The sequence below is a fragment of the Homarus americanus genome, unplaced genomic scaffold, assembly GCF_018991925.1.
Source record: "Homarus americanus isolate GMGI-L3 unplaced genomic scaffold, GMGI_Hamer_2.0 scaffold16712, whole genome shotgun sequence".
Classification (NCBI taxonomy): Eukaryota; Metazoa; Arthropoda; class Malacostraca; order Decapoda; family Nephropidae; genus Homarus; species Homarus americanus.
Genome location: NW_024757794.1, coordinates 2,042,638 through 2,114,726, shown reverse-complemented (window position 1 = coordinate 2,114,726; position 72,089 = coordinate 2,042,638). Strand labels below are relative to the sequence as shown.

The 72,089-nt window shown below is 37.4% G+C and overlaps 3 protein-coding genes across 8 annotated transcripts in view; 2 read left to right on the top strand and 1 right to left on the bottom strand.

The window, feature by feature from the left end:
• LOC121857732 (sodium-coupled monocarboxylate transporter 1-like) overlaps nt 1-24,531 on the top strand; it is a 41,939-nt gene extending 17,408 nt beyond the window's left edge. Inside the window, exons 2-12 of the mRNA XM_042353847.1 lie at nt 8,600-8,854; nt 9,904-10,037; nt 10,196-10,384; nt 10,763-10,917; nt 12,375-12,515; nt 13,808-14,026; nt 16,341-16,459; nt 16,932-17,086; nt 17,725-17,993; nt 19,500-19,600; nt 23,736-24,531. Coding sequence (XP_042209781.1) covers nt 8,611-8,854; nt 9,904-10,037; nt 10,196-10,384; nt 10,763-10,917; nt 12,375-12,515; nt 13,808-14,026; nt 16,341-16,459; nt 16,932-17,086; nt 17,725-17,993; nt 19,500-19,600; nt 23,736-23,959 — 1,950 coding nt within the window. The 5' untranslated portion in view covers nt 8,600-8,610 and the 3' untranslated portion in view covers nt 23,960-24,531. The remainder of the gene's footprint in view (nt 1-8,599; nt 8,855-9,903; nt 10,038-10,195; nt 10,385-10,762; nt 10,918-12,374; nt 12,516-13,807; nt 14,027-16,340; nt 16,460-16,931; nt 17,087-17,724; nt 17,994-19,499; nt 19,601-23,735) is intronic.
• Nucleotides 24,532-28,598: 4,067 nt separating this feature from the next.
• Nucleotides 28,599-60,965, bottom strand: LOC121857755 (zinc transporter 5-like). 4 transcript variants are annotated; one of them, XM_042353896.1, is made up of 16 exons: nt 60,861-60,965; nt 57,482-57,575; nt 56,201-56,314; nt 42,608-42,825; nt 41,994-42,172; nt 41,332-41,499; nt 40,411-40,514; nt 38,566-38,747; nt 37,814-38,011; nt 37,515-37,671; nt 34,860-34,914; nt 34,363-34,490; nt 33,925-34,043; nt 32,738-32,964; nt 32,474-32,602; nt 28,599-31,757 (listed from the first exon to the last, which is right to left on the bottom strand). In XM_042353896.1, the coding sequence occupies exons 2-16, from the start codon at nt 57,556-57,558 to the stop codon at nt 31,593-31,595; spliced, it is 2,220 nt and encodes a 739-aa protein (XP_042209830.1). In that variant the 5' UTR covers nt 57,559-57,575; nt 60,861-60,965; the 3' UTR covers nt 28,599-31,592. The 4 variants fall into 4 exon arrangements, with proteins under 4 accessions (XP_042209830.1, XP_042209831.1, XP_042209832.1 ...); XM_042353897.1 differs by lacking the exon at nt 60,861-60,965 and adding an exon at nt 60,680-60,778; XM_042353898.1 differs by lacking the exon at nt 60,861-60,965 and adding an exon at nt 60,665-60,761.
• Nucleotides 60,966-70,818: 9,853 nt separating this feature from the next.
• The window catches only part of LOC121857789 (casein kinase II subunit alpha), a 24,586-nt gene continuing 23,315 nt past the window's right edge, over nt 70,819-72,089 (top strand). The window contains exons 1-2 of one of the 3 annotated variants that reach the window (XM_042353994.1): nt 70,900-71,093; nt 71,357-71,434. In XM_042353994.1, the coding sequence (XP_042209928.1) occupies nt 71,371-71,434 (64 nt within the window). In that variant the 5' untranslated portion in view covers nt 70,900-71,093; nt 71,357-71,370. Of the gene's footprint in view, nt 71,094-71,356; nt 71,435-72,089 lie in introns of all 3 variants that reach the window. The other 2 variants (XM_042353997.1, XM_042353996.1) reach the window with 2 other exon arrangements.

Genomic DNA, 72,089 nt, shown 5'->3' with positions numbered 1-72,089 from the left:
CTTCCGCTTGCCCGGGAATCGAACCCGTGACATCTTGCTTGCGAGGCAAGAGCGATACCGCTTCTACCACAAGCGCTCCAAGGGCTTGCTGGTTGTTGTTGTTGTTGAGATTGTCGGACCGTAGTCCGACATGGGCCTTTGCCTATAGGCGGCCCGTTTGGTGGTTCCGGCTGGAGCTCCTGGAGCAGCCAGACCGGATTGGGATTGGAGGTGGTCCCACCTGCAGATTTGGAAGGACACTGCAGGTTGCAAGTGTTAGCGGACCCCCGATCAGTGGACGCTTACCACCAACCCCCACTCTTGGACGTGGTCAGTTTCGGAGTGGCGCGCCCCCCGAACTGGGGTCCGCACTTGCTGGGAGAGGATACTTTCTAAGCTATCTGGGTGGTGGGTATCGTGTGATGACCCGGAGAAGGTGGTGAATGTGGTCTGTTTGGGCCTTTCGGGTTAGAGTGGCCGCTGGTGTTGTGTGTTCTTCTTGGGAGATTTGAATTCTGTTTCGGAGGCTTTGTGTGACTTCGCAGTCGAGGAGATAGTGTTCAAGTGGGTTGGCTGCTGGCTCCTGACAGTAGGTGCATTCCATGACGTCATTTTCGATCATCTGCCAGGAGCACTTGTACCCTAGTCGTAGTCGATGAAGGCTGACTTGGGTTTGTCTTGGTGTTTTCTTGTCAGCGAAAGGTGGTTCCCCTTTTGTAGCCGCCAGGTACCATTTGGCTGATTGGGAACCAGCGTTGAATGCGTGAAGGAAGCTCTTTTTGATGTGGAGCTTGCTAGTCTTTCTGAGGTGATTCTTGATCTGTTGCACGCTTGCTGGAACTTGGATGTGTACGCTACTAGAACGTGTAGCTGCCTTGGCTGCTTCGTCTGCCACGTCGTTTCCTCCGATCCCTAAATGACTGGGAATCCAGTATAAGACGACTGGGCGGTTTTGTCTTTGGAATTCCTGTAGCTGTGCGAGGATCGAGGTTAAGATGTGGACGTTGTCTCTTGGTTGACTGTGTTGCAGCGCCTGCATGGCCGATTTCGAGTCCGTGTGAATTATGATGGATTTGTTGTGGCTTGCTGGAATAGAATAGAATAAATGCTAGTGACAGGGGGGGAAGGAGGTTCAGGGGAAGAATAAAGGGAGAATTGAAGTGAATTTTAGGAGGAGAGAATAGATGCAGTGGCTAAACACCGCTTGCGTGAGGGAGTATAAGATGTAGGCAGCAGTAACTCGCCCGGACGGGGCCGGGAGGCGACAAAACAGAGCCAGGCTAGCGTCAGGTCAAGCGTCAGGTGCGTGTTGGGTTGGGCAATGGATTTTCAGTGCTTGGTCGGCTTGATTGTGTGTGTTGGTTTCTTGTGTGGAGGAAATGTCTTGGTCTTCTTAGCTTGATGTCGATTTTCTTCTAACTCTCCTCCTCTTCTTGCTCTCTTGAAGTGTCCATTCATTTGTGTTTGGGTCTTGTTCGTCTTCCTCGTGTTTTAAGTCTTCATATGTGTGGAAGAAGTCAGAGACGGTGAGGTTGACCACGTGGGCTTCAGCTCCACGGGCCTCGTGGTGTTCTTGGTTCTGTGTGGTGGGTGTTTCTTTTGAGTTCTCTTTTCTTGGTTTTTCTTTTCTGCTGGTTTTTTCTTGTCTTGGGAGCGTAGAGCAAGGAGGGCTTCTTTGTAGCTCAGTTTCTTGTCGAGACGAGCCTTGGCTATCCTGCATTCCTCCTTCCATTTCGGGCAGGTCCGATCGGCGGAGGAGTGTGGGCCACCACAAGCAGCGCATTTTTTTACTGTGTTGGGGCAGACCGTGTAGCTGTGTCCGGGGCTGCTACACATGGAGCAGGTGTCCTCCTGCGCCTCACACTTGTTTACAGTGTGTCCGTAGTGCTGGCATTTGTAACACCGTTTCGGTCAGCAGTAGGGCTTGACTGGCACAGTTACCCACGCCAGTTGAGCCTCCTTGGGTAAGGTGGAGTGGTGTCCGATGAGGGCAGTGGTGTCGGACAGTTTCTTCACAACTTGGAGTTGCCCCTTGAGGAGCTCACTCAGCTCTGCTTGGTCCACGTGGGCAATTTCGGCGTGGGAGATTACTCCCAGCTTCAGGTTGTCCCACTTGTAGGCAATCATTTTAAATGGGATGCCGTTGATGTCTGGGATCTCCGCGAGCTGTACGGGCATACCCTTCTCGGCGAAGGTGATCTTGATGTCACCATGGAGCTTTAGACGTTCCACCTTGGTGACCCCCACGATCCCATTTGTTTCAAAGAACTTCTGGAGAACTAGGAGGTTTAATTTCTTGGGGCAGGTCGGCGTATCCGGACGTATCCGCGCCACGTTATCAAACTCGTAACCGTTCATGGTGAGAGAGGATTAGAGAGTGAATCGGCTTGCTGGTGAGGCAGGGGGTATTTATATGATTCTCCCTACTCAGGGTCCAGAGATGCAAGATGAAAGGTGCCGCTGATTGGCTGAGGTGAGGGCCGTAACTGGCCAATTACCGAGCAATTCAGGAGCTGCTGACTGGCTGGGGAGAGGACGGCGAGTGACCAATCAGCAGTTGTAGTGGATACTCTCCCCTACAATGTACTCGCCGTGTTTTAAATTTAACTGTCCTCCACATTCATAACCAACCAGACGGCGCCTCTCAGAAAACTTCAGATATGATGCACAAAAAAAAAACTCTACCAACTACGTGATGAGATGATTGGCCATGATAAAAGGCAATAAAAACACAAGGAATGCAGAAGGGTTGGCGGGCCATTGCGTAAGGGTGAACATGACAACTACATTTTCTCACCAATGTCGAACGCTCACATTCTCACAGGTGACGGGTGAGTGTGAGTGATTGTTTCTGTCTGCCCCTACTGGACATAGCATTTTTTAAAATAATTATTCTAAATTAAACTAAAATATGGGATTAAACTTATTTTTCCTGTAATATAATTTATAAATATATTGGTAAACATTTGATGTGGCCAGCTTTAAATTCAAATCATCTTCAGCACACTACATAATTGACCGTGGTCGTTAGAACTAGTGCGAGTATATTTTACTTAAGAACATAAGAACATAAGAAAATAAGGAGTCTGCAATAGGCCGGTTGGCCTGCGCATGGCAGCTCCTGTCGAGAATTACTACCACTCTCTATCATCCATGAATCTATCTAGCCTCCTTTTGAAACTTTCCAGAGTTCCCGCACTTACTACAAAGTTGCTAAGCTTGTTCCACTCGTCCACCACCCTATTTGTGAACCAGTTTCTTCCTATCTCCTTCCTAAACCTAAACTTATCCAACTTGAATCCGTTGCTCCGAGTCCTATCCTGCTCGGATATTATAAGAACTTTATCTATATCCCCTTTATTGATTCCTTTCACCCACTTAAATACTTCTATCATATCTCCCCGCACTCTTCGTCTTTCTAGGGAATGCAAGTTAAGTTTCTTTAACCTATCCTGATATGGAAGGTTTCTAAGTCCCGGAATTATTTTCGTCATTCTTCGCTGCACCGACTCTAGTGAATTGATATCCATTCTATAATAAGGGCACCAGAACTGAACCGCATAATCGAGGTGCGGCCTGACTAGCGCAAGATATAGTTGCAATAAGACCTCCACACTCTTAATACTTACACTTCTAGATATAAAACCCAATACTCTGTCTGCCTTATTTCGAACATTAACGCACTGTTTTCTAGGCCGTAGGTCCGGGCATACAAGTACCCCTAGGTCTCTTTCACAAGTCGACTTCTCTAGGTTGATGTTGTTAAGGCTGTATACATTATAAGTATTTGTTCTTCCAATATTAAGTACGCTGCACTTGCTGGTGTTGAATTTCATTTGCCATTTTTCAGACCACCCCTGCAGTTTATTTAGATCCTCCTGTAATGCATTTGCATCCTGCCCTGAATTAATTTGCCGCCCTATTTTGGTGTCATCCGCAAACTTGCTTATGTCACTGCTGATCCCAGTATCTAGATCGTTAATGTAGATTATGAACAAGAGTGGGCCTAGTACTGACCCCTGGGGAACCCCACTGGTTACACAGCCCCACTCAGATTTAACACCATCTACGCTGACCCTCTGCGTCTTTCTTTCGGTGAGCCATGATTTTATCCAATTTAAGACCTCCCCCTCGATACCATGAGCCTTAATTTTTCTCAGAAGCCTCTGATGCGGTACTCTGTCAAATGCTTTGCTAGAGTCTAAGTAAATAACATCGTAATTTTCGTCATTATCTACTACCTCGAAGACTTTCCTGAAAAACGTTAGCAGATTTGTTAGACAAGATTTTCCCTTTGTAAACCCATGTTGAGAGTCGTAGATTAATTTGCTTTTCTCTAGATGCGATCCGATGCTATCTGCTATAATTGATTCAAGAAATTTCCCCACTACTGACGTCAAACTGATCGGCCGGTAATTTGACGCTGATGCTCTGTCTCCCTTTTTGAATATGGGTACTACATTTGCCTGTTTCCACAAGTCTGGCACAACTCCAGTGTCTAATGATTGTGTAAATAAGTTTACGAGGGGTCCGCTAATCTGTTCCCTACACTCTTTCAAGACTCGAGGGAAAATTTCATCCGGCCCTGGGGATTTTGTTTTCTTTAGTTTATTTATCTTCTTAAGAACATCCTCTTTTCTGATAGTGATATTCTTTAATTTCTCTTCTTCCTTTCCCTTAAATATCAGTTCCACCTCTGGAATTTAATCGCAAATTTCTTCTGTGAAAACTGATAAGAAGTAGCTGTTCAATGCTTTGCTTATTTCTTCACTGCCATTTATCACTTCTCCCCTCCCTGACTTTAAAGGCCCAACTTTGTCCTTGACCTTTGTCCTATATACCTGGAATGTTAATGTTAATGATAATTATCTTGAATTGGCTTCTGACGGAAGTTATCGGAAATTTCCACTTTTAAAGTGGTTTGAGTATTTTTTTTCAAAAACATCATCGAAATTAATGTATCCTTCCAATTTCCACTGCTTAAAATTGTTAAATAAACTTATCTAAGGGGTTCATGGTGCTCCTCAGATTATTTTCGATCATCTTCCGTAAACTAAAGGACCTCTCAGCTAAGGCAATAGTCACTGCCTCACTGGTACTGTAAAATAATAAAAATATTCGGAACAATTATGTTAAAGTAAATCTTCCAACTACAGGTAGTGTGGAGATAGCGGACCGTCGCTCATATTTACTCTACGAATTGCCTTTAGATGCAATACAATTATTGAGATGTATAGTTGCCAGGCCTCTTAAATTGTTCACATGTATTTTCCATGATTGAGATGGCATAGGATATTTTAGAATTGCCAACTTTGATATGTATGGCCCTTTTGATCATTTCAAACTTGACATTTCTCTGCGTAAGGAGATTTGTTTTGTCACTTTGGGCCAGAAGTAATGTAATTGTGTTTGTTCAATGCATTGTCGTTACCGGGACGAGCGCATTGGGAAGGGAAAGAGAGCTTGGTACAGATTATGTACTGTATTGAGATTCCCTGAGTCGCATCTCTGCATAACACGTTGTCAAACATGACAATTTCTCTAGTGAGAACAGGAGGTTTTCCTGTGAATTGGAAACATTCCCTTTTATTTTAGAGTCAGTTACATGTGACCGCTGTTCAGTATTCATCCACGTGAAGATTGGTGGATCGGTTTATAGTTGCCATTTTGAGAGAATGTGCAACGGCAACATGATTTTTCTTACCAGGGGTAAATTTGAAATGGATGGAACTTAAAAAATAGTTAGGAACCATCTTGCAAACTTACCAGTAGGATTCTTATTGTTTTATAAACCAAGAAGAGGAGTTCAGCTTGAAGAGTACAACGTATGAGTAAATAAACTCCCTAATGCTTAAGTTCCCAACTGGCAACGCATCGAGTTTCAAGGTCGAATAATACCTGGTACACCACCCGTTGCAGTTGTTAGGACATCCTGCTTGGTTCCACGTCGCATCAAATGTAAACAAATTGAATAACGCCTTTGTGATGTTCAGGTGACTGCTGACGTCCTCACAACAGCCACTGGGTAGCGACCATTGTTTCCTCTCACTGCAAGTAAATATTAAAACTCTTATAGTTAAGGGCTGTAGGAGTTTCGTAACGAAACGAAATCACTATAGGGAACTGAAATGATTTGTTTATGGTAGAATTTGTACTGCACTAGTGAAGAGTGAGAACTTAAAACTGTTGTCACGGAATGCACTAACTGTAAACCTGTAAATTTAATATCTCTGAGACTGTCGTTAACTTAAGCTGCCACCACCTCTAGTATTAGTCTGTTGTATAGAAGACTGGAAATAACCATCTAATGGCTCTGTCAGCTATCCTTAGTCAAATTGTCATGTTTACTGTTGATATATGCATGCACTGTCTACTGTAGGTACATTGGAAACTGTATACATCCACTGTAAAGCTAGGATTCCATTCACGCGGTAGCAATAGCATTAGCGGCAAAAATATACCATTGAAGTGTACACGGTTGCGTTAGCGTTATGTCTGCGGTACATGTCAATCGCTCCCTTTAGCGATTGAAGACGCAACCGCATGGAAACGGACGCGGGAATCCCATGCTATGACGCCAGTATCCGTGTTTGCTCTCCTCACCCAGCAAATGCCCCAAGGAAAAAAGTTTTTTGTCGAGGGGACTGAGAAGTTGATTCACTCAAAATATATCCCAACCTATTTTTTTAATGCATTTATATACAGTAATGCATTTAAAGACCTTTATATATATCATTTTACGAGACCATACATTTTTTACACTGTGGGGTTCCCTTTGTTTGGGTTCACACTCAGGATAGTATGGAGAAAGGAAACTCACAATGTGCTCTCTGTATACATGTTGTATTGGATGTACAATGCAGCTTGGTGCTGGAAAGTGGCAGCGTGGTTACAAGCGTGATGTAGAGAGCTGGTTGGTGAGGGTGCTCAGAGGACAGCTTGTGGGTTGCCATGCTCGCCGGCGGGAGCGAGGGCCGCCAGGCAGCGGCGGAGGAGGTGGTGTAGCCTGCTGCGGCTGTAGCTAGAAGAAGAGGTAGGTCACCACGAGGTCAGGTCTTATATAGCGGAGGTAGGCGTGGCTTAATAGTTGACCTCCGTGATGTATGGCGGCGCTGGTTGACCTAGACCACGGGGCATACACTGGGGAATTCGCGGGGTCGGCTACTCAGCGAGAAACAGCGTTTGTAGGGGAGAAATCCACTACAACACAACTATTCTAAAATGAAGGTTCATGGTCTCAATAGAAGGTTCACTGGAATAATAATTTTTGTTACACTTAATATTCATCAATGGTTCCTATTAATTTCTATTTATAAGAATGATTCACCTTATACATATTGCAAGTCGCTGCCTTGAATTGAATTGAATTGAAACAGTTTATTTAGCTAGAAAAAAAAAAGCATACAGAGTGGATAATAATAACTATATTAATATGGCTGAGCCAGTTGAGAACCTGAACTCTCCTGTAGGCACCTGATATATACCATACATTTATCTAAGGAAGTATTATGTAACATCTGGAATAGTACAATAGCATGGTGGTAATAAGAACATCTCATAATGTTACTACGGTTATCACTTCAATATTTTTATTTATTTATTATTATTTTTATTTATTTTTATTATAAGTATATACATAAATTACAGTGGAATTGAAAAACATGAGTATAATGGGGAAGCAGTACTACATGGGTTGTACAGTATTAAGGTTGAACAAGAGGACAGAGCTGTCGGGATTATGTCTAGTTGGCAAATATGTTTATTGCAATGGTAATTTCTTATCTATTTACATGATAATTTCTGATAAAACGGTTTTGATGGTACAATAAAAGCAGGTATATATATATATATATATATATATATATAGTAGGTATTACAAGAAATATTAATACTTAGACATATTTTTTAAGAGATGATTGGGCAAATGACTTCTCTCTTCCTATAGTGTTTCACCAAATCCTCCTCAACCAGGGAAAGAACCTGTGCGAACTGTTGTCTGCTTAAACGAAAAATTCTTTGACATTTTCTTCATCCAAGCTTTGGTCATTTACCACAGTATTGTAGGGTTCATATTTGGTCTGATTTAGCAGCAGTCTATGAAACCGTCATCTACGTTTTCCTTGTCCGTTCTTCCTTTGATTTACGCATGGTCTTATACAAACTCAGAATGTTTAATAGCAAATCATCCTGTTCATATAAGACTCCTAGCTTCGATGCACTAGGAGCCATCTTTCTTGTCCTGTTCCCACTAACAGAAAGACAACTGCATGCGAATGGAAACAGGGGTGTCCGTTTTTCAGGGCAATTTAACGCAAACACATACTGACAACGCATACCGCAAACACATTTATGGAATCCTAGCCTTAGGCTTTACAATATTGAAAGTTCCAATAATGCAAAGGTCAGCAAATATAAAGGTAAGCGACACCAGGGTGGCGACACACTGTGGTGGCATGCTTACACACAACACTTCCCAGGAAAGCCTCGTATACATAGCTGAGTGGGATGCACCTAATGTAGTATTCCCCAATGCTACTAAAACAAAATACTGTATATAAATAATATTTAGAAACAGTCTTGATATTGCACAACTTTACATTTTTTGATATCTTCATCTCAGCATCAGGAATCATGGCGGAGGTGGTAGAAGCGACGGTGGTCGTGGAAGAGTTAGGTCCCGCACAGTTCGGTGCGGTGGATTATATCGTCTTCATTCTGCTGGTGGTGGTATCGATGGGCATAGGCGTGTACAGTGCTCTCAGGAACCGGGGCAACTCCTCCACCCAAGAGTACCTGCTGGGGGGCGGACAGATGCCTCTCCTCCCCGTCACCCTATCACTCATCGGTGGGGTGGTATCCGCCCTCTCTATCCTTGGTAACTACAGTACTTAATTCTTGGTATTCACACAATTATTATCAGCGATAAACTCATTATAGAAGATTTGGAAATGTATGAATAATATTTACTCATATATTTTATTTCCCCCTGACTTGATTAGTGAGGAGACATGTCAGTCAGGTAATATATGTGTGTGGACTCTTTTGATCAAGTCTGGTCATAAAGGAGCCCACACGAGTCACAATATTCCCAAGCAGAATATTTCAAGAGTTCACAAGTCTTACTCCAAAGTCGTTAGCTCTGATAATTTCTTTAACTTGAGGCACATGGGTTTGTAATGTCTTTTGAGTTGTTGATAAACTTGTACTAAATCCCTCTGCTGTCCCACTTTCGGATGTTCTAATTAATTTGCAATGTCTGATGTATCCGGAAGGCCGAGAAAGATTACAGTAATATGAAGAACCAGTTTCACTCCCTCACCACGCCCTCATACCTGCCTGACCACGCCCTCACTCGCCTGACCATTACCTCACACCTGCCTGCCCACGCCCTCACACCTGCTTGACCACGCCCTCACTCGCTTGACCACTACCTCACACCTGCCTGCCCACGCCCTCACACCTGCCTGACCACGCCCTCACTCGCCTGACCATTACCTCACACCTGCCTGCCCACGCCCTCACACCTGCCTGACTACGCCCTCACTCGCCTGACCATTACCTCACCTGCCTGCCCACGCCCTCACACCTGCTTGACCACGCCCTCACTCGCTTGACCACTACCTCACACCTGCCTGCCCACGCCCTCACACCTGCCTGACCACGCCCTCACTCGCCTGACCATTACCTCACACCTGCCTGCCCACGCCCTCACACCTGCTTGACCACGCCCTCACTCGCTTGACCACTACCTCACACCTGCCTGCCCACGCCCTCACACCTGCCTGACCACGCCCTCACTCGCCTGACCATTACCTCACACCTGCCTGCCCACGCCCTCACACCTGCTTGACCACGCCCTCACTCGTTTGACCACTACCTCACACCTGCCTGCCCACGCTCTCACACCCGCCTGTCCTCCCACAGGTAATGCGACAGAGATGTACTTTTATGGGACCCAGCTGAGTATGAACCTACTGGGGTGTGTGATAGGGACCTTTCTGGTGCAAGTCCTCATCATTCCTGTGATCTGTCAACTTCAAATGGTGTCTATGATGCAGGTAGGTGTGTGTGTCCTTGTGTGTATTAGGGGAATGTGTGTTCACCTGGCAATACTTTATTTTCCTGGTGTAATACAGATTTACTACTATAGACTTATGTAGATATAAATCATCATCTACACAATACCCACGCTACTGTTTCACCCATCTCTTTGCAGTACCTAGAGATGCGGTTCCATTCAACAGCATTACGGAAGATAGGAACCCTCTGCCAGCTGATAGCAATGTTTTTCTTCCTGGGAATCTGCCTCTACGCTCCCTCCCTCGCCCTCTCCTCTGTGACTTCCCTCCCCACCTGGGCGTCTGTCGTCGTCATGGGATTCATCTGCACAATCTATGTCACTATTGTAAGATTCGCCGCCGTCCTCAACTACTTTCGAGTACTGTTCTGTATAATGCTATTCCATCGACCATTTGGGTAACCCCATCAGAGATCATGTAGATTTGTAGACCTTTGTTATTCTACACCTCATCCGGCACATTTTTTATCTTTGGACTTTGGTAATCTGACGTATTGTATTATACACTGATGGTAAGAAAAGCAAACTGATTTTTTTATGATTAATAAAAGAAGCTCAAGTTGTCTGCTCCTCTCAAATATATGAATATATGTATAAACATCTAACGTTAGTTTGATGTGTAAACTGATAAATGTATGAACATAAAGATAACCACAAATTGTAATGGATAAATATGGATTACTCGGATTTATTCCTGTGTGATAGGGAGGAGTGAAGGCAGTTGTGTACACAGACGTGATCCAGACGATGGTCATGTTGTTTGGTGTACTGGCAGTGGTGATCCAGTGTATCTACCAGCTGGGCGGGTTCCAGGCCGTGTGGCACACCTCGCAGCTGGGAAATCGCATCGAGTTTTTTAAGTAGGTGTCATGCTACTGTAGTAAGTTCATGTAATTTACAGAAATGTTAATCTTAAGAACACAACGTATTGCGAACAATACAGCTTTGCATTCATATCTGAAATCACTCTATTAAATAAATAAAACGTCATATTTGCCACGTTATATTAATTCTGCCAGCAGAATTTAATATCATTTTATAAACACCTTAAAGGACATTACTCAGTCGAGTATACGTACATACCTATAGTATGTGGAATTCTCGGATGCTCGCCCCACTAGCGGTCACAGAGCCTCAAGTTAAAGAGCCCGTTCGTACTAAAAACTAACAGGGTTAACTACTCTAGCGTAAGAATTGTCAATTCTTAGAAAAATATGAAATCTGCTTGAAGATGTGACAGCACAAGTATTGACGTGCATGACAGACCGCCTACGTGGCTAACAGGTCAGTCAATCAGTATCACACTAGCGTTTATTATTATAATCTGTTCTAAGCGAAATTTTCACTGCCAATCGGTCGACACTGCTCTAGGCGCATCCATCTGTTTTATTAATTTGCTTGCTTATTTTAGTTTCACGTGAAAAGTTAGTGCCCAGAGCCTTTATATAATAAGATCACATCGCTAAGTTCTTTCTGTCCGATTGATTAACTGGTTAACCAGAGACCCGGGAAAGTGTCGTACACAATTATGAAGTATTTTTTTTTTTTTTTTATTAAGTTAAATAAGTTTTGGTTCTTTAAAGAAACTGTATAGTAATCAATTCGTCTGAATGCTGAACTCTTAGAATAACTGTCTATATGCAGCAAGATAATATACACTGTTTACTGTACACACGTCAGACTGTGGACCCACCGATATGCTCGATAAAGAGAGTTTGGACAATAATTTATAAGAATGGAGGAAACTGCCGTGGGCCTATTGGCCCATACTGGGCCAATATATATATATATATATATATATATATATATATATATATATATATATATATATATATATATATATATATATATATATATATATATATATATATATATATATATATATATATAATGTCCTAACATGATGTACCCCCTCTATCTGGCTTGATATATTTTTATACAGGTGTTGTATTATTATGCACTATTTTTAAATACTGTCAATATTTTTCTATTTCCTTGGTTTTATTGGTCCATATTCTCTGATAGCTGTTCTTAATGGCACATGACAACCACTTAACCATTGTAGGTTAACATTCTTTTCTACTCCCTGACACTGCTCACTTCATTGTATTTTCCGGAGCGGGTGATGCGGACTGGACTGTACACCACGTGATCCAATACAGTTACAGCGAGAGGAAAGATGCCTTTATGAATATATGATGACACCATTCTTGTCTTGTATTCATCATCTTTTGTTTACAGTAGATTTTTTATTAAGTGCCGATAGTTGTTGCAGGCACACTAACTAGTAAAGAACTTCTTCACCTCTCCACCACAGCATGGACCCGAGCCCCTTCGTGCGTCACACCGTGTGGTCGACGCCGATATTGGGCATCTACTTCATCATCAGTGTAGTTGGTCTCTCTCAACCTCAGTATCAGCGCTGTGCCTCCTTAAAAAACACCCAAGAGCGTAAATGGTGAGTCCAGAAAAATTGTAGGACACAGTGAACTAGTGTAACTTGCGATTTTTATTTATTTTTTATAATTCAGTATATTTATGTTTATAGAGCATAGAAGCATGTCTATTTGTACATTTCAAGAACTTGGAAGCAAGGGAGTACATTAAATTTGATCAGACCGCCGGGGAATTTTCTTTTAAAATTGCATAATAGGGTGAAATAACTATATAAATATAATACAAAACAATTTAAATAATAAGTCTTTGTCTGATAGTTTTACAGATATTAATTAAAAGAAACGAAACCTACAACTTTATCAAAATTAGTCTAAATGGATAAAGAAATGGTAATATACTTTTCGTAGTTTGAGCTCATTGAAAATAATAGGAATACATGAACGAAATATTATTAAAATATTCTTATTTAAAGGCAACAGTTCTTTAATATATGAAACACGACCAATGAAATTGATTTGACTATCTTGAAAATTTTAAAGATAAATTTTATCTTTTTTACACGCACACATCCAGGTAGTGCGCACACACATAATGTACACCTACTCACACACACGCACACACAAAGCCACTCCTCCCATGTATATTTCCTTTTACTCTCTTAGGGTAAGTACACAAAGAAAGCAAATTCCGCTTGCCGGTTTCCAGCAGTCAGCGATAGTCCTTGAATGGCACGAAGCTAAAGATTATGACGTTTCAGCGGTGTGTCCTTACTGTTTTTAGTCCTTGGGTATCTGCGAGTTGCTGTCGTACAGTAAAGATATTTAGCTGTTCGTCTGATGAAGATTTTCTTTTGCTCGATAGTGCTTTTAAAAAAATCAGGAGGAAAAGAACTGGAATACATGAAATCAATTGCAGTAGAGAAAATTACAGTGAATTCCATCTTTTTACTGAGCTGAAAATGGATCCAAATAGGTTTATTTCAATATATGAGAATGTCGCCCTCGACTCGCTGGTTAAGGAACTGTGGTCGAAATGTTGAAATTCTGATAATTAATTGTCTTAATAGTACCTTAGCTTATGAAGTTTTGGTAAGTAATTATGCTAATTGATACGAGGACACTTAATCTGAAGTCAACATTTCGACTATAGATCCTTCAGTGAAATAGAAAAGTAAAAATAACTCAAACTATAGGCTAAGTTTCCAACGGAAACGCTATTAAGTATTGGGGGGGGGGGGAGCTCTAGATCCCTATACAAGAATCAATACAATAAAGTTCCGTGCTTAGTAGCTTCTAAATATTAAACCTTTCCCCTCTAAGCTCTGTTATGTAATTGCATTTTCTTATCTTTCAGGCTCCTCAGACTTTTCATTGTGGGACTGTTGTTGTTGTGGGGGTTGTTCTACCTGTCTGGCCTAGTTGCTTATGCAACTTACAGTAAGTGTGATCCGCTCACCTCAGGGAAGATAACAAAGGCTGATCAAATCATTCCATACCTGGTGATGGACAAGCTGGGTCACATGCAGGGCATGGGGGGGCTGTTTGTGGCAGCTGTGTATGGTGGCGTTCTCAGGTATGTAGTCACCAACACTCTTGGTTAAGGCGGGGTCACACGAGCACTTTTCTTGACGATTGCTTGCTAACATTGTATTGCCGTTAATACAGATGAGAATAGAGTATGAGGCTATCAGCAATTCTTTGGTGGGACATTCTTGTGGTCCCACACATTCCGATTTTCCCTAATTAACTCTTTATAAGGAAGCTTCGGGATCCCGGGTCCAGGGTAATTTTTCCACTTTGCAAGTTGACTAGGACAGTCTCACACAAAAGTTCGCTAACTCTCCCAGCCAGCTATTACTGCACTGCCTGCTTCAGATGTTTGAAACTGTCTCGGTTCCAACCAGAACATGAAACCGATACGAATGAACCTAAAGGTTCGAAGTAATAGACTCAAGTTCATACATCTAAAGCAGGCAGTGCAGCAATAGCTGGCTGGGAGAGTTAACGAACTTTTGGGTGAGACTGTAGTACCAGTAGTCATCTATGAGGTGATGAGGGGAGGGAAGTTTCCAATTTCCACATGTGGCCAATGTAAGCAAACTTTGACTTCAAATCAAGATTCAATACATAACCATTATATGTTTACTAAATTATTATTGTACTTTGCTATGATTTCTGAGGTTGGCAATAAATATCTAGCATGCTCGTTACCGAGAATTCCTCCAAAAAAATTCGAGGTTTTGTGAAATATTGCCAACGATGCAATGTCGGCAAGTAATTGCCAAGACAAGTGCTCGTTGTGATCCTGCTTTATCTTTAATGTTACTCATCTTTCCTTGTTCTTATCCTATTTACTACTACTACTTCTGACAATTAAGTTCGCAAGACAATTAAGTTCGCAAACTCGTTGCGTGGCTCAACAGGTGGCAGGGCTGTAACGAGTGTGAGTGGTGTGCGTGTGACCTTGATCCCTTCACTTACTACCCCAATTGTGTCGTCGATCTCAAGCGAGTCAGACGTGTGCAGTAGCAGCTATTGTATTAGTGTTTTTTAGTTTTGTCGCGATAATAGCAGATATTGTTTTAAAACAAAGAACGAACATCAAATTTCTCGTGAAACGGGGGAAAACTGGGGCTGGAATTCGGGACATGTTAACCCAAGTTTATGGGGTTTAATGCACTAAAGAAAACATCAGTTTACAAGTGTATTAAGTGATTTTCAGATGGAAGAGAAGACGTAACAGACGTTGACAGAGGACGATGACCAACAATGAGTAAGACTGAGGAAAACATTGAAAAAATTAGGAAAGTTGTGCGAGCTAACGGGTGATTGGTGGTGAGAAGCATTGCAGAAGAGGTACAGATTAACAGGAAAACAGTCAGAAGGTCTTGGCTTAAGATTTGAAGATGAGAAAAGTTTGTGCAAAATGGTGCCAAAAAATCTCAGTGACAAACAAAAACAAGGAGTTTAAATTTGCTCAGTCCTTTTGGAAAGAGAAGAAGCAGGAGATGACCTGCTACACTGAGTCATTACAAGTGATGAAACATGGGTACCAATACGACCCTGAAACGAAACGCCAGAGCACTCGGTGGAAAACTGCAAACTTGCCATGCCCCAAAAAGTGTCGCAAGTCAAGTCGAAAGTGAAGACAATGCTCATCACTTTTTTTCGATTCTAAGGGTGTAGTTCACAAGGGAATTGTTCCCCCAGGGCAGGGTGTGAACCAGTTTTACTATCCTGACGTGCTTAAAAGATTCAGAGAAAAGGTTAGACGAAAACGCCCAGAAATTTTTGCTGGAAACAAATGGATCTTGCATCATGACATGCCCCAGCACACACGGTATTGGTTGTGCGGAAGTTTTGTGCCGAGAAACAAATTACTTAGTCACCTGATCTGGCCCCGTGTGACTTTTTGCTATTTCCTTCGCTGAAAAAACACATCAAGGGGATGCATTTTCAAGACGTGGATAACAGAGTAGCACGTCGGCAGCTGTAAAAGCTACTCCAGACAGTGAGTTCCAGAAATGTTTTCCAGGTTGTGGAAGAAACGCTGGCGTTCGTGTATGGCATCACAAGGGGAATACTTTGAAGGGGACCACAGCGCCTATCCTAAGAAAGGTACATACAGGCTCCTGTCGCCTGAGTTTGCGAACTTACTTGTCACACCTTGTATATATATATATTAGTGCAGGAGGCAATGATATTGGCTGGTATAGGAGAGAGAGGAGCACCAAGAAAAGTATAAAGCTGATTTAGAGCCTAGAGGCTGTTGGGAGGAAGGAGGGGGTCACAAGGCTTGCCCACATGGTACGTGATAGTTCTACATCATTATAGAATTATGGTTTAGTGGAGCAGAATACTTAAGCTTAATTTCCTGCTTCCGGCAGTTCCATGTCGTCTCAGGCCAACTCAATTGCTTGTATCATATGGGAAGACTTCCTGAAGGATCAACCATACTTCAAGACCTTCAGCAACACTGCCGCCACCAACACTGTCAAGTTGCTCTGTAGGTATTTACTCTCTTCTGCCACTTGTCGTGTGCTTGTTTTGTTCTATATTTTATGTGTGATGTTCTCACACACACATTTTTAAGGAGTAAATTAATCTTACACCTCACACACACATCTTTCTGGGCTCAAAGTAAAGTGTACAGAGCAGGTTTGAGCACAAGAAGCTTAACTCCTTAACTACAGTACTGTATGTCACTTTTATTATTTGGCTAACGCCAGATAATTTTACTCAACACAGAGAGACCCCTAGTATCCAAGGGGTTAATAATATGTTTGGGAACATAGTTACACAGCTTGATTTACAAACACACACACACACACAAAATAAATAAATAAATACTGAATGTATACCTCTCAGCTGAACTTCCTTACAGAAGACAGGAACATGACATCAAAATTACACAATAGACAGTTTGTAAACGAGCAAGAGACAATTATTTTCAAGTTATTTTACTGTAATCAACACAGCTGCAGTCACAGGGATACTGTCAGTGGGTTGTGGTTTGCTGTCAGGACAACTGGGCTCGCTGTTTAACGTGGCGTACAGCATCAACGGTGCCCTGAAGGGACCGCTAGATGGTGTCTTCCTTACTGGAATTCTTGTGCCTTGGGCCAACAAGAAGGTAATTATTGTACAATTGTATCACAGCATAAATTTTCTTTAATTATCCTATTTAGACCACTGAGAACAAGTACTGGGGCCACATTTACTGAGAGATATTAGGTCAGTGGAAAAGTCCAATGCAAGGTGGCTAAGGTAATCATAGAGTCAAGACTGGATAACACCCGTCTCATATCTGTCCTGGGCTGGGTATTAAATCCAGGACACAGTTGTACAGTTGCGGAAATGTGTTCCTATGCCCCCTGTGGTAACCCGCGTCTCCAAAGAATCAAATCCGTTGTTACATGACCAATACCCATTCAGGGGATGTAGGAACACATTTCCTCAGCTGTGGTGGTGTTGGTGTGCGGATTAGTGGATGTCATGTTTATGACCTGACTTCATGTTCAGTAAGGTCACCCAGTGTACTTAAGCCTCTCTCTGTCCATGTAATTCAGTTGCCTCTGAAGATGTCTTGAATAAAGACGAAAGCTAAGGTGCTCCATTGTTTCCCCTTTCCCTGTGTGATTTTATCAAGATTTATCTTATCCATGTCTTCATTGTGGATCTACATGAAATATATACATATGTGTGTGTGTGTGTGTGTGTGTGTGTGTTTTGTACTTGCATAAGTATTTACAATAATGTATAATCTTTCAGGGTGCATTAGCTGGGCTGATCATATCATCTACTTTCAACATGTGGCTGGTGATTGGCAAGTTTATCCAAGGTGGTGGCACACCTCCATACCTTCCTCTCTCTACTGAAGGTTGCCTTGTAAATGGCTCACATCCTTTACTTATCAACAGTACTACAGCCTACAGCTTCCCTAACTCTCCCACCACCACAGTTCCTTCATCCTACACCTCTACAGGCATCAATCCTGTCGCCAGCACTCATAACCCTCAAATTGAAGCAATAGATGTCAGGTTAGTTCTGATCTCTAGTGTGATTGACATAAATGTTTGATTATATATATTTATACATATATATATATATATATATATATATATATATATATATATATATATATATATATATATATATATATATATATATATATATATATATATATATATATATATATATATATATATGCAAGTATATCACTGTAGGTATCGTGATCTAATATATGCTATAATACAATAAAGAATATATACGAAGTTCCCAAGCGCTTTCGTATATTACATCTTCAGGGGTGAGTACAGAATAGGTAACACTTTTAAGTTCAGTATTTATAGAAAACCTACTACCTTAATGTGTGTTCATACATTCATTATTATTCTGCCCACCATAATAGAGTCAAACAGTCAGTATTTTCAACAATGTTTTTACGTGCTTTGAGAATTTGCAGTCCGAAATTCATTGATGAGGAATATAAATATATCTATAATATTGGCTCAAACCTTAAATACCCTAGATCTTTCATAGACAAATGCCTAAACATTACTAAGAAAACTTTTTATAGAACTGATCCCAAGCCCACCCATGACCATAAGAATATCTTAATATTACCATTTCACAAAAATTTCTCACACATTCCTTTACAACTAAAAACCTGGAACGTCAATGTGGCATTTAAAAACTCATGCACTGTTAAACAAATGTTAATCAAGAACTCCCCCAACAACACAATTGGTTGCATTTATAAAGTTCCTTGCAAGGAATGTAATATGTTTTACTTAGGCCAGACAGGTAAAGATCTTGTAACTAGACTTAAACAACATAAATATAGTGTTAGGACAGGCCAGGAATCCAATGCTCTGTTTGTTCATTTGAGGGATAACAAGCATTGCATTGACTGGGATAATGCCTCCTCAATATTACCTTGTAATTCAATTGATAGTAGGAACATCATAGAATCTAGTCTCATTAAACATACCGAAGCATTCAACATGAATTTGAGTAATGGCATGTACAAACTGGACAATTTTGTAATTAAGAAGATTTGTAACCAGGTGAGAAGGTTGGGTCACCTTACCCTCTGACCTGACTACCGACCGTTGGGGTGCTATTTAAAGATTAGTAGGGTCATTACCTAATACCTGACCATTGTGGACCTGGTCTCACCCTCCTCTGTATATATACACCTTGTTTTGTACTTTTCTTTAGTCTGTACTCACCCCTGAAGATGTGAATTACACAAAAGTGCTTGGGAACTTCATGTTTTCTTCTTTCCTTGTGGTTATCAGCATATACTTAGATCACGCGCACCTACAGTGATTTACTTATATATATATATATATATATATATATATATATATATATATATATATATATATATATATATATATATATATATATATATATATATATATATATAGTTATGACAGTGTGTAGTAAAGCAGACAAGGCAAATTGAGAACTGTTACCAGAAAGCTTTATTTTCAAATTTCACTTTGTGTCATATGCTGATCATAAGTACCCCTCAACAGTTCTACCAGCCACACCATCTATGACATCTCCTACTGCTACAGTGGCATTATGGGTGTCATCATCACCATGGTGATCAGCAGCCTTGTCTCTCTCTGTACAGGTATGTCATGCCTAGTAGGCCTTACTTTTGAAACAATTCAAGACTTCTTACTACAGTATTTGCAACTATTTATGCTTTTTCTCAATATAAAAAGGAGACAAAAATGTCCTATCTTACCCTTCGTGCTGTAGCTCACAATGCCCTATATTTAAGCATAAATTGATTTACATAATACAATAGAGGATTATATATTTAGCTTCATTCTATTACTGTACAGTATTAGTTACTCGTGCTTAGAATGAAACAGTAATAGAAAGCTTTGAAGGCAAATACAAAATAATGCAAATAAGAAAGAAGGCTAAATATTGTTTGAAATAACACAAATTTTAAATGACTGACTGTTCTTCAACTCATAAGTAGTTTGTGCAGTTATATGTAACTTTAACAATTCATACCCAACAAAGTACTCAAACAAATGTCATCAATGATTTATTCTTTCAGTTCCATCTCATTTTCATCCACTTGACATTATATACAGTTCTTTGGTGTCTGATATTTTTAACTTTGCAGCACTGTAATAATTAAGTTCTTATCCAGCTTGCTGAACTCTAGTACTTTTTACTTTTATCCTCTTCACCACTGATCGGCTCGTTAGCCGCTTGGGCGATCGGTCACATCTCTGTTACTTTTCTTTTTACTTTTATCCTCTTCACCACTGATCAGCTCTTTAACCGCTTGGACGATCGATTACGTCTCTCTTATGCACTGTTGGCAAGTACTGGGCATGCACCAGCTCCTGAATGTACAGTACCTGAACCTGCTCCAGTGTTGGTCAAGTCTGGCCTTGAAAGAGCTCACGCTTGGTGCCGTCACAACACTTTCTGGTAGATTGTTCCAAGAGTTCACAACTCTCACTCCGAAAACGTTTGCCCTCACAGTTTTCTTGACCTGCGGCTTCTTCAATTTTGGTCATGGAATTTTCCACAGCATGGCACAAGATTAGCCGACTGGGATTTGGTGTGCGGTTATTATTGATTATAATAAGACTGAAACTTTTTATTTTTTTACTCTCCAAAATTCTGACCAACTTCCGGAAGTCGTGTTAGATGGTCTGGATCCGCCACTGCCGTACAGTGGTCCCTCGGTTAACAAACACAATTCGTTCCACAGAGTCGTTCGTTAACCGAATCCATTGTTTCAATGGGATATTGGGTAATTGGTTCCAGCTCACAGAAAAGTGCATACAAAGTAAAAAAATGCAGTAAAGTGCACTTACTTTGAGGTGTGTATGTAGAAGTTTCCTGGTTGATGATGATGATGGGAATTAGAAGTGGACATGGAGAAGGTAGAAGAGAAGGAAGTGGGGATGGAGGAGAAATCACCTTTCAGGGGACCCATGCTTGATGCAGAATTTCACCAATAAAATTTTAAGTTCACTAGGTGTAATTCAAGATTATTTTATTTAAATCAACACTGCACTTTGCTATATATTATCAATATGTTAACTAAATTTCAGAATGACCAATAATTTTAATGTAAAAATGCAAAAATATTCAAGACGCCAACAAAATCGATGTTCACTCCACTGTAAACAAAGCCAAACTGACGCCTGGTGGGTGAGTCAAGTGGCTGATGGGCGCACAAAAAACTAGTTCCCTCTACTGCATATATTATCAATATGTTTACTAAATTTTAAAATGACTAATAATTTTAATATAAAAAATGCAAAAATATTAAAAAGCACAACTTTCTTGATACTTACTCCACTGGAAACGAATGTAAACATAGAACAGATTACTGAATTGGCAGACTAGCCCATCAGCTGATGCTCACAACAAAACGTGTTTGTTGGAAGGATTTCGTTAATCGAAGTTTTGTTCGTTAACCGAATTGATCCTTATGGGAGGTAATTCATTAACCGAAATTTCGTTAATCGAACCGTTCGTTAACCGAGAGACCACTGTACTGTATTGTATATTAAGGATACAGGTATTAATAAGCACAGATTATTACAGTAACACATCTTTACAGTACTAATTAGTGAAAAAAAAATAAATATTGTATCATGAATGAGGCAACTTTACTTTTATCCTCTTCACCGCTGATCGGCTCGTTAGCCGCTTGGGGGATCGGTCACGTCTCTGTTACTTTTCTTTTTCTTTTATCAACTTCTAATTGTGTTAGAGAGATTAATTTGATACCATAATGATCTTGAATAAATAATCGGAGATGTTTCCAGTATGATATCCTAAAACAAAATATTTTGACATGGTATGGCGATTCTATTCATTTATAAAAAAAAAAAAAAACTAAGAAATATTGATGATACCAAAGTCAATAAAATCAGTTCTAATTTAGTTAGACATAATTTTTTACCCAAATAATCCTGAATACTTTATCTAAAAGTTTCGTTAAATAAAACCTTATTTTATGGCATATACCTGGTAAGACACCCCCATTTTAGCAGGGAGTATTTTGGAAACTTTTGTGTGGATTTGCTCCTGTAGCCATAGTTTTCTTAAATAATATATACAGTACCAGTAAATGTGAGGAATATATAAAAATAATACCAATAAATAATTTACCCCAAAAAATACTTTATTGTCAAACCAGTCAATAAAAGCCAAATGAAAGTTTAACAGTCAACATTAGCAAATACAGTACTTTCTGGTTCAGCATAGCAATGCAGACGCCACCTCTGCCAATTCCCTAGCAACGCTACCCCCCCCCCTCCCCACACACACGTCCCGCCTCCTCCCGCTCCTCCAGCGAGGCAGCTAACTTGTGTACGAAGAAATATACTCCCTTTATGAGTCTGCCCTTAGGACAATAATTTATTTTACTTTTTTCACAATATGTATGTAGGATGGTGTGTGCATGTAACTGAGTAAAAATAAATGAAGAAAGTTGCATATATCTACCCAAAAATACGAAATGAAAAACAACCATAACACCAGTAGCCTGATGGTTATAGTGATGAGTCTAACCTGGCTACAATTCTGCCAGCAATATTAACAGACACAAATGTGAAAAGAAAGTTAGATGTAAATCTTCATTTGTATCAGGTATTTGAAAATTTAAAAATAAATGTTGCAGGTATGGCATAGTAACAATTCAGGAATGGCTACTGCATAGCTACCTTTGAAGAGTTGGGTGTCTGCTGTACGGACGTTAATCGACTCGGGTTATTTTTCACACTTAACAGGAAAATTTCCGCGAGTCTAAATGATGTAATTCACAGGAGCTATATCTATTTATGCAAACACCACTGTACACGTACAATATTGTTCATACTGTAAACAAAATAATGTATACTGCTCTACTACTATACTGTATATACTGTACCCACTAGCAGACACTGTTCATGCAGCTGACTGTAATGCTTAACTGTAGTCACATCTTAATACTTGTGATGGAGGTTGGGTGGGAGATTATTAAGTCCTGTTACTGACCTGACCTGATGCAATATCAGGTCACCCATTGTTAGGGTGGGGGATTAGTGTGTCTCATGATCTGAAGATATCTTGAATAAAGATAAATGGTAAGGTGCTCCAGTGTTTCCCACTTACTGAATGTACAGTATAGTATATTGTACAAGTACATAAATGTAATCACTTTTTACATTCTTAACGATACTTTAATACTGTATTCGTCACTGATTTTGCTCTGGTACAATAATGTACAGCACTGCACAACACAAATTGTACACAAAAGCAGCAGCTAGCAAGGGAATAACCTTCTACAATGGCAGCAGAATATGAACTCGGTGATCCAAGCACCTGAGCCACCCATGCGCCTGACATGTGGGGATGGGTTGGAGCATGATGCAATCTTTTGGAATGCCCTGAAAATTTATTCTCAGACCCAGAAATAAAAATGTGTTAAGATTTTTCAGAATTTTCCTTGGAATTTTCAGAAAATGCACCTGATTTTCAACCTCAGAATTTGTTCCCAAACCTGGAATTCCGAGAATTTTCCACAAAAAATCCAAACAAATTTCAATTCTGGCTATTGGAGAGTTCCAGGTTTGAGGGATTCTGGCTAACGGAGATAATACTTATAATATTATTACTGCACAGGTATAAAATATTGATAAAAGCTTGGAGAGAGCAGTTTGTTCTTTTTATTATTTGTGTTTCAGTTTTATAATACAGGACTGTGATGGTAAATGATTCATTGGATCATGTCTTTGCAGGCCCTGTTGCTCCAAAGAATGTAAACAAGAAATTGGTAAACTTGACGTGTGCCAGACTGCATCATCAACTGTGGCAACTCTTGCCCAATCATGACTCTTATAGCAATGACATGGAGGATAAAGTTGCACCTAACTTGACCACATCAGCCAGCACTGGTCTTGATGATGTTCAACAGCTGACCAAAAAACAAACTGGAAGCAGAGAAGATTACCCCAACCTGTGACACTCAAGTAGTGATAATAATCCCAAGATCTAAGGACTACTGTACACAACACTTGACACTCACAGAATGACAGTAACCACAAGATTCATTTTCTGTAATCTGGTTGGTAATGATACTGAGATAATACAAGGACTAATCCAAGTTGGTAATACTCTTGTAGTAACTGAAATAGAGATTCAGGTACCAATGAAATTAAATGCACTTAAGTAATGATGAAAACTCACAGATCCAGGGACTGTATACCATTTGATAACACTTATGGCATGACAAGTGATGTGGACATTTAAAGATCCTTAACTGCTTGAGGACTGTTAATCTGCTGAGGCATTTAATGGTAATGGTGACCTGAAACTCAAGAGATTGTGTAGTGTTGTAAGACAACAGTACAAATTGCCCTCATTACTGTTTTATCTTTGGCCTTACTGTTGCATGTGAATAAACAGTAATTGTGCCTTTTTATAGTAGTACACTTAAGGACAGATTGCATTTCACATAGTATAATAAGCATTATTTTTATGTACTTTGATATACAATTTTGAACTCTTGCACACTAAATGGATTCAGGAAACTGTTGTATATATATATATATATATATATATATATATATATATATATATATATATATATATATATATATATATATATATATATATATATATATATATATATATATAGATAGATAGATAGATATATATAGATATATATATATATATATAGTGACCTGAGTTGAAATTTGGGATTAACGAACTGCCAGGATCTTCAATTCGGTTAACGAACAAAAATTCGGTTAACGAATTTCTTACGAACCGACCTCAACATGTTTTCACTTGCACTGGCCGGGCAACCAGCTTTAGTATCAGTCCGCCAATACATTAATCGGTTCTAGGGCTTAAATTCCTAACTATTTTAGTAAATATCAAGAAGTTTATACTATTCAAAAATTTTAAAAGTTTAATATTCAATTTTTTAGTCATTTTAACAATCATTGAACATAATTGAAGGTAAAGTTACTAGTTTAAAGCGCAGCATCCAGCCTCTTAACACAGCAAACAGGCGTTAGTCTCTCTGTTTTCACTGGAGGTAACATCTTGCTTGAGACTCTCTTCAACTTAATGCTTTTTTTCTGTGTTTCCAAGCAAATTATGGGTCATTTTGAAATATATTTTACATATTGACAATATATAATGCAGTACAGTGTTGATTTAAAGAAAATAATCTTGAAATACACCAAGAGAACTAAAATTTTATGGGTGAAATGGTGCCATGGGGTGACTTCTCTTCCACCCCAATGCCTTCTCTTCTTCCTTCTCCTCCACCCCCATTGTAATTCCCATCATCATCATCATCATCATCATCATCATCCAGGAGCCTTCTACACTTACATACACCTCCAAAAGTAAGTGAGAACTTTTCTACCATTTTGTTGAATTTAGGAAATTACCGGTGAGCTGGAACCAATTACCCAAAACCCATTGAAACAATGGTTTCGGTTAACGAACTTTTAGGTTAACGAGCGACCGCTTTACTGGAGCAGTTGAGTTAGATTAACCGAGATCCTAACATATATATATATATATATATATATATATATATATATATATATATATTTATATATATATATATATATATATATATATATATATATATATATATATATATATATATATATATATATATATATATATAGATGATAGATGAATAGATGATATATATATATATATATATATATATATATATATATATATATATATATATATATATAGATATAGATATAGATATAGTATAGATATGATAGATATAGATATGAATATATGAATATATATATAGATATGAATATATATATATGTATATATAGATATAGATATATATATATACAAGGAAATGCTGTTCTGAAAACATCATATAACTAGCTATATAAAACATTACAATATGTTAATTTCATTTACCTTTGGTAGATGACATTCCATAGCGTTTCTTAGCGCCACAAACACCCGTCACTAGCCGAGAATTCTCGATGCCCATATGACTTGGCTTAACAGCAGCAGCTTGTATTTCTACCACGGATGACATTACTACAGGATCGTTGCTGCACAAACCATAGTTACTGCCTCCTCCAAGATTTGTATCTTTTGCCACTCTCATGTGATGATTTAGAAGTTGCATCAACATTATATTTCAAAAAATGCAATGAGTTTGTCCTTAGCCTTTGTTTTGTCGAAACTGTTTGCTTTTTAACACCATATGAATCACAAACTCTAGACACGAAGCACCAGCCTCTAACTTCCTATAAGTTCCAGTTTCTGGTTCACAGAAAAGGGTCACATACTTCCTCTTAAGCGTTTTACTCCCCTTGAAGACATGATGTAAAAATACAAGGCTGAAAGATGCCTAATCACTGAAATATCAACGAAAAGTGCAGGGCATCACAACACTGATACTCAAATATGGTGCGAGGCCAACAATGACTGGCGTGACTCCCGAGGCGCTGAGGCAGCTGCGTGACCCATCTATCGGACAATCCCAGAACCATAAATTTGGTATGGACTCGTCTATAACCCTCCCTCGTTTATAGGTGGCCCTGATTTTTTTCCCAAAAATAGTTAATTTATGATATTCATTGTTTTTATAGATGGAAGCCCAAGTTTTTGAGGTATTGGAACAACAAAACCTTCAGTAAATCACTCTCGTCCTATAAACTGAGGCTCGCCGTGCCTGAAACACCGAGTGCGAAGGCAAATTGTTTACCATTTATTATTCGACTTTACACTGAAAGCATGGTAGTATTTATTTAGGTCCATTAGGAGGAATATTGGCATACAACAGTTTTTAACTGAAAACCATTCGGTAAAATCTTTTGAACAACGAAAAAGCGCAAGTCATTGTTTCGTCATGGTCTTGTCCACTTTCCACTGTGATCGTCGTAATTTCAGAAAAATATTGCATTTCCATATTTATTTCTGAGAATATATTCATTCAGTCACAGTTAAGGTAAAATATACTTGTGATGTAATATTTTAATGAAAATACCGGTATTTAAAAATACGGTATCGTAGTTTTTCTTTTGTTTCAAATTTAATTAACAAAGATTGATGTTTCAAATGCAATGAACAAAAGATTTATGTATCTATAAATAAATTTAAAAAAAGATACTTTGTTTTACATAGTCCTGTGGTACCATACCATGCATTTGGTAGTTACTGGTAAATATTTTTCAACATAACGAAACTATTACCCGTTTAGAGGTCGACCCCCAATTTTTTGCCAAAAAATTTGGGGTCCACTAAACATGTAGCTATGTGTATGTATGTTTATTTGAGTGCCCAGTCATAGGAGTCCGTTTTCTCTAGCTTCAGGACGCCTGAGTCTTCTGTTTTCTCTCTTAATCTTAGAGTGCACCAGAGACTTTGTTAATCCTTAGTGATGACACAGAATTTGAAATTGCAACCCCAATTGCAACTGGGACAATCCCAGAACCAGAAATTTGTTACGGACAGTTCAGATTTCGTCCGATTTATCCGAAATCCGGATTAAAGGGGTCCGAATTAACGAGGATCGACTGTGTGTATATATATATATATATATATATATATATACATACATACATACATACATACATACATACATACATACATACATACATACATATATATATATATATATATATATATATATATATATATATATATATATATATATATATATATATATATATATATATATATATATATATATATATATATATATATATATATATATATATAAACTTCATTTTTAGTCCGTATAACACGCGGACTTTGAACATATAATCAACGACCTCACCAGCCAGGATTCGAACCCTCAACCTACTGGGTGGGACTAGGGAACGCTACCGACCAACCCACAAGGACACTAAAAACAGTACTAGGCTCTGTTATATTTCACACAAAGCTTGTTCATCGAGCTGATGGCGCCGTGAACCTCATTGGGAACTGCCCGTGCCTCGTATGTCCCAGCCAGTACAGTACAGTCCTGATCCTTATCTATATGGCAACCTGTGGTGTAATGGTCAGCATGCTCGCCTCACAAGCGAGCGGACCTAGGTTCGATCCCCGGACAGTGTGAAACTATGGACAAGTTTCTTTGCGCCATTTGCCTCTGTCTACCGAGCAGTAATTGGGGACCTGGATGTTAATTGATTTGCGGATTGTGTTCCGGGGTAATGGTTAGCCAATGCAGTTGACGAGTTATCCAGTCTTCTCAGACTATTCCTTGACACTGGGTCATGCAAATTGTTAACTTAGGGTGTGGTTGTTGTGTTGGCAACAGCTTCTACACCTTAAACAAGGGGCAACCAATCTATATACAGTATATTTATACAACTTTATTTCTAATTGGTGAAGCCTGGTCTACCTGGTTTTCCTTTTACTCTACAAGTACTTGGGCCAGCAACATGCCCAACAATCCCAGTCAAGATCAGGCCATTTACATTTTCTCATTGAATCAAAAAATCAAGCTAATGAATCAAATACAGTAGATGAGCATTGAGAAGGAACCAGATTTGACAAGGATGGATGGAAGGGGGGATAAAAACGTAGACTACACAGTTGTATTATACTGTACTATATGGGTTTAATCTGGGGAGAAGAAATTGGTTCTGAAAGACCTGGACTTTTTATTTCTGTATTTTAAATTGTGTTTTCATTATAAATTCATTTAAAATTTGTTAATAAAATAACTTACACAATATATAGTAACATTGATTTCATAAATATAAAATACTGTACTGTATAAAGAATAACTAGATAACTTGGAAATGCTTTATAGTGGGAAGAATGTTTGGGGGTTTTGCTTTTCTTTAGTCTAATTACCTCGCACAACAATGGAAAACTCAAAATGAAAAGCAAGTGACAGAATAAAATCAATCGTGATTTGTTATGAGAAAATGAAACATCAAAAGAAGTATGAAAAACGATCAGAAAAGAACAGCAAAAAGAAAAAAAAGAAAGTACAGTTCACCATATTTCTGAAGGGTATACAATTTGATTCTCCTCCCACAGAGTACAGTATTGTATATGGTATTTTATTATTATATTTGTTTAACTAATACTGTTTAAAATAATTAAGGTTCACCTTCATGTTCAAGATGAACATCTACTCTATGGTACCATACTACAAAAGGAGTTAATTCTGACAATGCAGTTGAAGAAATAAACTCTGAACTCAACTTAAGTTCTAGGACAGGATGGGTACCTTCATAATAATGAACATTACAGATTAAGTTTGGAGATAAACTTGTGCATATTCATTAATATTTCCTGACAAAATGGGTTTGCTATTTGAGAGGTTGAGATAAGAATGTCTAGCTACCTCAGAGCACTTGCTTTAATGCTAAAGGCCCTCATCCTAAGTTAAATAAATCAGGAGATTCAGCTGGTTTAAAATATTCAGTAATATAAATGAGTTCAAACTTAGCTTAAGCTTAAAGGCCACATCTGTCTCCTGTTGCATGAGGTCCAGTGATGCAAGAGTAGCATAGTAGCTGAATTTCATTTGTACAGGTTGAGGTCAGAGTCAGGGTGAACACTTATCCTATGGGTAGAGCCCTTGCTGATAAAGAAGGTCAAACAGTGTGGCAGGAGCAGTACAAACAAGAAATGAATGGAGAAAGAAAATATATTCTAGAAAAAATAAATAATCCTTAATTATAGTGAACACTTGTTTTAGGGGAAGAGTGATGGATCTACTTCTCACAACATTGATATACAGTACTGTATATCACATTCACAACCTTTTATGCTTCACAATGGGATTCTTACAGTGGAATAGCTATCATGTTACATATTATTTCTAATATCACTGAAAAATAAATTACAAACTGATGGCTAAACATATAATTATGGTGGCAAGAAAATGTTTACCATTTTGTTTTTTTAATTTGCTATCCTATAAATACAGTAAGATTCTGCTGAATTAGTAATTGATAAATGAGAATTTGGTTGTAATGAGTTTAGTGTTTGTGGCATGAAAATTCAATAACCAAATTGTTACAGTGTATAATTTCACAAGAAAAAGCTTAAGAATAATGATGCTTGTCAATTACTTTATGCTGTATGGAAAGAAAATGAGTACAAGTGCATTAACAGGGTCCCTTACCTCACTGATAAAAAACAACTATTGCCAGTCACCAACACCACAGCTTCCTGCCGCATGCATTTTAGATATTTTTACAGTGAACATAATTTTGCTTTGGTATGCTTTAATCAGGATTTGGTAATACCGTACATGTATTGGTTTGATCTGTCAAAACACATTAAATAAATTTCATCAATAACATTCCTTCACAACCATCAACACAATTACTTCTCTTCACATACATATGCTGCTGATTTAGTTTGTTTATGCTCATGTAACTTTGATAATATCCATCCACCAATCACCTCTCAGACATGATGACTAGGAAACAGAATTAATTTATAAGTTTAAGGTTCTGTCTTTTTTTTAAGTAAATCAATATTGGCTGGACTAAGAATAAACTAAAGGGAAAAATAAGTGACGAGTACAGCATTTGCTTTGCTGGGGGTCCAAGCAGGCATGAGAGGAGTCTTTCACTCAAATTTTGCTCTTTAAATTGAATAGAAGTTCATCATTTATCAACTGTTATTTACTCAGAAAAATACAGATATAAAGTGAAAAATAACATTATTGCCATGGCTCAGCCTTAGTAAGAGTCAGTGCACTCTTAGAGGCACCTGAAATATACAGTACTAAGGTCATTAAATTTAATTTTTGTTCACTAGTTACTCATTTTGAAGTGCCTCACTATATTATGATGTATCTATTATCTGTATCTTTACTGTGGAACGAAAGTAAATATTATTGGACTTTCAGCTTTACATCATTTATGCAATTTTCATTTTCACTTTGGACACAACTGAATTACAACTTACTGTTCAGTTTTTCATAATTGTAATCTCAATGTAGATATATAAATTCTAACTTACTGTAATGAATGCTGGAATGGGGAATCTAACAACTCACTTCCATAAAAAATAAAATAAATTAATAAATATCCTTCCTGAAAAATCTACAAGACTTGTCCTTTCACTTTTCAAATTTTTTTAGTTAAAAACAATCCTTCTCAGCTTACTTCCATAACTGAAATAACCTGAAATTCATACACTCCATAAAGTTACTGTCACAACACTTACATATTATAAGAGTAAATTATCAAAGAAAGGTTGGTACTGAATGCATAATACGTACAGTACTGTGGATAGTAAAAAATATTTAAGTAACAAAACAGTTAGTGTACACTCGCCACAAAATGTTCTTTAACAGCTGGGCACTACAGTTTTCAGAATGAGCACTATGGATCCTGTCATCTCTGAATGGTTGATATGCCTGGTTGTGAAATTACTCTATATTTCGTAATAATATATGTTGCTCATCTTTATAGCAATTACAGGTTGAAAAGAAGCACATGTAATTTAATTTGCAATAAAACTTCCTCGGAGAGAAATCTTCAGATTTGTTCATTTTGTCATATTGTATGACCGTTAGAGCATTTGAGAACTTTTTGTGGTGAGTTTACATCAGATTAAAGACTGCACATTTGACAAAAATAAATTACTGTAAAATAGCTTTCCTTTTGATTCTAGACTGCTCTAATACAGTTTGGGTGAGGGTTTTGTTGAGTCTTGACTACTGTGCCCAGTCCCCACTGTGATGGAGGACACTCAACTACAGGGTCAGCACTGGCCAACACTTCCACCTCAACAGTCATCTGGGTAAAACCTGCTTCTTGAAGAATTGCAGTCACCTGAAAATTTAAAGGATGGGAACTATAAAGTCATATTCTATTGACACAGCCTACCTAACTAGGGACATGTCTTGCTATATTCACTACATCAAGGAGTCATACTAAATTTACACACTTGCCTAGGAGAACATTACCTTGCCCCCTTCGAAATCAATGATATGGAAACTGGTGACGCAGTTCAGAGAAACAGGCTGCGTGAAAGTTATATAACACATGCGCCATCCAAATGTTGTTGCACTCTGTGTAACATGTTGTAAAGAATAAATTTATGCCAGCAACATGGTGGTGGACACTTTCAGCACTTCATTTAAGGTAATTAATTGTGGATCATATCACATCTCTGTAATATTACGCTACATTTATGCAAAATATTAGGTTCATAACTGATATAGTTTTTAGCTTATTGGCCTGTTGGTGGTACAGCGGTAATGCACATAACTCACCAATATGTCAAGGGTTTGAGCCTTGCCCGAGACACACTTGAGAAGGGTGTTATCCAGTGTGACCCTATCAAACAACACAGGTTTCCCAGTCCCCGGTATCCTCCTGTTCTAACACTGGATAGTAGAGCACTCAAACGGCAAGTAAGCTAAGTGAAAAAATATATATAATATTGTACTCCTTGCCAACTATCCTTTAACCCTTTGACTTTGATCAATGTTTCCTCTGGGAATCCCTCCAGAGGACAGAATTTTGCCTGCTATTCTCCAACTTACGTTATGAATAATACGTTGTTCTGAAATGTCACTTGAACACTGGACCACTATTGTTGACACATGTATGTCTCCAGAGTGTTGCCAAAACCGAGGATCCTTACAACTCACAACGTGTTCTATTTCAAGGATCTGTTGGAGAAAAGGTTTTAATGCACTTCTTAATAAAGTTAATTACTATCTGTACTAACATTAAACTGTATAGATTAAAATGTTTATTGTCCATAACTACTAAAGATATGAGTTCAGTTTTACAAACACACTAACCTTATCTATACAGGTTTTGGCAGCTGCCTCAATTCCAGTTGGTACCCTTAATAAAAGTACTGATGCAGAGTCCTTCAACAGTGGTAAAACTGATGCTAAGATGAGACCAGACAAGACCAGTGAGCAAATAGGATCAGCTATCAGCCAGCCATACCAATCAATAAGTAAGGAGGAGATGATTACTGCCACACTACCAAGAGTATCAGCCAATATGTGCAGGAATACACCTGCAAATTTAAAAAAATGTAAATGCTATATCCAGTCTTCTTAGAGGAAGCAAATACTGTACAGTACTACATTCAAACTTATAAAATATTTTAAATTATACAAATTTAAATATTACAACTGACCCTAAAATGATCTACTAATGTACAGTATAACTAAATGACTGTACTGTATCTAATATTTAATGCAAAATGGGGAAAGCATATTAATTCCCATAACTTGGACAATATTTGCTTCCAAATAGTCGACGATCGGCAAACCAACACAATGCTAAAAAAATTGCTGGAGGATTCTACATAATAGAAAGATTATTCATGGTTACACAAGTAAGGTACACTAAGAAATCTGGACTGCAAATTGTTAGCTTCATATTTTTAACTTTGTTTCTAATGTTAAAGCAGTCCTCTTTTACTTCATTGATAGATAAATAAGGGGGTTAGGAGATATACTAGTGACTAGAAGGCTGCTTACATGATATTACACTCATCCATGCATTACAAGATAAGATGTGAAGCTGTGTGGGCTGCCTCATGTGGCGACTCACTGCTCCCACAAAGCTTCAAGTGGCTCATATGCATAATGGACTGCACATTTGCCAACACTTGTTTACAAGAGCTTCATTAATCCAATTTGGCCAATTACATAATTATATTTTTTTCTGGCACAAAGTCCAAGTGGTAGAAATAAAGTCTTTGCAAAATAGCAAAGTTATCTTAAGTTAAGCCACATAGAGCAAGAGCCACCTGTGTTGCAAATTAAAAGCAAATTCTTTTAGTCCATTTTAATAGACACTCTTAATTCTAGAAACTGAGTTGTTACCTTCTGGGTTAAAATAGTAACAAGGACACAAGCTTTAATTAGCCAAGTGAGCTTCACTAAGATACGGTAATGGGATAGATTGTTTCTAAAGCTAAATATGGCAATGAAAACAAAACCAAAACAGATTAAAAAACATCACTTACCTTGCATGTTAGCATTAACATTATGGTTGTGCTTGTGAGTGCCAACTTGATGACCATGACTACCATTATGACAATGGTTCTGGCTGCTGACATGTGAGTGTCCATGGGAATGAGTGTGACTGCAATTAAAACATCAAAATGTAAACCAAATTTATAGTCACAATCCAAAATTCAGGAATCCATTATGTCAAATTTATACATATAAAAACATAATGTTTTTAGCCAGAAAGAAAAAATATTACAAAAAGATGCAGATGTTGAGTGATAAATACAGCATATGTTATACTCAGGGTGTACAGTAAGGTAGACTGTCATTGTAAATTATAAAAAATGGAATACAAAATAATTAAAAATCTGTAAAACATTTAAAAAATTTCAGTCAGAATTATCTACACTAAATATCCATACTAGTGTGTATACCATCACATGAGTTGTTACCTAAAGGACACAATGCCAAAAAGGTTAACAATTAATCCACAAATGGCAACTGCTAGTAATCTCTCGGTGTGTACTTGAGGTGGCTCCCAGAGTCGTCCAACAGCCTCGTACAGTACCATTAAACCAATCTGCAGGGAGCAATATTTAAAAAATGGTTTGTGGGACAAAATTCATTCACCAAAGACTAATTTTTAATAGTCTGCATATACAATACACACTATGTGACCCTTTTCAAATGAATATTCAGTATGGCAAATATAAAGACAAAGAAATCAGTACAGTACAGTAAGTCAAATCCAATACAATGAATCAGTTATTAAGTTTTTGCAAGTGATTTATCCTGTTGGACTGAGATATCATAAAGCCTATAGTATAAGACTAAGCCATATTTAAAGCCATTCTTGCTTTAGATGTGTATTTATAAATAAATCATAAACATTTTAGACCAAGTAGTGGGAAAAATATATATATATTTTTTAAGTAATACAATAGCTTACCACAGTTAAGAAGAGACCATTCACAAATCCAGAAAGTACTTCAATTCTCCCATACCTGTAACATGAAACAGTCCTTATTTGAAAATCTCAATTTCCCCACACCATTTGAAAGTGTATCATTTGTGATGGGAACTAGGTAGTCAGCTTGTTCAAGGAACAAGTTATTCATTATGTTTATTCTTTTTCATCTTACAAGTGTTATGTTATGTTTGTATTATGTTTGTTTGTGATATATAATGTTGTAGGTTATATAGTATATTGTTGTATTGTAAATTTTGTATTACTTGTGTCAATGTTTACATCCTTGTAGTGAGTAATAAACAACCTGGCAACTCTGTGAGGTTAGTTGGTAGGTCTACCAGTAGGAGTGACTTACTCACTCCCTGACTTCTTGATGTGTTGTTCTGACTGGCTCTGCCCTGTGCTGTGTACATGTATCCAGTGTCTCTGAGGGTTTTGTGTTTGCGCTACTGAGTGATCACCTCACAGCTAAGTTTACTTTGTGTATATGGATTAGGATTAAAATTACAGTATAATGTATAATGTGATAGGTAACACTTATTCCATGTTCTAATTGTAAGAATAGAAGTTCTTGTCTTTTTGTCCTGGGTGTTGTTTCTCAGTTGTAGTTGATGTACTTTCATTTTCAACTTCCTGTGTATATAGTGTAAATATGTTTACTAATTAATATATTATAGCAGTTTCTAGTGTATTATGAATACTGTATTCCAATCCCCGTTTATCTTCTTTTGTGATTTCATGTTGTGGAACATTAAAATAACCCCTAGACAAGTATGTCCCATAACACATTTCATATTAATAACTGTAATGTATCACAGCTTTATACAGTATAGGCTGGGTATCCCTTATCCAAATTCATATCCCAAATCCGAGACCCTTAAGGCCCCAAGCATTTCGGATAAAGGATACCCAACCTGTATTTGATTTAGTTCCATATGAAAATATGTTTTAGCAATAAAACACACAGGAAATAATAGGAAATAAAGGAATTTGAGGAGAAACTAAGTAGGATCTGATAATTCAAAGATAGTGTTGTAAGATGAGCAAAGCAGAGGAGTGTTGTAAAAGTAGAAAGGAGATACTGTAGTACAGGTTGTACCTCTCTAGTCCGGCATTCTGTGGTCCGGAAACTCCCGTGGTCCGGAACGATTTTAGTTTGTCCAATAGGTAGATAGGCAGCTTTTTTTTTTTACTTATCTGAATTATTATTATCACAGGAGTATTAAATTTTTGCCCCTCAGGCCCTAATGTGGGTCAGTTACCTATTCCCGGGTGGGCTAATCCCCTTAAAAAAAAAAAAGCCGCGGGAAATTAAGGTTTGTTTACATCCGGCAGTTCGGCTGCTCTCTCTCTGCTTGTCTATACAGAGTACAACATTTAACCCTTCAATATATATGAGCAGTAAATAAGTGTTGCTTTCATATTCTTATGTAGAGTAATGACAATATATTTTCACATGTGCGCACTTACATACGAGCAGTCACGCTTTTTTTTTTACCATTAATGGTTAGCTACTTATATTGTTCCATTTATTAACATTAAATAACATTACAGGTACTTCAAGCAACCATATTCATTTTTTTACATTAATTTTACTACAGCTAAACTCAGGGTCTTATTTTCTTCAGTTTTATATGTAGAACCAATCAGTCACTGGTTTCGTAAGCTTTAACATAAACAATGCCGGTAGCCGTCTCGTCTCCTCTAATATTCCACGTATTATTAATAAATTGTATTGTTAATTTTGTACACACGTACATTAATTCAATAAAAACAAATTCAGAAACATTAATTAAAATATGTATGAATAGTAAATAAGTGTTGCTTTCATATTCTTATGTAAAGTAATGATATATGTTTTCACGTGTGCGCACTTACATATGCGATCTCTCTTTTTTCTTTACCATTATCATTATCTACTTCTATTGTTCCATTTATGAACATTAAATAACATTACTTAAAACAACAATATTAATTTTACTACAGCTACAACCAAGGTCTTATTTTCTTCAGTTTTATATGTAGCACCAGTCAGTCACTGGTTTTGTAATCAACGAATACAATGCTGTGTCATTTCCTCGTGTGTTTTAATATTCTACGTATTATTAATGAATTGTATTGCTCATTGTGCACACATAAACATTAATTCAATAAAAAAGACATTCGGTAATAAACAATAATGAATCTTTTGTACATAAGAGAAATGACGCTGTTTACACGATTATGCAAGTCATCTGCACGTTGGCGGGCCATTCAAACCCGTCGAAATTCAAGTTTCCGCCGTCAAAATTTTTATTTATTTTTTTTTGTGTGTGTTCCAATAAAATACGTTAAGAATTAAAAACTCGCGAAATTTGAGAAGCTACTATACGACATTTAACCCTTCAATATGTCTTCAAAGAGACCATGATGCAGAGAAAGTGGTGCTAGTGCTTCCAGGCATAAGCACAAGTCACTATCTATCCAGGAAAAGGGTGAATTTCCATAGTCCGGCACCGGTCAGGTCCCGAGGTTGCCGGACTGGAGAGGTACAACCTGTACTATAATTCATAACAACAAAATATATAGTACAAATTTCTATAAAGCAAGTTATCTTCTTCTGAATAAGAACTTAATCTACATTGCATTCCCTACCCAAAGGGAAATGTCTTGGTTGGTTTCCATCTTGCCATAACTGATGCAACTAAACCCATGACAAGTGCTGAACAATCAAACAACATGTGGAAACCATCAGAGATGAGACCTAAGCTGTTTGTCCACATTCCATAGGCAAATTCCACAAACGTAAAGCCTGAAAAAAAGAAGAAGAATTGACAGTGCACGAATTTTAATTGTAAGAATTTCTAAAGAACAGAAAACCCATTACTGTGTTATGCTTACAATCTTCCTCAGAACACACACAATACAAAAAAAAAACAATTTACAATACTCACAGAGATTAACACAGAGAAAGTAAAATATTGTGCGGCTGTTGGGATTTGAAAGAATTAGTCTGAGAGTTGAGGTGAAGAATGTGATGAGGGACTGTGAACGGTGTAGAGCCTCGCCAGGTAGACCATGAAGGGGCAGAGCCGGCACGCCCCCCGGGCCGCCGCGCCACCGCTCCTTCCCTGATGTTAACTGAAGAGTGGCTGAGGAGGTTGAAATATATATAAGAAAATAGGTATAAATGTAGTGGGTTATGTCCAGGAGCTGTAAAGGTAAAAAAAAAAGTCATACACTATAATGAAACCTACATATAACGGACTTATCTCGCTCCATATAATCCATTAGAAGGAGGGTTTCACATCTAATGAACCCTCGTTATAATGGACTCATCTTTATATAGTTTTTAGATGGAGGTTTCAGATCTAATGGACCCTTGATATAATGGAATTCCCTCTTCATATAGTCCATTAAATGGAGGTTTCACTCTAAAGTATCTGTCAACCGAAATGTTTAGGATAAAGAAGCTTCCATGAGGCTTCCATAAAATGAATAATTATGTGAAGGAGATACTATGTGTTCAAGGAAGGCTCCTCTGTCTCTCTCTCATATGTGTACCTTAAGTATTCCTTCTATTTCTATTCTCATTTACAAGACCAACATCAAGAATAACACTCTCCCTCATTTGCTGTCACTCCTTCACTACATACAACCCAGCATCACACAACACCTACAACAGCATATACATAGTATTTCCTACCTGCAGATAACATAACAACACTAAATGCCACACCCCCAGAGAAGGCATGTTCAAGTTTTTCTTTGACGTCTGTGCCATCATTTTCTTCACTTCCTCCCGAATACTTCCAGATGGCATTTATGATTAAGCCGGCAAAAAAGACTGCTAAGGTGCCAACTCTAGCTGTCTTCACCACATCCAGTCTGTAAAATATTAGTATATATTTAGAAAAGCAAACAGTCACAAGATTGTAGGTTTTATACACCTTAAGATAATATAGTGATTAAGTTTGGGACCCTTTAGGACTAAGGTACAATGAAAGACAAAAGTCGCATCGTGAAATTTGGTGAAAACATATGCTGAAGGGCTAAAACTTTTGGTGTGCTCTGCCTTGTGGTAGGGGGCTCTCATAATGTTTCACAAGTTATATTTAATCTTCGGACAAAACAGCGAGACGACGTTTGCCTTTGATTGTACAATATTAATGATGAAGTTAAAATTGGTTTGGTTTGGTTAGGGCCTATTAACAAGAGTCATCAGTCATTAACACTCACCTTTGTTTTACACAATACTGTACATAGTAATGAGACTCCGTAAGAACTTAAGAGATATTTTTCAAGTTGCAAGGGATTGCTTTTCTATCTGCATAAATACTTGAAGCCATTTCCCAACATTGCAAAAATCAGCATACCCAATTCATCTTATTAAGGTACCATAAAAATTATGTTTAAAAAAAAGTAGTTTCTCTATTAACGGTTTTGTTTCTTCTCGTTAACTTTATTTCAGAGCTGTTTTATTTAATTATAAAAAAAACACTTAATGGTTGAGCCTCAAACCAAACATCTAATAAAATTAATCCATGAGTCTTGGGTTAAACACCTGGGTTTAACTCTTAAAGATCATAAACTAGGATTAACTGATGAATTAATTATACTTCCCTATCACAACCAAGTTCTAATGATCCTTCCAGAAAATGTCACCATTTAAAGTATGAAGCAAACCTTCATAGAACCAGGTCAGCAGACACACAACTTGCCTTTACTCAGCCCCACTATAGTGGGGTTGTCAGGCTTAAGGCACTTCAAGTTCTAGTTGGCTTCCACACTACTGTATGGAGAGCAAGATGGGAAAGGTTATCCAAGTAGTCTGATGCCAGCCTCAGCCATAAAGTTAAATTTCAGTATCCATTCTTCAAGTGTAATATCTCACTTTACTTTTTTACTTTTATCCTCTTCACCACTGATCGGCTCGTTAGCCGCTTGGGCGATCGGTCACGTCTCTGTTACTTTTCTTTTTCTTTTATCCTCTTCACCAATTGATCGGCTCGTTAGCCACTTGAGCGATCGGTCACGTCTCTGTTATGCACTGTTGGCAAGTACTGGGCATGCAACACAACCATCACCATTACATTATTCCTGGATTAGCCTAACTAAACTAATGGTTTATTTATTTATTTATATTTTTTATTTATTTATTTTTTTAATCTATGCCTTTTTTATTGGATTTAATAAATTTTTGTTGGTTTAAAAAAAGTGTTTTTTATTACTTAGATGGTTTTAATTATTTAAAGTAGATTTGGAAAAGCATAAGATTCAGTGAACAGAAAAGCATTGTGGGAGGGATTATAAGTGTATGGGGTGGGAGGAAGGCTAATAAATGCAGTACTGTATAAGTATTCAATGGTTAATAAACTTATCTGATATCTTATGTTGAGATGCAAAATTTTTTTAAAATCTAATGCAATTTGTTCAAGCTATTGTGTTGAACACAGCATTCACTTCTTTGTCCCTTTCCACTGGGCAGAAGGGGACAAAACAACTTACAACCCAACAAATATACTGTATAATATAAATAAGAATTACATACCTTTGAACACAGGCAGTGTCAATGTAATAGTGTAAAACAAAGACGAATAGGGCAACAACAAATGCCTGTGGCAGAAACTGTAGAGTCCTGGGGCTTGGTGTGTCCTGTAATATCAAATGGTAACATCAGATGACATCAACAATAAATTTCATACTGTATACAGAAGAGAATGACTGAATACTGCCTATTAAGGAGAAAATCTAGAAACCCTGCTTATTCACATAGACAACTGGTGTTACAATGACAGGAAGTGGTGCCCAAATTGTTTTGTGCTGAAGCAACAAAAGGAACCTTTTAATAAAGCCTTCTATCCATTACACTTGAGGCTGGGCTTCATTTTCCATTTGCCAAATACCCGGTAGCATGGAACACCAAGATACATTTAGCTTTTATGTGCAAGAATTGAAACACATTCTGGTCCATTTCCACATTCTTTCCAAATCACTTGAGGATTGAAAACTCCAGCCAAGACCATACACATTTAATTAAATTTAAAAATCAGTTTGTGGGAAAACCTACTGAACTGTAGAGAAAGGCCTAAACAGAACCCTCCACCACTTCAATTAAGAATCAAGAAAGAGAAGATACTGAAAAGTAGTTATGGAATAGAGACAGACAAAAGAGAGATATTTGTTAAGCACCTTTACAGTGGTGCGAGCAATCTCTAAGTTGACCAATGCTTTTGTCAAAATTGAGCAGCTGAAAGCCAGAAAGACAGGAGGGAAAAAAGAAAAGAAAACCTAAGTGTTTAAAACGAAGTTTTTTCAGAAATACTGATCATGAAAGTACATACAGTATGGTGGAGTTTGTAATAATAAGTACTGTACAGTAAGAATTAAAAATACAACATCATCTGCTAAACTAAAATTTTTATTCTACTATATTTTAGTTTTATCTCATATACTGTACATTACTACAAACCTGAGTCAGCCAAATCATAAAGGTAATTGGACAGAGGAAAATAGCAGAGACAATGGCAGTCAGAGCATGTAAACGCTTGGATCCACCAACGTCCACAGCTAAACGCCGTCCCCCATTATTGACGTAAGCTTGTAGACACAGAGTCAGTAGAAGCACAACAATACCACCCTGCAGAGAACCAAGTCAGTACATTTCTCAACAGCTTGATGACTATCATGCACTTCAACACATAACATTAAATGTAGAGTGGTTGTGTGGTAGTGAAGGAAACACAACTAAGAGATGGACCTTTATTCCTGATGTTTCGTCACAAGGAATAAAGCTCCATCTCTTAGTCGTGTTTCTTTCATTACCACACTACCATCTGTCCACTATAAACAATGTTTAAATATACAGTAGTGGTAATGTGTTTGCCTAAAATTTGGGTTTCTACCTCAAATGCAACTAAATCATGGCCATTTCAAGGAGGATATTTATTTTTTTCAATGAAACATATCAAGTGGAATTGTGACAAAATATAAATGGAAACACTTTTAATCAAATAACTTTACCCTGTATACCAGCATACAGTACTGTATCAAATATATATCAAACTCATAAATTGCCACAAGAAATATTTTATGAAAAATATAATAGTGTACAGTGTGGGTTGATTACTATACCTCATGATCTGAAAGCCCAGTCCAAGCTAACAGGTAGTAGAGGAGATGGCTGACGCCATGGTGCTGTTGTCCCTCCGGGTGTTCTGCTGCTTTGGTTGCATCATTGTCGAACAACACGAGAGAAAGAACACCCAGGACAAACCAAAATGAGCCTCGCAGCTTCCCTGGGCCACCTATACCTAGAAAGTTATCATTCAGGGATTTATTATATTAAATCCTTTAAAAAATTCAACAACAGAATGTAGCAGTAACACATTTAATTGGCAACCTCCAGGTGAGAAAAGTTTGCCAGCAAAGTGAGGCAAGATACTCTTCCTTTGTTATTTATTTATCTCTTATTCTCATTTCTTCTTGTCCCGGATCAAACAAATACCTTAATAGGCAGAAGATAAAGTCCCTTATTTTTTTTTTCACCTTTTGTTTGACGTTGCAGGTATAATGTTATTAATGCACTTTAACAACTGAGGTCTTTAAGCACCAAACAAGGTCAGTAATTACATTTGCCCATCAACAGCTAAAAACCAATTTAAGCCTAAAGTATACAGCATTACATCATCATACAAACAGTTTCAAATAGACAACAAGTATCTACTATGTTACTTTCCATTAATTACCTTTAAGAACAGCACTCCAGACAGCCAGAACAACAATATCAGCATGTTCACTCAGCAGTATTGTACGTAAGGGTCCCACATAAGCTAGTCCATAAAACCACAGGAGGTTGAGGCAGGTCTGAACAAATGCATGTCTTGCAATATTAATCCAAACAACCTGCTGCAGCTTTTTGCTTCCGGAGAGAGGACGTTGAACAAAGCCATACACAAGAGCACATCTGTGAACAAAATTTCACTTTAGTTATAGGAAAATAGTACACCTATTTTAATAAAATAAAAATAGTCTTTTTACACCCTGATCTTGTTGCAGAAGCCTTGAGAGACTTGTTTTAAAGCTCAAGTGCTGTCAAAATTAAGGTACAGTACAGTACTTCTGAATGATGTATTCCACATAACCTCAAGTGAACAATGTTTTAAATTCAACAGTGTATTCTTCATGGTTTTCAACTTGTCTAAGATATTGTCAGCCTCTCTGATGGTTCTTCATATACATCTAATACCATAAACAACAGGATGGCTTTTTCTTTACTTGTACAATGCTTCATAGATCCAAATGTTTTTCTCTCTGCCCAGCATATATTGTACAGTCACCTTACCCAAAAACACATTAATATTTACCGTATGCTGAAAGGTTCTGTTATCTTATCAACAATTCGTATACAGTGCAATATTTTATACCTGACTCTCTTATCGGCTAAGTTTTCTTGTGACATGCGTAGTACTGAAATCGCACAAAAGTTATAATAGCATACAGCTAATACAGACTTTCTCATTAGAAGCCAAGTTCTTTGTGAACATATAGCAAGTTCAAAAAAGCTTTCCCTAAATTGGTTTGGTTAAGATTTTGACTCTGGCTGCCTTCCAGTATGAAAGAAAGCTGGATTGCTCTTGTTCCAGTTTGGATTATTTCTACTGCTCCCTCAATTGACTTGTTCAATATAACCTTCAGAGATAGAAGTACCGGTACTTTAATGATTTTCCTGTTAGTCTGTTGTCTGGAGTTCTTTTCTGCATTCGGTGGTTTTATCAGCCTTGCAAGATTTTGAGGTACTGGGTATGTTCCAGCTGTCCTTTCATGATGAGGGTCAACTTTTAGGAGCAGATCGTCTAACAATAATCAAAGCAGATGAACTGTTTGAATGATGGGGAGGACAAGCTCAGTCTACACTACCTCACCAGAAGCTATAGTGCTGTAGCCAGCTCTCTCCCTTTCCATTAAGGGTACTGCAGTGGAACTTGAAGTTTTAACTTAACCTGCTTGAGCCTCCTCCCTCTCTTCCAGCTAGTGTCATATACAAGAGTCCCTTGGAAGTTGGAACTAATGTTGGGACTCGGATATGGGGCCAACTGCCTACTTGTACTTGGTACTTAAGGACCAGTTTTTAGATTCACGTACTTGTATTTGTACTGTACTTGACATTTCAGTTTTGTATACAATTTTCATTTTATTCACTACATTTTAAATAATCAGGTGACACATGATAATATACAGTCTCTCCTCGACTTATGACGGGGTTCCGTCCTGATGACCAGGTCTAAGTCGAAAAGGCGAAAATAATACATAGAAATTCTAAAATGGGTGTCTTTTTCTTCTTGGCACCACGAGAACTCTCACTTTTACGCTTGCCAGCCATTTTAAAGAGAATTACAAACGAAAATTTTGTCAGTACACAGCGCGATCACTAAAGTCAGTATTGGAAAATGCGTAATTTGAAAAGTATTTTATAAGACCCCGGTGGTCGCATGTCCGGGTTGTCATAATTCGAGTATGTCGTAAGTCGAGGAGTATCTGTATACTGTACCAATAGTCTATAAAGCCCAACTCTGATGTGTTGTGTTGGTAGGAAAAATCTGGCTCTTCTGATCCTAGTGATAGTGATAATGATGAAACTGAGGACTTCGACACCAATTGTTGACTCTTGAGGGTTATTCAGCCCTCCCTATTCAACTCATTCCTTGCTTTGCAACATACAGTACCTTGCAACTAGTTGTTCAAGATGACTTAAAAATATGACCAGCTAAACAGGACTTTTGAAAAAACAAACGAAAAACAGCAAAGATTGCATCATATGTACACAGATTTGCTACAACCACAGAGTTACAGGAGGGTAAGAGAAGGTTTCAAGCTGTATGTACAGTACTGATGAGAACTTTGAATCAAATATGTTATACAGTAAACAATAATGATCACTTACAAATAAAAATTATGTGTATCATAATTGCGATGGTCTCTTCGACATTTATTTAGAAGATAGTTTATTATTAATTCTTTACTTATAAAGACCACTGATTTTTATTACTGGAGTAACTATGACCTACAGTATAGTGTGTAAGGTATAACCCCCTACACATGAACCTTGCGATGTGCATTAATGTTTTTGCTTTTGTATTTAGCAATAAAGCGATAAATAAATTACCGAGAACCTTCTTATAAATTTCTTCCACAAAAGTACTTGTGTACTTTTACTTGATCAAGTACACTACTTACTTGGAATTACTATACATGACCAAATTTCCTACATCGTGTTTTTACTTTTCTTTTTGCAAATTCTTAAAGTACTTGTACTTTTGAAATAATGTAGTACTCAGCCCAAGTACTTCACACAGGCTTGAAGAGCATTGTACACGAGTATCCTTGACCTTGACTCTTGCAAAACGGGATTTCCAGGATGACTCTTCCAACTACCATTTCTTCCCAATTCTTTAGCCTCCCTTTGCCTAGAATCTTGCACTAAATTCATCTTTTTATTTTCCTCTCTCTTCTACTTTTCTCCTCTCTTACTGCTCTATTGGTACATTTTTTTCTACAAGGTTTTCTAAATGCAGCTCTCTTCCTTGTTTTTGCTTCTTTTATATCTGCCCTCCAATAAGCACCTCCACCTCCCCACCTCGTATTTTTATTTTCTTTTTCACTCATTTTACTGCCTTGTTTATGCTCTCACTGCACCTCCTCCCATCTACACTGTGAATGTCTCTAGTGTACTACATTCCTCTTTTTATAGCCTCATCCAACTTCTTTGACTTTTTAAGTGTATTCTTGTGTAATTACCACACCTTCCACTCTTCTTTCATCTCGCTGTTCCTCTTTGTTTTGGTATATAAGCCCATCTCATTCTGATTTTAAATTCTGCAAGCACCAAGTACAATAGTGGTTTGCTCTGGTCATCATTCCTCTTATTACTTTTGCATCTATGGATTTTTTAATCCTCTCACCTACTACTGTATTGTACTGTATAATACTCAAAGACTTGTGATCATATACCAGTAATACCTCATTATTTCTTTTTCCAAATATACGGATATACCTTACATCGGCAGTCGAAATTTGGTTAACTTTTTTTTTCTGCAAGCTGAAATGAGAATGTTGAGGTGGATATGCAATGTGAAACTGAAGGACAGAAAACCCTATTCAGAGTTAAGAAGGCAGCTGGGTATTGAAAGTATGTAATGGCAAAGTTTAGTACAGTATTGAGATATGATGAGATGGTTTAGGTATGTGGAGAATGGATGAGAGCCACTGGATCAAGAGATGCACGAATCTATATGTGCAGAGGAGAGCCAAGGGTAGGCCAAGAATGACATGGTGAGAGGTTGTAAGAAGTGACAGTATGAGTTAAGAACCTGACGAGAGGCTACAAGAGAATGTGCAACATGGAGAACTACCACTAGGTAATTGAGCTAACACACACAAGCATACGCATGTCTCTACATCTTACTTATTATTCTAAGTGGTTCTAATACTTAATAGCACTTAAACTTTTAAACATTTTATTTTTCTTCGTTTGAGTCACATTTTAAACATACAAAATACTAACATCTGAGACTCCTTAGATATAATCTTCCACACAAATCATACACACACTAAATTCTATTCTAACAAGTTAATAATCTAAACATATTTAAATAATGAAAACCTTTTATAATAAAACGTCTAGAGAAGCAATATAAAACTACCTAGATATTGTAGGTTACAATATTGTGATTTACTTCAGCTGAATATTTGTACTTGCACCTGTTTCTCATTTAAGTATGTCATTTATTCAAAACATATTATGTGGATTCTGAATAACATTAAGTAATTACAGTAAGTGGTACAGTATAGAGAAGGACAATATTACTGTATTGTAATACTAGGTACAAAGTTTGTATCATTGCTAAACATATGAAAACTTATCTGTATATGTGACATGCGTTTGACATACAACCGTACACCTGATTCCATGTGCAAGCAAATCATTGTGGACCTCAAATCCATTTGTTTTAAATATCAAGACAATTATTTAAGACATTAAGTACATTTCCAGTGGACTTCCTACATAATCATTGTACTGTAGATAGTTATACATGTGTCTACAAATTCACCAAGATGAATACAAGATATTGATGTTTTTGTCTAAAATGACAGGCATCTGCACTGTACCTGTATACATTTATTCACAAATTCAACAGTTCTTAATTCCCTTAATATTTCTTAAAATAATATTCTCTATAATATTGTCTTAAAATAATATATTTCAATTAAAAAAAATCTAAGTTAAAATTGTAAAAAAAAAAAAAATATTCCAGGTACTGGTAAGCCAGATCACAAAATACATCTGGTAATCTGAAAAGGAACACCGTAAGATTCTCTGTGACAACCTCGTTCAAAAGCAAGATCCAGGATAGCATATGACATTAATAACAAAATGTCATTTGAAGTATCAAGCAATAACACAGCAATTAAAATAGTTGTTCGAGATGATTTTGTATAGCAAGTTGATAGGAATGCAAGTCACGTGTTAGGTAATATACTAGACAGCACATAAAGTCGAGTCAGGAGCAAATGACAGACCTTGATTAGTACTGCTGTGTTATAGCAATCTCTCTCCTGTCAAAAAAATTTGGGGATGAAATAACAAAACTAAAAATTCAATATAATTAAATAATCAAATCAATCAAGCTGTTCAAAAATCCTGTGAAAGATCAGGCAATCAATTTCTTCTTTTCTCTAAGCTGCAAAATCACTGAGGAGTGTGTTGATGAGTGCTAAGACAATTTTGAATACTCTTCTCACTCATGTTTACAGAACTGTGGTAAATTCCTCCCTCTCCTTATTTGTGCATAATGTTTTAAGCCCAATTTACCAATATGACTTGGAAAAACCATGCAGGTGATAGTCTTAATGTGGCCAAGCATTCCAGGAATAACATGTGTGGATGAGGAAATGCAGCTTATATGGCATGTGGAAACTGGCGAGCATCAGGATAATTTTGGTTGGAGCTCGGGTTTGCTTTTTTTTTTTTTTTTACGGGGAATAGCCCTCCTGGGCACAGGTCGTCGACCCACATCGGGGCCAAGGGGGCGAAAAAATAAGAATAAAAAGAAAATAAAAATAGAAAAAGAAGAGGTTATATTAATCTCCACCACGAAGATGCTGGAAAAACAGCTTTTTAAAGTGAGACATTGTATGAGTGTGGAAACACAGAAGAAGGCAGAGCATTCCAGTTTGGCTGTGTGAGGAAAGAAGGATGTACTGTAACGGGTTATTCTAGTGTGACCGACATCCACAGAGAAACTGTGGGAACCGCGGGCAAGACGTGTGTTACGAGCCCATGGCTTTGCCGGCGGTACGCAGGATGCCAAATCCATCGAACATTGCCTGTAAAAGAGTGTGTGTGAAGCAACATTGCGGCGAAGAGAAAGGGAAGAAAGATTGGCAACTAAAGGAGGAGAGTTAATAAGACGAAACGCATACAACAAAACAATCCTGAAGAATATGGAATACAAAAAGAGCTTCTGTGTAATCCACCTCTTCAATAGCTTCAATCAAGAGAACTTGTTCAAGGAGTGTTTAAATGGAGAAGAGGGAGTGCCAGTTGGGCATGTAGATGGTAGATGATACAGCTGTCTTAAGGTCCTCCCAGTGAATGTATTGGTAAGTAATGTATCATAACTTATAGCATTTTTGTCACCATTAAAAATCCTTATTTTTATTTATATATTATCTAAAACATTTCTCATGAGTACACAATCATTATTTATACTACTAACAATATCCCAATGAAGCCTTCATATACAACTTATTGGTGAACAATGTTGCTGTGTGGCCTGAATCTCCATTGAAGCCATGTTATAATCACCTTACTTAGTGGCCTTGATTTCAAGAATACATCCCAGGCATTAATCAAGGTACAGCACTCCTGCATACTATGTATTTACCTGTAAGCTACACTGAGTGGATATAACTCTTCACCTGACCCAGTGATCTCTAATTTAAGAACCAAATTCGCACATATGCAACATTTACCATAAAAATTTCATTTACACCAAGCTAAGGTTTCCACATACAAGGCTTCACATTTTACTTTTCATCTTCCCCATATGTACTGCATGAAGAAAAAGTATTTCGTGCACCAAACACCTCAAGGATGGATATGGAGTTTATGTGAATATGTCTGCAGTAAGAGTGCACACAACTCAAAAGGCTTCGCAATGCCGTCACCATATATGGATTGAAATACTGTACTGTAATTGTCCTGGATCAAAATGTGGCAGTTTGAAAATTTGGAAGTTGAAATGGCAGAGCTGCTCAATCTCATGTAGAGGAACTGGCAACAAGAAATTTGGTTTTGAGTTAGCAGCCAGAGAAAAAGGCAGCAGCAGTATAGAAAGTTACCATATAACATAATTGGTTCACAGGGAAGATGCAAATTTGCTATCGACAAAGTGATCCAAGAAAGTAATGACATGGATCCTAATCCAGAGTGAACTTTAGAGAGGAAAGGTGGTACAGTATGTGTTTCTGCCTACAGGGAGTTTTGTAAATTGAAACATTGTGCAATTTTTTTCACTCTTCCCCAATTACCAGTGGTGTTAGTGCCTGTAGTTCCCCCTGCCAGCACACAAGCTCACTGTATGACTACTCTCCCATGCAGCAGCAGTACCCTGGTTTATTAGCCCACCAAGCCAGCCCTCTTCTTCACTCAGTGACCTGGCAGCTATCTAATAACGACCCTGATAAACCTATGCCACTCATCACACAACTGAGTAATTATCTACACTCGACTAATACCAGCATCTAATTATGCAGAAAACAAATGTATTAGTGAGTACAGTACAGGCACTCCTCGGGTTATGTAACATTCAACTTAGGTAAATTCGACTTTAGGTAGAAGTCCCATTAATATGATAAAAATATGATGCATTATATTTTCTATCTCGCATTTCATATGGGCAAACTCAAGAACTGTACTATCACAAAGTATTGAGGGGAAAGGAGTGTTGTTGACCCTACAGAGGAGTTTGTTGTCCTTTCCTTCTACCTACACACTGTAGTATCACCACTACTGCCATCCCTTAAGGTAATGTGCTAGTATGTATTGTAAATGTTCTATTAATCATCTATTATCTTGTAATATAGTAATTATCTTGTAATATAGTAGAGTTGTTTATTTTAAATTAAAAGCAAACACAATCAAAATATACTGTACTGTGGTTATTTACGTCTTAAAATGTTGCTTTACCGTAAGTTAGGTAATGCATATACAGTACTGTACAGTACTCTATTACAGGTACATTCATTAGGTATGCTGCCCAACTTAAGGTTACTGGGTCAAATCCGACTTACATAAAATATGAGTTACATATTGTTCCTGGAACATAACTCTTACGTACTTCAAGGACTGCCTGTACACTCATCTTTAACATTCATGAATAAAATTTACAGTAACCAATTTCTAAAAAGTGCATACTTGGTTGAAAACTTAAGACAGTACAGTATCATTGTCAAAATGGGGGCTTTTGCCTGTGGCTGGGATCTGGCCCTTCCTTTATATTTAAACGTGTCTTGTTTATAATGAATTTACTTATACCAGCCTTTCTAGAAACACAACCCTAGGTACAGAATAAATGAGGGACACTTATAGATGTTAACAAGAGTGCAAAACTCAGATGGGAACACAATATTATTATTATTTATAAGTTTGTATATCACGGAGATAAACTAAGATCTGAAGTAAATGCAGTTTGCATAAGATTCTCATGAGAAATTAGATAAAAATCCAAACCACAATATACAGCTTTTAAAAGTACAGTACTGTATTCTAGTCCACTTCACACCTTTACCATCAATTTCATGCTGTCCAACAAAGCTGTGCTTGTTCATAACTTGTGCATCCTGTTCCATCCAACAACACGGCTTCTTAATAATACATTTGCTCGTGATTTTAGGTTTATGAAGTGCAAAAACCCTTCTTCACCATTGTACTTTTAATATTAAGAAATGTCTCATTCAGAACAGTAAATGATGATCTGAACAAAAATTTCAACACACGTGTAACCATAGCCTTTACATACTCCTTCTTACAGGGGACAAGACATGCCTGTTCAAACTGAAAACCTTCATTATCAAGGAGCATACCTCAACAACATCGTGGCTTCATTATTATATGTACAATATTGTCAAATTACAAGTGTAAAATTTAATAATATAACAATATACATATTAAGATTATTTTCTGTAGTCGTTAAAATTGTCAACAATTGTAGATAAATATTTCTTCTCAAAATGCAAACATAGGTTTAGAAACATCTGCATTATACAGTATTATACAAATGACCTTATCATGAATACACAGTTCTGAATCATAGGTAGAAAAACAGTATAGTACTAATGGAACAGAATACAATACATGAATAACCAATTAATCAAGGGCAATGGTCCTGGTGTTTGGGTTGTGCATGACAACTTCTATAGGACCATCTAAGTCTCCTTTACCTGCACACAGCTGGTTAACCATGCTCACTATCATTTCCATTCCCTCAGGAGTCTGTACATTTAAATTGCTTCCTGGTGGAACTTGAATTATAAACTTCCGCTTTTGTCCACCAACAGAGGCATTTATGTGAATTTCTGTCAGTTGCTGCGCTGGTTTCTGTACTTGTGTGATGGGTAATATATCATAGTTGGAGTCGAGCATGTCCTGAATGTTTTCTTCTTCTGCCAACATTCTTTGTTCATCTTCATCTTCCTCATCGCCTACATCTACATCATTCTCGGACATATTGGCACCAGCCTTTGTCTGGAGACTCTCAATAGTATTAGTTGCCTGACTTACTGCAGCAGCTATGACCTTGTTTACAAGTTCTTCATCCAGTGAATCAGTATCAGGAACTGTTTGTGTAAAGCTTATAGTTCCCTTTGATATGCTTACATCAGTGCCTACTTGTGTCTTGGCTGGATTAACAGAATCCATAGACTTATCGCTGCTCTTCCCAACTATTTCAGGAGGATATTGGTCCTCAAGTTCTTCTTCCTTATCTTCCATGTTCATATCATCAATATCATTAACTTCTTTCTTAATAATTGTGCCCCTGTTTGCAGTGATGTTTTGCGCTTCACCTTCTGTAACAGTTATTTCCATGGCTTTATCATCCCCTTCTTCCTCTTCCTCATCATCATCATCATCGTCATCATCATCCGGAGAACATACGTCTCCATCTCCGCCACCCAATATTTCTTTTGCTTTTTTTTCCTTCTTCTCTTCCATTTCTATTTGTCTGAGCTGTTTCGAAGCCAAGTCCTCATCCAGATCTGGGAATTCGGGCATAGCTCCATCTGCAAGAGGATGAATGTAACGTATGTGATTCTCATAATACTCTCTTTTGCCAAACTTGAACCCACATGTACTACATGCATAGTAAATGGCTTTATCATGATTCTGCAAATGGGCCTTCAGATTTTTCCTGTCAGAAAAATCTCTAGTGCATTTCTGGCATTTGAATGGTTTTTGATTCTTGTGAACCAATCTCTTATGCCTTTCTACATCTCCCTTCCTTGTAAATCTTGCTTCACACTCATCACATGTGTGAGGTTTTTCCCCAGTGTGTGTTTTATAATGCTGCTTCATTGATGATTCTTTAAGCATTTTGAAGCACATATTACACTCCACATACTTATCTCCATCACTGTCAACTCGCTTAAAAAGAGTATTTGCTTTCTTTTTCTGCTTTGATTTTTTTGGATCTTCACCAAATTCATGTAGAGCATCCAATAGTTCCTCTCCTACATCACTTATACTCTCAGCAGCCTCTGACAGAGCTCTCTGAAGTCGATCTAATTCACTCCCATCTTCTTCTTCATCTCTCGGTTCCTGTTTCACCTTTACAGGTACAATGGCCTTACCAGGTTTCCTGCCTCTTCTAGACTTTGGTGTTCTATCCAACCCCGGTTCAAATTTTCTTACAACACCTTTGCCAGTGAAGATCATACGTGGTTTTGCGTATATATTTTCCATTTCTGATGTTACCATTCTTGCCCTCTTACTTACTCTTGATTCACTTTTCGCTCCATCCCACTGGTGCTTTCCTCGTCCAGGTTTCTCAATCTCCTCCTGATCTGAAAAGTACTCTTCAGGTTCTTGCTTAATCTTCAGAGGCTCCAACACAGTCTCATCTTTATTGGACTCCTGTTTACACTTAACTTTCTGGTTAATGAAGACATTGTCCAAAACACACTTTGAGTCCTGTTTTGAACTTTCAGCAATTCGTACATCACCACACATAACCATGTTGTAATGAGCGTTCTCTCTTGATTCTTTCTTTACAACTGAGTTTCCCTCCACAACACCAACCTTCATTTTAACTTCAGGTACTGTTCTATCACATTCTTTCTGAGACTCATCTCCCAAACTATCACATTCTGAAGTAAAACTAATGTTTCTTTTCTTGATATTCTCACTAGTAATGACTACATTTTTCTTCTTCTCAAATTCCCCACTATCACTAGCATAGTCAGGATTCTCACCACTATTACCACTACTTTTATCCTGTACAGTTTTGGAAAAGGCTACCGGTAGTTCAAGTTTGACATTCTTTAAACTTGGTTGTACTGCACCTTTTGGAAATAGATGTTTCTTTGTGGATATCTTCCTTCCAGCAACACTTTCTTCTTTACTATTATCAATTATTACTTTTGTTGTCTTAACTTTGATGCTTACCTTTTTGGCAACTGGTTTGGGACCTTTAAGAGCCTTTATGGGACTCTTTGAAGTCAGTGCCAATGTCTTCTCTCCAGCATCACATTCTTTGCAAGATGGACAATTGCAACCATCTATCTTCCCCTCCCATGTACCTAACATGTGAAGAACGGATATCTTCTTCCGACGTGTTCCTTCACGCACAGACATTTTGATATAATATACAGTACAAAACTTTTTTCTAAACACGGTCTTCCTTCGTTTCCTAAGAAATTCTTCAAATGTTACTCACAAGGTTTTTCTTATTGCTAAATCTTAATTCGATGTCAGATTATCAATATATACGAACAACTGCTTGGATGTGCAATCCTAGTCAGGCTATCACAAGCATGAGAAACCGTCCTTTCCAGCTTGTTCAGCACCTAAGGGATAAAAAGAGAGTTGATATTATTTTTATACAATGGAAATTACATAAAATGATAGTACAGTATTCACTTTAAATAAGATCAACTCTCTTTTCAAACCAATTATTACAATGTTGCTAAGAATCTTATAGCAAAAGGATTCATGGTACCGGGTATAATGCAAAACAAAATTTTTTTATCTATGGCCTACCAATTTTGTGTCAAAACTTTTTTTTATATATCCTGTACACTGTAGTACTGTATATAGGAATCTTGAAGAAAGAGAGGAAATGATATGGGGAAAATGTGAAAGACATGAGAAGAAAATGACAAAATTTACATTTCCAACCATAAAAAAGGATCTATCGAGCACGCATTGTACTACAAAATTGAGGGTACACATCAAGAATTTTTCACCGACATTCTGTAATTGTGAACGACTGTTTATGCAATCACATTAGAACGAGGCACAGTTATACTCCCTTTCTAAGTTCCACCAACTTAACTACTGAAGAAAAACTATGATTGAAAGCTATCAATATAATTTGGTTTTAAGAAACAACATACCTACTTCCCTGTAGAGGAGACCCTAACTGGAAAATATCATGCTCACTTTCTAGTCCAATGATAACAAGAACATTTTGGAAATAATGAAGGTGGTTCATATGACATTTGGATGGATTAAGTGGGAACAGGTAAAGACATATTTGATCAGAACTTAAAAGGGTGAAGATTAATTTATCCTTGTGCACATAAAGGCAAAATTTACAAAACTAGTCCATACAGTTACTTGTACAGTACAGACAGTGTAGCACAAAACTGGGTTCCACCAACTCCTGCAATACACTAGGTCATGCTCGTCTTTTTTTAAAGTAAATAGGAGAAATTAGTGCCATCCAAAGATGCTCAATATTTCAATTTAACATTTGAAATTGTACAGTACTTTATGGATCTATGCTGCTATTGCATCTTTGATATCTTGTGAATCTGTCATTAGAAACCAAATTTATTTTTTTATATGGCTTCCAAGCATCTCAATAATAAATCTTCTAGCACTTGTCCATACATTAAATGTAAGAGGAATGTGCTAACGTGGAAATAATTTTATAAATTAAGAAATGTGCTGGAATGGGTAAAACAGAATTATTACTTCTTCACACATTAAACCTCAGAATCAACAATAAGATGTTTCTTGTCTGAGAAACATGAATCTACCTAAAGAACAGGTGTTAAATGTAAAAACTAACTGTAAAAGATGCTTTTATATAAATATATACTGTGTATAATGTGAAAAAATTCAGAAATATGAACATCCACAGCTTGATTCCCTTTTCAAAACACCCAACACTTCCATTTTTACATCACAACCAACAATTCCTTTATCATTTCCATAAATGATAACATTCCTATTACAGGTATACAGTAAACCCTCGATAACTCGACGTGGATATGGTCTCGGAATGTATTAGTATAACTCGGGAAATACCGGGATTTGCAAAATTATCTGGGAAAATCTTGGCATATCTGGCCACCTGCATCACCTACCATGCCTCTGTGTCACCTACTATGATGCTTCATTCTTCACCTGCAGTGCTGGTAAGCATTACTTTTTTTACATTTAGTAATTACATGTACACATACATGGGTCGATAATTTTTTATTGTTGTATTTTTGTAGGAGGGGGAAGTGCCTTGATAAGTTAACGAGGGTTTACTGTATATACTGTACTTTTTTTAAATTTCTGTGCACACATTTCACATTGCCATTATTTACGTTAACTGAGTAAGATGCGTGAAATCAGCCTGCTGTCAAGGTGATCTACTGGAGGGTCCAGTCAGATGAAATAAATGTCTTTATAGAAAAAATTTAATGCATTTTTGACCTACAGTTCTGTATACTTTATTTTCCAATGAAATATATAGAACAATTTAACTTAATTCAATTTTGTGCAACAATTCTCAGTCCCACTCTCCTGTTAAATTGCAGGTCTAAAGTAGGAATTCTCACGAGACCCTAAGAACTGAAAACAACTTCTTAATTACTGACAGTACATACACATATTACAAATATAAAACCCACCAAGAATGTTTTAGAAAAATAAGCCACTAGTGCACATTTCTCAATATACTCCACCATCAATAATACTCACTAGTGATAATGCCTAATACTACTGTAATAATCAGCCACTTCCCAACATTTTCAGTAAAAGAGAAGGAAAAGTTATTGTTACTCACAGCAGCGTCACTAGTTGGAGAAAGTAGACTACGTGGATGGACTGAACTGCATCAAATGCCACAAACACCCCGATACATCGGAAGAATTTGCTAAGAAGTAACAGCCAAACGTACCTGCAATTAAAATGTGTGCATGACATACTCAATCTAAAAAAAATAATTCAAGTCTAAATTACTGTATAGTAAAGGCTGACAGTGAATTCAATAAAATGGAGTAAACTGAAGAACCCAATATGAAATTTATTGAGGTTAAGTATTACATAAACTAATATAGATGAGATAAATATGTTGGACTGATGATGAAATTCCATCTAATATATAATGAGCAAGGAACCAACAATTTGTGTACTTGCATTAACAAGGCTGCAGGTTTTATTTGAGGGTTCCCAGGAATTATCCACTTAATACAACTGAGTTACACAACAGATATCCAATAACACTAACATTCTAGATACTGTACTGTAGTGTCTTTCCTGGTTCAGGTTCAACTGCAGCTCAGATTTTTTTTTCCCGGGGATTAGCCCACCCAGGCACAGGTCATCGACCCATATGGTTGGTAACACAAGAGAACCAGCTGCCCAAAGGTGACAGTTGAACATATAGCCTGTGACTCCAGCAAGGTATATAACACACCTCAAACTCATGCAATCTACAGTTCCTACAAACAACTCCTCACCCAAAGCATGTTAATTATAAAATTGGATTTCATGACCAACCCTTCACCTATCAAGAGCAATGCAAGACAAACCTAAGTCATGAATTGTGAGAAGTAACACTCCCCTCCCTTCAACTGTGGTCATCAGAGACCTGGTCAATTTTTTTTGGGGAAACTTGTATATAAAAAATTCTGAAAGTGTATGTGTGCTTCATGAACTTCATAATACAGTATGGAAATGTCATTAACATCAGTCTTATTACTTATACGCATCACTTAGAAAAGTACACTTTCTTCTGCAATTGTCATCATTTTAAAGTGATTCAGCTAAGTTCATATTATTTTCTGTTAAATCTAAATATTTTCAAGTACTGATTGATGAATTGTGGTACTTACATCCCTGGCAACGCAACAGCTTAGGTCATGTCACCGAATTAAAATAAAGACTTAAAAGACTAAAATCAAATAATGCAAAGTAAAAAAACATAAGTAATAAATAACAAGAACTTAATACAAGGTTTTGATATCAGATTTCTAGAGAATAAAAAATATTGTAATGAAGAAATTATATACTACCTGGTACTGCATATATATATATATATGTAAGGTCATGAATAATTTCTTACCATGAGATTTTAGTAGAAGGGTAGATAACTCTACTTGCTGACCCATCACTGAAGCCCAGGTTTGAGCTACCTCGCATCCTACTCCACTTTTAGCCTGCAAGAAAATTAAATTTAAATAAATACATAATCCTCTTCCTTGTTAATATAATTATACATTTCATGTCACTGACACTACTACTAAATCCTGGGTTCTTCCAACTCATTTTGAGGGTTATAATTAAGCTGTTACATAACAAAACTTTGTTAACAACAACACAGGTTTATCACCAATAGATGCAGAAACATATTTACTCTTATATTTTATATTGCAATTTAAAATATGTTCCATACAGTCCCTTGCACACCCAATGCCACAAGGGCATTTTACTAGTACATACTTTTAACCCTTTCGCCATTGATCGGCTCGTTAGCCGCTTGGGCGATCGGTCACGTCTGATTACTTTTCCTTTTCATTTATAAGTACTGTGCAGCATTATCATGTATGTTCCAGTATGTTATAGTAAACCGAGTGATTAAATACCAGTATCAAATGTTATTGGAGCTTATTATCATGATAATCGTGACCATTGTTAACCATTCTGTAACAACTAACATAGCCCATTGAAAGTGGTATCACTCGGCCATAGTATGGATGCCCCTATGTTGTCTTTCTAAATCAGTAGGGATGAAATTTAAGGCAAGGGCCTGTTGGTATTATATTATTTGTTTTACAGGCATTAGCACTTGAGGACACAGACTAAACTCTAGAATGGGTTCAAAACCCTTTTCATATCTGTCGCCTCATATTGGCTTAGTTGTGTATCACTCCAGCTCCTGGATGGCGAGTCCATTTTATATTATCTTTGACATTTACTTCCACTTTTATCACTGGAATTGGTCTTTGGGTCCAAACACAGGTAATTTATATACAGAAGTATATACCTGATACAGGTCACCCTTGTTTATGTTGGCTTCACATGATATGGGATTAACATGTAGCTATGTGGTTTACTTTTACAAAAAAAAAAATTGTTTATACTGGGCTCAGGTTCACTTGTATGTGGATGTGCATCACTTTTTTCAGCTTTCCTGAGTGAAGGCATGTCGAAAACTGGTCAAACGAGATCTTGAGCATTCTTCAGTAATGTCTGAGAACAGCACTACCACCAGAAGCTATTTGATTTCCTTCATTTTTCCACACATTCTTTGGATGATAGTAAGTGATAAAAACGATACAACAACGCACAGAACCTAATAGAACACAACCTAACCAACCAAAGAAAACTACCTAACCCTACCTACCGGTAACTTCCTAGCCAGACCAGCTCCGCTCCGGGGACCCCAGGGGTGGATCCAGGAATATCAAAGATGGAAGGGGGGGAGAGAGAGAGAGAGGTTTTATTTTATTCTTGAGGGGCAGGGGGTGCTGTTGCTGCTGTAAACCCCCCCCCCTCAGAATTTTTTCTAAATCTGACCAATATCATGGACATTTTGAGGTCATTTTGAAACTATGTACACTTAATATTAGGAGATAGTCTGAGGTCAATACTCAATAGTAATTACTTTTTACTATACAAAAACACCTGAGTACAATACTGCATTAAAGAAAAAGTATTGTTATTTTCTGATGAAAAGCGGGGTCCAGAGCCTCCGGACTCCCCCTGGATCCGCCCTTGGACCCCTGCCATATTAAACAGAAAGTACGTATTTTGATATCTAGTACCAATGAAAGCATTTTTTGTTGAAGCGTCATGGTGTAATTTTAAATTTTTTTGTAGATGTAAGATTACACTCGGACTATGCAGGTCAGTTGTAAACAAACCAGACGACACGCAGTGACTCAGCAAATTTTTCAGAGTATTTACGGTAGTAGGCAACTATCAAACAAGGAAGTACTACCACCTGGGAAGATATTGGAAGCATTATGTGTTGTCTAATGGTAGACCCTGCTGCCAAATGGCATCACGAAAATTGTGACCAAGTTCCAGGTTGCTGATCCAACTTTCTTCCTCATTTACACTCAATTGCAGGGTTTCAATTGTTTCTCTTACTTTGACAACACAGTATGTAGATCATTTCTCACTCTTGGTCTTTCTTTTTTTTATGGTTCTTTATTATTAGTATTTAATAATTCAATTTGTATTTTCGTATTTTTTATAAAATTTATTGTGAACTTTTTACATTATTATTATTAATCTAATATTCGTATATTCCCCCGAGGCCCCGATGTGGGTCAGTGACCTTGTGGTTATCAGCATATACCTAGATCACGCACACCTACAGTGATTTACTTATATATACATATATATATATATATATATATATATATATATATATATATATATATATATATATATATATATATATATATATATATATATATATATATATATATCATAAAATTAACGTACATAACCAAACCTTAATCAAACAATAACGTTAACGTGAAACTCAAGTTTGTTAGGTTAGGTAGGTTAGTTTGTAACATTTTATGAATAAATAATATAATGTAGTAGTACAGTACTGTATATGATAGCCAAATGTCAACAACAGTGCTCATAATTTTATGCCCGTCAATACAAGATTGGCAAAAAAAAATTGTGTAAGAAACCGCCCAGCCGGGAGAGAAGCAGAGAGGGTGTCACAGCTGCTGCAGAAGGTGGAGGAAACATCCATCAATTGTATTCACGAGAAAGAAATTATAAAAAATTTATTACACAAAACATTTAACACACTGATTTCATGAGGTAAAAAGCATTAAAGTTCTTTGGTGAGATGTCTAGCAACAGGTAATTAAGGCACATAACTAATCTGGACTAAAACTTTTTCGTAAATTTATCATTTCACTTTTTTATCAGTTTACTTGTCATTTGGGCAGTTGATTTGTTCGTTGTTAATTTGTTAAGTTTTAGTGTCCAGTGTGGCATTAACTTCCTCACATTTTTTAACGTCTCTGCCACACTTAATTATTACGTGTACACAAACTGCTGTACTGTACATTTTGTACTTCGCGTTCATAGTCGTCAACACCCTTAATCAGCCATAAACATAAAAGCAGTAAAGAATAACTGCCACTAACTTGGCCAGGATGACCTCAACACTGCAAGTCTAAAAAGAAACGAAGCTTAAAACACAGCAGAAGAAGCCATTACAGACCCACATAACACTAACTGATACATATATAACACTGAAACTTAGACGTACTAGCTCTTAACATACATCTAGCAGTTTTAAACACACATGATGCGCAGTCACCACTTTCCTCACAATACTCTGGGTACCACAACAAACATGGCGGTCCTGCGCAATGATCATTCATATAGCCTTTAAATAACTCCATCAGGAACAATACAAAGGAGATTAAATAACAGGTGTTTATAAATAACACCGATTGTTCTACCTGTTGAGATGATAACCGGCACGTAAACCTCAAAAAATGGGAATATTGGAGACGCTTCCCTGCAACTTGTCTGTGGCGTCCATAGGAGTGACTGTATGACACGAGCCATCAAGCAAAACAATTCCAATAATTTATTTTTCATATGGTAAACATGAAATAAAATAAGGGTAAAAATAATAAGATTTAATATTCAAATAAATTTTATATTATTATTATACAGTGGATTTTATAATTATATTTTAGTTAATGTCTATAAAGCTTTTCACTCGTACAAATTTTGCCGCCATTAGCTCGACGCTGCAGGACAATACGATGTTTGTTATTATTTTCCTTATTGTCATAACGACCTCTTTTCTGGCATTTTACTTTTATAATGGTTGCGTGTGATCATGTTATAAGGGATATTTATAAATCTATAGAGGATTTATCATGATTGTGTCTGATACTGTGGATAATTTCGCATGTTGTGAAGGATCAGCTGATTCAGGGATCAAATATCTAAATTTTTGGTTAAATATCCCTCTTTTAATACAATTATCCTTCAAAGCAATTTAATAATTGATTGATAAATATCAAACTTTAAAATTTCATAAATCCAATGTTTTTTAAATTGTTGAAAAAAAATCTCATTGTAAGGCTGCGTTTACATTTAAGAATTTAAGTTTTCTATATCCATTGTACCTGGACCATAATAGTCTATCAACAAGCTGAACCAACTGTAAACTTTTATGTCGGTTCCACTAAATATCTGTCGGTATAGTATCTTGAGACTTGACTCAGTAACTCAAGAGAGTTCCGGAGTTCGGCAGTTTCGGCTAAACTCTTTACTTTATCTTATGATCGGCTTGTTAACCGCTTTGGCGGGTCGTTCACGTCTGTTGTTACGCACCCTTTACAAGTACTGAGCACGCCGCACGTACTGGCTTCAGAATGTATCTTTTTCTGCGCCAGTGTTGGTCAAGTCTTGAATGAGCTTACACTCGGTGCCGCCAGTCCCGTCACAACACGAGAGTCTGGCTCTGCTGGCAGATTGTTTCAAGAGTTCACAACTCTAAAAAAAAGAATTGTCCTGACACTTTTCTGAACTTGTGGCCCCTTGGTGGGGTGGGCATCAGCTAGTTCCAGGTATGAACACTCGGCTGAGCAATGTCCAGACTCCTGAGGTGTACTGTATATGAGCCAAAGTGTGTAACCAACCATTTCGCGAAATGGCTGTTTCACTTGGCCATTTCTTGAAACTTAAATCTTCAGTCATTGCGTGGAATGGCTGAAATTCTACCTTTGTCATTTCATGAAATGGCTAAAATGACTTTCGTGTGTATCAAAACAAGTTATAATTGTTTGAAGTGGTCGTTAGCACTTCACCAGGTAAAAGTTGGGTGTGACAGTCACAAACTGCTTTGTTCACCAAACGCCATTGGGTGGGTATAAAAGGAAGGTGATTTTAATCGTTGATCGGCCGAAATAGCCCAAAGGCGAAATGGCCAGCAATCCCCAATACAAGTACAATCGTTGATCAGTTGTCTGCTGCCTTTGGTACAGTACAGAATGGCTCAGGGTAACTTTGAAGCTTTACTGTGATATTTATTTCTGTGAATTCATTCCATGCTGCATGTGACATCAAACAAACCTACATCACACGAAAGTCATATTAGCCATTTCATGCAATGGCTGAAAATTTTGGGCGTTTCAAGAAATGATCAAGTGAAACAGCCATTTCGCGAAATGACAAAAAATTCCAGTCATTACGCGAAATTGGTTACACACTTTGACTGTAACATATATAGCCTTCTATTAAGTTACCTCTTGCCTGCCGATAGTATAAGCTAGGCAACTGTATGCGTTCTTATCTCTCTGGGTACAGTACCATAGGTGCCATAGTACTGACTGGTTGACCTTTAGACGTTTTCAATCACCAGACGGTGTGACAACTCCGAAAATGGGGAAGCACCTTTCTTTTGAAGAGCGTTATGAGGGGCGGAGTCCTTCTCTATAGTTATGTGAACGCCCATCTTAGCATTTAACAATGTGTATCTCCTTGTCTAGCTTTACACCAATTAGCAAGTTCATTATTTACGAACACTGCAGCTTCCTGGTGACAGTACTGAAGACTTTGTTTTGGATTATAGGAGAAGAGAACCTCCATCTTTAATATGAATTTATTCTCAAGACATTTTAAATTCATTGTGTCTTACTTTACCATCTTTTGTTTTACAATCTATAAAACAGATGTGAAAACTTTTTGGGGTTATTAAAATGTTTTGTTTATGAGACCTTTCGCCTCAGAATTATCGTTCAAGGGAAAGCTGGGACCATTTTCCGATAACTCTTCCGAGCTACATCCTGCAATATTATACTATATGAATTATATTTGATAATTCTGGTTACTTGTTGTGACAAGTTTCTTGTCAATAACGTCACGATGTCGAAGATTTCTAGCTTTTCGTGTGTGTGTGTGTGCGTGTTCATTATTATATAACTGTTTGTCCATTAGTAGCTTGTTTCTTCCAGGTCAGTAGGAAATTACTTGACCATAAAACACATAATAAAAGAGAATATCACTGTGCTTTCTAATTCATGATGGTTGCTCCTGGTCACCGCTCATCGATAATCAAGTACTGCCACTGGCCCCATGTAAGACACAGGAAACCTCACAACTTACATAGATTATTTTTAAACATGAAGGACGTTGTCTTATACGAGTAACCACTCCCCCGGAAATCGCTTGATTTTGGTTTGGATAATATCTTTTGTTTGTAATTCATACACTGAGAATAAAAACAGTGTAACTGTAAATAGTGTACAGCTGTTCATTTATTACGTTCTAGAACACTCTTGATGCACTTAACCATGAAGTAACCGTATACTGTAATTGGTTTGATTTGGTTAAGGTCATGTCAGGTCAAGTTAAGTTAAGATTATGTTAAAGTTACATTGATACCGTTATGTTTGGTAAATGTCATGTTAAGTTGATGTTATCTCCTGTTTATGTGAGGTTAATATTCTGCTAGATTAAGGCTACGTCAGATAAAGCTAGGTTAAGGTTAGGTTAGGCAAATGTCAAGTTAAGTTCATACAGTATTAAGTTTTATTAAGCTAGTGATATATTAGGTAAAATGTTGAGGCTTTAAGGTCAGGTAAGGTTAAGTTAATGTCACGTTAGGTAAAGGGTTGAAGGTTAGGTTAATTGTCTTAGCTTAATATGACTTCAGGTTAATATTATGTTAGGTTAAGGTTGTTTGTGTAAGTTTATGTTTGGTTAATATTTTATGGAGTAAATATCCTTTATGAAATACGTAGATTATGTTGATCGTGCCATTTTGATATTATTCCTAGTCGATATTAAAGCGAGGTCATTGAGTATAAAAGAATATTGTTCTATGATACACTTGGTTGTTCAAGCTGGGACTTATTTCAACCCAACAGAGCGAGGGTTGGTGGCCTTCGAGCGGGTAAGACGAGCCCATCACATCCCAGTAGAGAAGTGAAGGTCGACATATATAAAGAACTCTCATCTCTTCTCTAGTATATTGACTTATTTAAATTTACTGACATTATTAAAGTAATATTTATACAGTAGGTTACAAGCAAAGCGTTTTCACATTCAATTAAAGGGGGATTTTGTTTTTTCCTAATAGATAAAATTATTTCCCTATTGATCTTAACACAGCTGCTATCAAGATACAATATTTATGGTTTTCTTTTACTACCACTACAGTAATTATGAACTCGTGATGACCTTGGGCGACTTGGAGAATCACCAAGCAAGTTCTCAGGCCATGTGAATCGGGCAATGGAAATGTCACTTCCCGGTCATGTTAAAGGAGCAGTGTGTACTGTACGTATCCTGCCCAGAGTAGAATGATTACACACACACGGAACTGGTGACCACAAAGACCTCCATTGCCAGGTTACAGTAAAAACAAGCCGGAAGTTCACTGTGAAGTGTGAAGTGCGGCAGATTGAGCTACCGGAAAATCTTTTTTATCAAAATGCTGCGATATAGTTCAACTTCATCCGTTGAACATTAATAACTACAATAACTACTTTGTACAGTAATCTGTTCAGTACATCCAATTGATCTATATAAGAACAGGGATTAGGAACTTGGCACACACAATTCGGGAAAGTAATTTTGTGAGTTTTTGAAAGGCATCTTGTTCGTACTGTTTTATAATCTATTTTAATTATTGCAGGAGAAGCTTAGAAATGTTAAATCATTATTTTTCGGGTACGTTATCGCTTTTACTTTTTCCTACTTAACATTTGTTTGCTGGCCCCTGAACTTAAAATCGTTTAGTCTTGTTGCCCTTCATGTACAATCCCTGAGGGTTGTATACCTAGTACCTACTTGTGTTTACAGTTTATCCTATTATTTTAAAGTTTATAGAGCAACTCTCTCTCCCTGCCAATTATTTATCAGGATTATCAGCATAAAAGTTGAAATGAAAATGAGTTATGCTGTATAACATGGGAACGGGAATTTTGAAGAAACTAAAATATTTCAACGAGAAGTGTTGAGTTGGCAGTCGTTGGATAATCGTCTCGCTTTCTCATTTTCTCTCCCTCAGTTTCACTCTTTCGCGCGAGCAACGATGACTTCACTGCAGTTCTAATTACTGGTACCACGTACTACTACTTATACAAATATTTACATAACTGTTAGTGTTACGTGACTACTGACTTCTGTAACAGAAGTTCTGTTACGCTACTACCACAACTACATTGTGTACTATTATACATACACTGTGTGTGTGTGTGTAGATTGATTGAGAGGACAAAAACAAAAATAAACAAACGTACCACTAAGCGGTTTGTGAGGTAGCTTACTGGGTCTTGTGCTAAAATTCCACACACATTTCGGGGTCTAAAAAATAGGCACACTGACAGATAAACGTACTTACCCACTCACACATGTACGTTGATACCTGTACTCACCATACACACACACACACACACACATACTGTATATATATATATATATATATATATATATATATATATATATATATATATATATATATATATATATATATATATATATATACAGATCTGAAAACGTGGATAGATAAATCTTGATAAAATCACACGTGAAAAGGGAAACAACGGAGCACTTTAGCTTTCGTCTTTATTCAAGACATCTTCAGAGGCGAAAGCTAAGGTGCTCCTTTGTTTCCCTTTTCCCGTGTGATTTTATCAATATATATATATATATATATATATATATATATATATATATATATATATATATATATATATATATATAATATATATATATATATATATATATATATATATATATATATATATATATATATATATATGTGTGTGTGTGTGTGTGTGTGTGTGTGTGTGTGTGTGTGTGTGTGTTTATATGTGTGAACAAAAACAAACAAGCCCACTTGGACGTAAACACATATTGTATATACATACTGTACAAACACATGCACTCGACTGAGGTTTTCAGGACAATATTGAAGATACTAGATAAAATATTACTGGGACAATGACGATAACATTAACTATATCTCCCTCTTACACAGTACAATACTCTTATTAATAAACTGCTAATCAACAGTTATGTGAAATACTATGATATTATACATGTAGCCTTAATGCTGTATATCATCTCTGGGGGCTTTTAATTCAGTTCCAGTTTTAATTGCCGAATAAATCATAAAGGGAACAGGGAATTTAGGTCAATATAGGTGTAGTGTCAGAAGCATCCGATTGGTGTTATATACAGTATAAACAACACGGAGGAACTGTCAAGGATATACTGTACTCACGGAACATCTGACAGAGGGCCGTGGAGTGGTGGTCCTGCAGTCAAGAGTGAAGTGCTTCCCCATCTGGAGTACTGTCACCCCGTCTGGTCCCCGAGATATGCTAGGGACTGTCAATTGGTTGAAAATGTTCAAAGGAGGGCCACCAGACTGGTGCCTGCCCTTCGGCACCTCAGCTACCATGAGAGATTGGAGTGCATGAACTTGCCTAGCTTATACTACAGACGGGCAAAGGGTGACCTAATAGAGGTGTATAAGCATCTCAAGGGGCACTACTCAGTCGAGTATCCTTACTTGGAGCTGGCGGACGCTCGCCCCACAAGGGGTCACAGCTCAAGATTGAAGAAGTCGCAAGTCCAGAAAACTGTGAGGGCAAACTTTTTCGGAGTGAGAGTTGTGAACTCTTGGAACAATCTACCAGAAAGTGTTGTGATGGCACCGACTGTGAGCTCTTTCAAGACAAGACTTGACCAACACTGGAGCGGGTTCAGGTACATTCAGGAGCCGGTGCATGCCCAGCACTTGCCAACAGTGCGTAACAGAGACGTGACCGATCGCCCAAGCGGCTAACGAGCTGATCTTTTGGTGAAGAGGATAAAAGAAAAGGAAAAGTAATCAGACGTGACCGATCGCCCAAGCGGTTAACGAGCCGATCAGTGGTGAAGAGGATAAAGGGATCTCAGGAGATAGTGGACGAGGGTGCGGCTGTATTCTCTTAATATGGCACACTTTAGTGAATGTCCTATGTGAACCAAGATTACTTAATACAAATCCTAAAACACCTGAGAAACATATCTAATTAATTTGTTCATCTCTTATACACGCAAAGTATACGTGGAGGAAAATAAGAGCAACACTTGTAGAATACGCCTTTACTATACGCGGAAATAGATTATGCTATTTTCAGGGGTAAGGGAAGAAATTCACGGGAAACTCAGACTGTATACCACGATTCTCCAACTTCTAACAAAATTCTGGAATTTTCCTGTAGGCTAAAGGAGAGAATGAGTATATGAGTAAGTGGATAAGAAGAATGGGGGGAGGAAAGTGAAGAGAAAGAAGAGGAGGAAGATAAGAAAAAAAATAGAGGGTCACGAAAGGAAAGGGAAAGAACGGTGGATCAAAAGGAGGCAACGGAGAAGTCACAAGGGTTAAGATAAACGGAATGATCGCAAGAAGAATAAATAAGTAAACTTAGAAGGAAAAGAGAAGGAAGTGAATGAGGGGCGGCAAGCAACAACCTGAACCCTACACCCACGTCAAGTTCAATTACCAAAATAGTGACATTTATTGTATGTTTATTTTTTTTCACCTCTACCAAGGTGGAAATTATGTATCTTTTGTTTGCTATTTTGGCGACTGTATGTGTCATGGCCAGTTTTGATGTCAAGTTAATGTTCGAAATAAGGCAAACAGAATATTGGGTTTTATATCTAGAAGTGTAAGTAACAAGAGTGCAGAGGTCTTATTGCAACTATATCTTGCGCTAGTTAGGCCGCACCTCGATTATGCGGTTCAGTTCTGGTGCCCCTATTATAGAATGGATATAAATTCACTGGAGTCGGTGCAGCGAAGAATGACAAAAATGATTCAGGGACTTAGAAACCTTCCATATCAGGATAGGTTAAAGAAACTTAACTTGCATTCCCTAGAAAGACGAAGAGTGCGGGGAGATATGATAGAAGTATTTAAGTGGGTGAAAGGAATCAATAAAGGGGATATAGATAAAGTTCTTATAATATCCGAGCAGGATAGGACTCGGAGCAACGGATTCAAGTTGGATAAGTTTAGGTTTAGGAGGGAGATAGGAAGAAACTGGTTCACAAATAGGGTGGTGGACGAGTGGAACAAGCTTAGCAACTTTGTAGTAAGTGCGGGAACTCTGGAAAGTTTCAAAAGGAGGCTAGATAGATTCATGGATGATAGAGAGTGGTAGTAACTCTCGACAGGAGCTGCCATGCACAGGCCAACCGGCCTATTGCAGACTCCTTATTTTCTTATGTTCTTATGTTCTTATGTACTCACTAACAATTACCCGAATAAAACGACAAGAATTTGTGTCAAATCTGTCGAGTGTAGACAGTCTATTTGGGATCATTGACCATGTAAAAAGACTATTCATGCTAGTTTCATGGACTTCTCTAGCTGGCAGCCAAGGACTGTTAGTTCTTATTAAATAAATCTTAGTCAGATAGATGGCCAAACAACTCACAACTCTCGCACGATAACCAAATATCACAGTTAACCGAGCAATCACCAACTTCTTTATTATATTTACAGGAAGGAGCAGTTTTGTCCTCAAACATAAACTCACTAAATTTTTTATGTAGATTTTATCCCCAGCTTATTAAGAGTAACTTTCAAACTCGATAAAATTATTCAAGGAATTGATACCCTGGCACTTACAGTCCTCTTTTGTTTATTATTTAGTGGTACATACACTGGAAAATTTAAGAACTTAATGTGTAGGGTATACGAACAAGGGAACGATCGTTTAGCGCAGTGGTCGTAGTTCGCAGGTGCCATGGCACCTGTGGAACCATATTATGGACCCCGCAAGGGTTTATTAAATTGTCAATAAATGTTGAATTTGAAGGGTTTATTAGATCTTGTTTTAAATATTTGGGAATCTTTGTCAGAGTGAAAATAATGAAAATATATAACACCTTGATACGACTTTTTAGTTCGAGAGAGAGAAGTGAAGGCTATCAGGAACAACACTCATTCATTCCCTTTCCGCACCAGTCTCCTCCTAGACACGGAGCTGTGTATAATAAGAGTTTCGCCTCACGAAATCAGGAAAACCACCGATCTCCAGAAATGTACAGTCAGTTGAGTTCCTGTGTTCCTTTAGTGGTCGTAATTGAGATAATTATAACGTCATTGAATTTGCTGTTGGTCTAATTAGTTATATATTTTTGGAATTTTGAATACATATGCTTGTGTTTCTTTTGTTATTTTACATTGTTTCCTTTTCTGTAGATTACTATGATGATGGTAACTGAGATAACCGAAACCTTAGCAAAGGAATAAGAATCAGTGTTAAGATGTTAAAATCGTTATCCTAGTCTTGATATTACTATAGACTATTAAACGACGCTTTGAAATTGATGTCATCATCGCTGATATAACCAAGATAAGGTGTAAATCAATTTTGTTGGTACCACGTTAAGGATCTTCTGGTATCACTCTTTGAATGGCGCTGAAATACAGTAAATTCACTAGTTCAGCATGTGCTGGCATAGCATAGATGTGGTAAGCAGTAAGACGTGTAGATCTTCAATAACGTAATGGACACAATTGATATTGAATCGGGGGAACTATTTTTTATAGTAGATCTGAAGACTTAAGATTCTGTAATTGTACACATCTGGTCCTGCTCAATGTTTGTCCAATTTCCTCTCGAAGGTTAACACATGTTGAGACGAGACCACCGGTTAAACTAGCTGTATAATGTCTCCACAACACGTATATCAAGGGGTTATGTTTCGTGTTATGTTTCAGTCTGGTCTCTACACGCATCTTGAACACCTTTAGACCATGAGCTCTGGTTCTTTAGCTAATTATGTACTATGACGATTTATAAGTTTACATTTATTTCTTGCAAATGGATGAAGTTCTGGACAGATAGTCCCTTTTATTTAAAAAAAAATATGCACAGGTGGCAAATCCAGTATAAAAGAACATGCAATCAAGTACAATTTGAAAGGAATACAAAATTTATTCAGTTAGCACCTAATATTGTGGGTAACGTTACCCATACTAAATTATCGGTTGCGACATGCTGTGTCAGTAGATGTGGCGAGAAGTCCCTCGTTGTTATCGCAATACACTATATTGTACTGTAATTTGTAGGAGACTGAGGAGCAGGGTGTGGTGAACACATTATGTATATAAGAAGTGCAAAGAAACTATGGGGATGTGGAACGAAGGTGTTGGTGTGACCAACAGAATAAGATTTACATGATATACAGGAAGCGGTAATCTTTCAATAATAATCTGTATCCTACAGAAAGAAACAGTGTATACGTGTAGAGTATACTGTGGTGTAGTGGGTGTGCCGGTGTGACCACCACCAGTATGACATTTATATCATCTATACGATAAATAACAAATTTACTAATAAACTAGCTTATAATATGAAGAGAATGAGTGAGCGCGGAGGGGTGCGAGAGTCTACTGGAGTATAGTGTAGTGGGGTAGTGTGGAGGGTGCCGCCATCTATTGAGCGCGTGGTGCACTACACAATGGCTCTTAGAGGGACGACCGCATTGAGACTGCCACCACCGCGCGACAGCCATATTGGACACTGCCGGTACACACCTCTCGCTTCTCTCTTACTTTTGACGAGGTTTTTGACTAAACAAGAGTGAATTATTACTGGGAAATAATAAACGAGGCATTTAGGAAGACCTGTAAAGCAAGATCGCACTCAGGAATGTTATAGGTAGGTGGTGAGACAGTGATATTTGGAGCGGGTGAAATTGCTGTGTTCATCAGAAGAGGTACGGTCGGCTCGAGACTTGTTGGTTATTTAAGTCGCCTTCCTCTCCAAAGTAAACCATTTATTGCGTTAGATATGTAGCAGGAAAGAGTGAAACTCATATATTATCATTACTATTACGTAAGATTCTTCACATATGCAGAAGAACACGAAATTCAAGGTCATTTGCTTATGCCAATAGTGTTATTGTTTTTATTCTTCCTTAGGATAGACTTTTGTTATGTGCACGGTCAACCTGCTGATCTTTGCCTGCCTGGTGCCTTTAGACGTAATTTCTCAAACAGGTAAGAGTAGGTAGTGCAGTAGATACTTAACAATTGGCTTGCTAACCAAAGGCACTGTAGCTATAGGTGTAGGGGCCTGGGTGAAAATTGGGGGGATAATTTATGAAAGACTTGTGCCTCTATTAGGCTTCTTATTTCTAATATTTTGTTATGAATTTCCCGTCACTATGCTAAAATTATGGTTGCAGTTAAAAAATTGTAGAGTTAAATAATCAATGACAGCAGAGCTGTATGAATACCTTGGCAGCAGTGTCTCATGTAAAATGCTCTAACACTGCTACACACACTCAAGCTTGTGCTCAGACTTGTCTGGATAAACAAAGTTTGTACTGACAAGACTGAAGGTGTAGTGGAGATTTGTAGACTGCTGGCCATTTCCTATGTTTGTAAATCAGGTGCTGCCAGAAATGATGTCTGCACAAACAAACAGACCAGTTGCTTAGTTTTCAGTAGTAACAGTAGCATCATCACGTAACAATGTGTATTCTGTAATTATTTCAAATACTAATTCATAACGGAGTTAACTAAAGTCTACCACAAAGTGAAGATTGCCTTAGAAAAATAAAAAAATGGCAGTGTATTTCATTTACATTACAGTATAGTTATATACAGTATATGTACAGTATTGTACATATATACATTTGTATATTTGTCA

Coding starts and splice junctions, on each gene's coding strand:
- LOC121857755 (XM_042353895.1), bottom strand. CDS start 53,772: ATGTCTGTGCGTGAAGGAACACGTCGGAAGAAGATATCCGTTCTTCAC.